Here is a 72,089-nt window from a genome sequence, read left to right as displayed (position 1 = left end):
AGGGTGCGTGCTGATGCAGCACCGGAAGGTGGTGGCTTATGCCTCACGGCAATTGAGACCTCACGAGGTTAATTACCCGACGCACGACCTAGAACTTGCTGCGGTTGTGTTTGCATTGAAGGTGTGGAGGAATTACCTCTATGGAGTTAAATTCCAAGTTTTCTTTGATCACAAGAGCTTGAAATACCTCTTTGACTAAAAAGAGCTCAACATAAGGCAAAGGAGGTGGAAGGAGTTACTCAAGGATTACGACTTTAAGTTGAGTTACCATCCGGGGAAGGCGAATGTTGTAGCGGATGCGTTAAGTCGGAAATCGTTGTATGCTTTTTGGATGATGCTACAAGAGGAGGAGTTGTTCAAGGCATTCGAGAGTCTAAAATCGACGTTCAAGAAGTGGTTAGAACTTTGTGTTTGAGCCAACTGCAGATCTCAAATTATTTTAGATCCGAACTCCTGAAGGCTCATCAAAACGATGATGCGTTATCGAAGGTGTTGCCGGCTATTGAGCAAGAAAAGCAGTGGAGAGTATCCGAGGATCAAGATGGATTATGGAGGTTCAAGGGTAGGATCATGTGCCGGATGTAGGAACTTTGCGACAATATATATTGAAGGAAGCGCACAAAAGCGGATTTTCAATCCACCCTGGGAGTACGAAGATATATAATGATCTAAAGTCTATGTTCTGGTGGCCTGATATGAAGAATGATGTGGTGGAATATGTCTAGAAGTGTTTAACTTGTCAAAAGGTGAAGATTGAACATCAAAGACCCTCCAGGACGTTGCAGCCCTTAGAGATTCCGCAATGGAAGTGGGAGAGCATTGTGATGGATTTTGTGTCAGGGCTACCAAGGACTAGAACCGGTTTTGATGCTGTCTGGATAATTGTGGACCGGATGATGAAGTCGGCTCATTTTCTACCCATTCAAATGAACTATACTCTTGAGGAGTTAGCACACCTGTATATAAGGGAGACTTCACGGAGTGCCTACAACTATAGTTTCTGACAGGGATCCCCATTTCACTTCAAGATTCTGGGGTGCATTTCAGAAAGCTTTCAGGACCCATTTGAGCTTAAGTACAGCTTACCATCCTCAAACCGATGGTCAATCTGAGAGAACAATCCAAACCCTAGAAGATATGTTGAGGGCTTGCGTTCTGGACCAACCAGCTAGCTGGGATCACTATATGCCGCTAGTGGAGTTTGCGTATAATAATAGCTACCATGCGAGCATCAGAATGGCTCTGTATGAGGCTCTGTATGGGAGGAAATACCAATCTCCGCTATGCTGGTATGAGGCTGGAGAGAAAAGTCTGCTCGGGCCGGATTTGATAGCTGAGACTACTGAGAAAGTTAAGAAAATCAGAGATAGGATGCTCACTGCTCAGAGCCGTCAGAAAAGTTACGCCGATCAGAGGCGGAAGCCCTTTGAGTTTGAGGAAGGAGACCATATTTTTCTTAAGGTTACTCCGACAACAGGAGTAGGTAGGGCAATTAAAATGAAGAAGCTGAATCCCCGATACATCGGTCCGTTCCAGATTCTCGAGAGAGTCGGACTGATGGCGTATCGGATGGCCCTACCGCCTTACCTTTCGAATCTGCACGATGTGTTTCACGTGTTGCAGCTTCGGAAGTACACTCCTGATACTAACCATGTGTTAGAACCCGAATCGGTTCAGATAAGAGAAGACTTGACTCTACCGGTGACTCCAGTCAGGATTGATAACACAAGTATTAAGAAGTTGCACGGAAAAGAGGTTTCATTAGTGAAAATGGCGTGGAGTCGAGACAGTGTTGAGGAGTACACCTGGGAGCTTGAGTCAGAAATTCGAACAGACTACCCACACCTATTCTCAGGTAACTAAATTCGAATTTTGTGGGCAAAATTCCCATTTAGATGGGTAGAATGTAAAACCTGGTGAATTTATCGCTAATTAACCCATAAATTAAAAATATATCCTAGAGAGTGATAAATGAGGTTTTTATTTTTTAATGTGGTAGAGAAATTTAAAACGAGAATTTCGACACCAATTTTAAAGAAAACGGCCCAAGATTGGGCCGAACGGGCCAAACTGGGCCAACCGGACCCAAATAGGCCCAAGGGCCCAGCCAAGCCCCATTAATTAATGAGAGCTCAGCTCTCTTCCCTCCCAAAAGCCACTCACACACGCAGAACACAGAGAGGGAAAGGGAGAGAACACAAACCCTTGTTCCAATTTCATTTGATCATATCTTTTGATCCGGAGCTCTGATTGACGCACCATTTGCAGCCACACAACCGCGGCGTCAAGCTCTACAAAATCCACCCAAACAATCTTGAGGTAAGTGATGAGCGGATAATTTATACGTTTTTTGGCATTGTTTTTAGTATATTTTAGTTAGTTTTTATTATATTTTTATTATTTTTTAAATAAAATTCACTTTTCTGGACTTTACTATGAGTTTGTGTATTTTTCTATAATTTCAGGTATTTTCTGGTTGAAATTGAGGGACCTGAGCAAAAATCTTATCCAGATGCTGAAAAAGGACTGCAGATGCTGTTGGATTCTGACCTCCCTGCACTCAAAGTGAATTTTCTGGAGTTACAAAAGCCCAATTGGCGCGCTCTTAATTGCGTTGGAAAGTAGACATCCTGGTCTTTCCAGCAATATATAATAGTTCATACTTTTTTTAAGATTTGATGGCCCAAACTAGCGTTCAAAGTCAGCTCAAGAATTTTGGCGTTTAACGCCAGAACTGGCACAAAAGTTGGAGTTAAACGCCCAAACTGGCACAAAAGCTGGCATTTAACTCCAAGAAAAGTCTTTACACATGGAAGCTTCAATGCTCAGCCCAAGCACATACCAAGTGGGCCCGGAAGTGGATTTCTGCATCATTTACTCATTCTTGTAAACCCTAGGCTACTAGTTTTCTATAAATAGGACCTTTTGCTATTGTATTTTACACACTTGATCATACTTTTAATCTTGGTTCTTCTGGTTCCCTCTCTGGGGCCGAAGCCAATGACCTCCATTATCACTTTTGTATTTTCAATGGTGGAGATTCTACAGACCATAGATTAAGGTGTGGAGCTCTGCTGTTCTTCATGAATTAAAACAAGTACTATTGTTTTTCTATTCAACTCAAGTCTATTTCTTCTCCAAGATATTCATTCGCACCCAAGAACATGATGAATGTGATGATTATGTGACACTCATCACCATTCTCACCTATGAATGCGTGACTGACAACCACTTCCGTTCTACATGCAAACAAGCTTGAATGTGTATCTCTTGGGTTTTTAATCTAAGATTGGAACCTTCGTGGTATAGGCTAGAATTATTGGCGGCCATTCCTGAGATCCGAAACGTCTAAACCTTGTCTGTGGTATTCTAAGTAGGATCTGGGAAGGGATGACTGTGACGAGCTTCAAACTCGCGATTGTTAGGCGTGTGACAGACGCAAAAGGATCAATGGATCCTATTCCAACATGATCGAGAACCGACAGATGATTAGCCGTGCGGTGACAGCGCATTTGGAACGTTTTCACTGAGAGGACGGGAAGTAGCCATTGACAACGGTGATGCCCAACATAAAGCTTGCCATGGAAAGGAGTTTGAATGATTGGAAGAAAGCAATAGGAAAGCAGAGGTTCAGGAGGAACAAAGCATCTTCATACGCTTATCTGAAATTCCAACCAAAGAATTACATAAGTATCTCTATCTTTATTTTATGTTTTATTTATCTTTTAATTATCAACTCTCCATCACCATCTAAATCCGCCTGACTGAGATTTACAAGGTGACCATAGCTTGCTTCAAGCCGACAATCTCCGTGGGATCGACCCTTACTCACGTAAGGTATTACTTGGACGACCCAGTGCATTTGCTAGTTAGTTGTGCGGAATTGTGACAAAGTGTGATTCACGTTTAAGAGCTCCAAGTCCTTTGGCGCCATTGTTGATGATCACAATTTCGTGCACCAAGTTTTTGGCGCCGTTGCCGGGGATTGTTCGAGTTTGGACAACTGACGGTTCATCTTGTTGCTTAGATTAGGTAATTTTACTTTTTATTTTCGAAAATTTTTTTTAAAAAAAATAAAAAAATTTTCTATTTTGTTCTTCAGAGTTTTTAAGAATGAATTCTAGAGTTTCATGATGATTTGTTAAAGTCTGGCTGGCTGAGAAGCCATGTCTAATCTTTTGGACCGAAGTTTCAACTTATCATCACAAGAGCTTGATGATTTCTATCAATCTTGCTATTGTTAGCAATGATCTGCTAAAGCTTGGCTGGCCATTGGCCATGTCTAGTGTTTTGGACCGGAGCTTTCATTGAAAGCTTGGCTGACTAGTAAGCCATGTCTAATTCCTGGACCGGAGTTTTAGACTAACATTGCAATGATTCCTGGAATTCTCATTAAAGATTTTGAATCTCTTTAATTTCCTTTCCATATAATTTTCAAAAAATCACAAAAAAAAATTTATAAAACCATAAAAATAAAAAATATTTTATGTTTCTTGTTTGAGTCTAATATCAATTTTTAAGTTTGGTGTCAATTGCATGCCCTTATTCTTCTAATTTTTGAAAATTACATGCATTATGTTCTTCATTGATCTTCAAGTTGTTCTTGATGATTTCCTTGCTCTGATCTTTAAATTCTCTTGTCTTGAGTGTTTTGTTGTTTCTCATATGCATTTTTCAAATTGTTAGTGTCTCTAATAAGAAAATTTCTAAGTATGGTTTCTTGCATGCATTGTTTATTTGATTTTAGTTGCATTTTTTTTATTGTTTCTCATCATTAAAACTTCAAAAATATTTTCAAAATTGTGTCTTTTCAAGTCAATAATACAGAGAATTGAAGATTCAGAACATGCAGCAGAGGAATTAAACATAAAAAGCTGGGCGTTCAAAACGCCCAGTGAAGAAGAAAAACTGGCGCTTAAACGCCAGCCAGGGTACCTGGCTGGGCGTTTAACGCCCAAAAAGGTAGCATTTTGGGCGTTAAACGCCAGAATGGATGCCATTCTGGGCGTTTAACGCCAGGAAGACACTAGAGGGAAGATTTTGTTTTTAATTCAAATCTTTTTCAAATTTTCATAATTTTTCAAAATCAAATCTTTTTCAAATCATATCTTTTCAATCATATCCTTTCAAAATCAATTTCTTTCCATTTTTTTTATTATTATAATTTTCGAAAATCCTTGCTATAATTAATGATTTACTTCAAAATTTTCAAGTTGTTACTTGCCTATTAAGAAAGGATCAAATTTTAAATTTTAAGAATCATATCTTTTAATTTCTTGTTAGTCAAGTAATCAACTTTAATTTTAAAACTTTCTTTTTTAAAATTGATTTTCAATAATATCTTCTCAATCATATCTTTTCAATCACATCTTTTTCAAAATTAACTCTCAATCATATCTTTTTGATTTCTAATTTCAAAATCTTTTTTAAAAATCACTTAATTTCTTTCCTAATCTTAATTTTCGAAAATCTCAATCAAATTTTCAAATCTCTTTTTATTATTTCAAAATCTTTTTAATTTATTTTCGAAAATTCTTCCCCTCTTCTCACATCCTTCTATTTAAGGGACTAACACTCCTTCTCAAGGTGCAATTCGAACTCTACCCCTCTTGATAAGTTCGAATTCTCTTCTATCTACCTCCTCCTTCTATTCTTCTTTTTCTCTGACACCTCAAGGAATCTCTATATTGTGACATAGAGGATTCCCTACTTTCTTGTTCTCTTCTCTTTCATATGAGTAGGAGCAAAGATAAAGGCATACTTGTTCAAGCTGATCCTGAACCTGAAAGGACCTTGAAGAGAAAGCTAAGAGAAACTAAAGCACAATTCTCTCTAGAGGGCCTAACAGAGCTTTTCAAGGAAGAAAAAGCCATGGCAGCCGAAAACAACAATGCCAACAATGCAAGGAAGGTGCTTGGTGACTTTACTGCACCTACTCCCGACTTCTATGGGAGAAGCATCTCAATCTCTGCCATTGGAGCAAACAACTTTGCGCTTAAGCCTCAATTAGTTTCTCTAATGCAACAGAATTGCAAGTTTCATGGACTTCCATTGGAAGATCCTCATCAGTTCTTAGCTGAATTCTTGCAAATCTATGACACTGTCAAGACCAATGGGGTTGATCCTGAGGTCTACAGACTTATGCTCTTCCCTTTTGCTGTAAGAGACAGAACTAGGACATGGTTGGACTCATAACCTAAAGAAAGCCTGAACTCTTGGGAAAAGCTAGTCAATGCCTTCTTGGCAAAGTTCTTTCCACCTCAAAAATTGAGCAAGCTTAGAGTGGAAGTCCAAACCTTCAGACAGAAGGAATGTGAATCCCTCTATGAAGCTTGGGAAAGATATAAGCAATTGATCAGAAGGTGTCCTTCTGACATGCTTTCAGAATGGCGTACTATGATGGTCTGTCTGAACTGTCCAAGATGTCATTGGACAGCTCTGCTGAAGGATCTCTTCATCTGGAGAAGATACCTGCAGAAGCTCAGGAACTCATTGAGATGGTTGCAAATAACCAATTCATGTACACTTCTGAAAGGAACCCTGTGAATAATGGGACTACTCAGAAGAAAGGAGTTCTTGAGATTGATACTCTGAATGCCATACTGGCTCAGAATAAAATATTGACCCAATAAGTCAATATGATTTCTCAGAGTCTGTCTGGAATGCAAGCAGCAACAGGCAGTACTAAGGAAACTTCCTCTGAAGAAGAAGCTTATGATCCTGAGAACCCAGCAATGGAAGAGGTGAATTACATGGAAAAATCCTATGGAAACACCTATCATCCTTCATGGAGAAATTATCCAAATCTCTCATGGAAGGATCAACAGAGACTTCAACAAGGTTTCAACAACAATAATGGTGGAAGAAACAGGTTTAGCAATAGCAAGCCTTTTCCATCATCTTCTCAGCAACAGACAGAGAATTCTAAGCAAAGCCACTCTGACTTAGCAACCATTGTCTCTGATCTAATCAAAACCACTCAAAGTTTCATGACTGAAACAAGGTCCTCCATTAGAAATTTGGAGGCACAAGTGGGTCAGCTGAGTAAGAAAATTACTGAACTCCCTCATAGTACTCTCCCAAGCAATACAGAAGAGAATCCAAAGAGAGAGTGCAAGGCCATAAACACGTCTCACATGGCCGAACATGGAGAGGAGGAAGAGGCAGTGATCTCCACTGAGGAAGACCTCAATGGACATCCACTGGCCTCCATGGAATTTCCTATTGAGGAACCATGGAAATCTGAGGCTCACACAGAGACCATAGAGATTCCATTGAATTTACTTCTGCCCTTCATGAGCTCTGATGAGTATTCTTCCTCTGAAGAGGATGAAGATGTTACTGAAGAGCAAGTTGCTAAGTACCTTGGAGCAATCATGAAGCTAAATGCCAAGTTATTTGGTAATGAGACTTGGGAGAATGAACCTCCATTGCTCACTAAAGAACTGGATGACTTGACTAGGCAGAAATTACCTCTGAAAAGACAAGACCCTAGAAAATTCTTAATCCCTTGTACCATAGGCACCATGACCTTTGAGAAGGCTCTGTGTGACCTGGGGTCAAGTATAAACCTTATGCCTCTCTCTGTAATGGAGAAGCTAGGGATCATTGAGGTACAAGCTGCTAGAATCTCACTAGAGATGGCAGATAATTCAAGGAAACAAGCTTATGGACTTGTAGAGGATGTCTTGGTAAAGGTTGAAGACCATTACATCCCTGCTGATTTCATAATCCTAGAGACTGGAAAGTGTATGGATGAATCCATCATCCTTGGCAGACCCTTCCTAGCCACAGCAAAAGCTGTGATTGATGTTAACAGAGGAGAATTGATCATTCAAGTGAATGAAAACTCCCTTGTGTTTAAAGCTCAAGGATATCCCTCTGTAACCATGGAGAGAAAGCATCAAGAGCTTCTCTCAATACAGAGTCAAACAGAGCCCCCACAGTCAAACTCTAAGTTTGGTGTTGGGAGGCCACAACCAAACCTTAAGTTTGGTGTTGAACCCCCACATTCAAACTCTAAGTTTGGTGTTGGGAGGATCCAACATTGCTCTGAACATCTGTGAGGCTCCATGAGAGCCACTGTCAAGCTATTGACATTAAAGAAGCGCTTGTTGGGAGGCAACCCAATCTTTAATTATCTATGTTAAATTTCTATTTTCTTTTGTTATTTTATGTTTTCTGTAGGTTGATGATCATGTGAAGTCACAAAAATAATTGAAAAAGCAAAAATAGAAGGAAAAATAGTATTAAAAATAGAACACCCTGGAGGAGAAACTTACTGGCGTTTAAACGCCAGTAAGGGTAGCAGAATGGGCGTTAAACGCCCAGTCTGGCACCATTTTGGGCGTTTAACGCCAGAAATGGGCACCAGACTGGCGTTTAATGCCAGGAATGGGTAAGAAGCTGGCGTTAAACGCCAGAAATGGGCAGCAGCCTGGCGTTTAACGCCAGGATTGGCAGAAAGGGGCATTTTTGCACGCCAGTTGGTGCAGGGATGAGATATCCTTGACACCTCAGGATCTGTGGACCCCACAGGATCCCTACCTACCCCAACTCTCTCTCTCTTCTTCACCCATTCACCAATCACCTCAATACCTCTTTCCCAAAAACCCCTCACCTATCAAATCCCACCATTCTCTTCACCACTCACATCCATTCTTCATAAAACCCCACCTACCTCACCTTTCAAATTCAAACCACTTTCCCACCCAAACCTACCCATAATGGCCGAACCATACCCCCCTCTCTACTCCTATATAAACCCATCTTCACTCCTTCATTTTCACACAACATATACACTACTTCTCCCCCTTGGCCGAAATACTAAGCCCCCTCCATCTCCTCTATTTCTTCTTCTTCTACTCTCTTCTTTCTTCTTTTGCTCGAGGACGAGCAAAACTTCTAAGTTTGGTGTGGTAAAAGCTAAAGCTTTTTGTTTTTCCATAACCATTTATGGCACAAAAGGCCGGAGAAACCTCTAGAAAGAGGAAAAGGAAGGCAAAAGCTTCCACCTCCAAGTCATGGAAGATGGAGAAATTCCTCTCAAGGGTGCACCAAGATCACTTCTATGAAGTTGTGGCCAAGAAGAAGGTGATCCCCGAGGTCCCTTTTAAGCTAAAAAAGGGCGAATATCTAGAGATCCGACATGAGATCCGAAGAAGAGGTTGGGAAGTCCTCACCAACCCCATTCAACAAGTCAGAATCTTAATGGTTCAAGAGTTCTATGCCAATGCATGGATCACCAAGAACCATGATCAAACTGTGAACCCGGACCCTAAGAACTGGCTTACAATGGTCTGAGGGAAATACTTGGATTTTAGTCCAGAAAATGTAAGGTTGGCATTCAACTTGCCCATGATGCAAGGAGATGCACACCCCTACACTAGAAGGGTAAACTTTGATCAAAGGTTGGACCAAGTCCTTATAGACATCTGTGAAGAGGGCGCTCAATGGAAGAGAGATTCAAGAGGGAAGCCGGTTCAACTAAGAAGGCATGACCTCAAGCCCGTGGCTAGGGGATGGTTGAAGTTTATCCAACACTCAATCATTCCCACTAGCAACCGGTCTGAAGTTACTATAGACCAAGCCATCATGATTCATAGCGTCATGATTAGAGAGGAAGTAGAAGTTCATGAGGTTATATCCCAAGAACTCTACAAGGTGGCAGACAAATCCTCTACTGTGGCAAGGTTAGCCTTTCCTCACCTCATTTGTCACCTCTGCAATTCAGTTGAAATTGACATAGAGGAAGACATCCTCATTGATGAGGACAAGCCCATCACTAAGAAAAGGATGGAGCAAATGAGAGAACTTCACCAAGAGCATGAGGAATTTCCTCATCATGAAATCCCTGAGATGCCTCAATGGATGCATTTTCCTCCACAAAACTATTGGGAGTAAATTAACACCTCCCTAGGAGAATTAAGTTCTAATATGGGACAACTAAGGATGGAGTACCAAGAACATTCCATCCTCCTCCATGAAATTAGAGAAGACCAAAGAACCATGAGAGAGGAGCAACAAAGGCAAGGAAGATACATTGAGGAGCTCAAGCACTCCATTAGATCTTCAAGAGGAAGAACAAGCCGCCATAACTAAGGTGGACCCGTTCTTTAATTTTCTTGTTCTTTATTTTCTGTTTTTCAAATTCTTATGCTTTATGTTTATTTATGTTTGTGTCATTATTACATGATCACTAGTGTCTAAGTGTCTATGCCTTAAAGCAATGAAAAAGAATCCATCACCTTTCTTAAATGAAAAATATTTTTAATGAAAAAGAAAAAGAAGTGCATGAATTTCGAATTTTAAAACAGTTTAATTATTTTGATGTGGTGGCAATACTTTTGTCTTTCTGAATGAATACTTGAATAGTGCATATTTTTAATATTGTTGATTCATGAATGTTAAAATTGTTGGCTCTTGAAAGAATGATGGAAAAGGAGAAATGTTATTTGATAATCTGAAAAATCATAAAATTGATTCTTGAAGCAAGAAAAAGCAGTGAAAAGCTTGCAGAAAAAAAAAGATATATGCGAAAAAAGAGAGAGAGAGAAAAAGAAAAAGCAAGCAGAAAAAACCAATAACCCTTTAAACCAAAAGACAAGGGTAAAATAAAAAGGATCCAAGGCTTTGAGCATCAGTGGATAGGAGGGCCCACAGGAATAAAATCCTGGCCTAAGCGGCTAAACCAAGCTGTCCCTAACCATGTGCTTGTGGCGTGAAGGTGTCAAGTGAAAACTTGAGACTAAGCGGTTAAAGTCGTGGTCCAAAGCAAAAAGAGTGTGCTTAAGAGCCCTGGACACCTCTCACTGGGGACTTTAGCAAAGCTGAGTCACAATCTGAAAAGGTTCACCCAGTCATGTGTCTGTGGCATTTATGTATCCGGTGGTAATATTGGAAAACAAAGTGCTTAGGGTCACGGCCAAGACTCATAAAGTAGCTATGTTCAAGAATCAACATACTTAACTAGGAGAATCAATAACACTATCTGGATTCTGAGTTCCTAGAGATGCCAATCATTCTGAACTTCAAAGGATAAAGTGAGATGCCAAAACTGTTCAGAAGCAAAAAGCTAAAAGCCCCGCTCATCTAATTAATACTGATCTTCATAGATGTTTTTGGAATTCATTATACATTCTATTTTTTTTATCCTATATGATTTTCAGTTTCTTGAGGACAAGCAACAATTTAAGTTTGGTGTTGTGATGAGCGGATAATTTATACGCTTTTTGGCATTGTTTTTAGTATGTTTTTAGTATATTTTAGTTAGTTTTTATTATATTTTTATTAGTTTTTAAATAAAATTCACTTTTCTGGACTTTACTATGAGTTTGTGTGTTTTTCTGTGATTTCAGGTATTTTCTGGCTGAAATTGAGGGACCTGAGCAAAAATCTGATTCAGAGGCTGAAAAAGGACTGCAGATGCTGTTGGATTCTAACCTCTCTGCACTCAAAGTGGATTTTCTGGAGCTACAGAAGCCTAATTGGCGCGATCGCAATTGCGTTGGAAATATATAATAGTCCATACTTTGCTCAAGATTTGATGGCCCAAACCGGTGTTCCAAGTCAGCTCAAGAATTCTGGCGTTTAACGCCAGAACTGGCACAAAAGTTGGAGTTGAACGCCTAAACTGGCACAAAAGCTGGCGTTTAACTCCAAGAAAAGTCTCTACACATGGAAGCTTCAATGCTCAGCCCAAGCACACACCAAGTGGGCCCGGAAGTGGATTTATGCATCATTTACTCATTCTTATAAACCCTAGGCTACTAGTTCTCTATAAATAGGACCTTTTGCTATTGTATTTTACACACTTGATCATACTTTTAATCTTGGTTCTTCTGGTTCCTCTCTGGGGCCGAAGCCAATGACCTCCATTATCACTTTTGTATTTTCAAAGGTGGATTTTCTACACACCATAGATTAAGGTGTGGAGCTCTGCTGTTCTTCATGAATTAATACAAGTACTATTGTTTTTCTATTCAAATCAAGTCTATTTCTTCTCCAAGATATTCATTCACACCCAAGAACATGATGAATGTGATGATTATGTGACACTCATCACCATTCTCACCTATGAACGCGTGACTGACAACCACTTCCGTTCTACATGCAAACAAGCTTGAATGTGTATCTCTTGGGTTTCTAATCTAAGATTGGAACCTTCATGGTATAGGCTAGAATTATTGGCAGCCATTCCTGAGATCCGGAACGTCTAAACCTTGTCTGTGGTATTTTGAGTAGGATCTGGGAAGGGATGACTGTGACGAGCTTCAAATTTGCGATTGTTGGGTGTGTGACAGACGCAAAAGGATCAATGGATCCTATTCCAACATGATCAAGAACCGACAGATGATTAGCCGTGCGGTGACAGTGCATTTGGAATGTTTTCACTGAGAGGACGGGAAGTAGCCATTGACAACGGTGATGCCCAACATAAAGCTTGCCATGGAAAGGAGTTTGAATGATTGGAAGAAGGCAATAGGAAAGCAGAGGTTCAGGAGGAACAAAGCATCTTCATACGCTTATCTGAAATTCCAACCAAAGAATTACATAAGTATCTCTATCTTTATTTTATGTTTTATTTATCTTTTAATTATCAACTCTCCATCACCATCTGAATCTGCCTGACTGAGATTTACAAGGTGACCATAGCTTGCTTCAAGCCGACAATCTCCGTGGGATCGACCCTTACTCACGTAAGGTATTACTTGGATGACCCAGTGCACTTGCTGGTTAGTTGTGCGGAATTGTGATAAAGTGTGATTCACGTTTAAGAGCTCCAAGTCCTTTGGCGCCATTGTTGATGATCACAATTTCGTGCACCAGTAAGTCTCAGCTGGCCCTTCGAATTCTCTGCCCTTGATTTTGAGTTTATTGAGCACAATGTTGAAATTTGTGAACTCCTTGGTGTTATAGTATCAAATTAAATTGAAGGGAAGGCTTTCTCTAGCTCCCTTGGTCTTTGGGTAAGGTGAGATTCTCAACCCTAAGCTAGATACTTGAAAGTTTGTGATTTAGTGATTGAGTTATTGTGTTTTTATATGATATGGTGGCTTAGGCATTGTATATGTGTGTTTTGGAGCTTGATTGGTGGTTTTGGAAAGCTTTGGCGTGGAATCCCAAGCTTGGAAATCTGTTGGTGAAGCATTGGGACATTGGAAGTTAAGGAAAAGTGAACTTGAGAGTGTTCTGGGTGGAACGGGAATCGGCCAAGGTATGGTTTCGGTTTCCTATATCTAAAATGTAATGTGGTGTGAAAACGTAGGCTAGAGACCCTAAGATAGGAGTTGAATCATTAAGATTGTAGATGGATTGATATGAATTGTGTTGTTGTATATGAATTTAGTGAATTGTGAAATGATGCTAAATGTGGTACCATGTGTGAAAATTGGGTGTGATATGGTTCAATGTGTAGAATTGATTATAGCATTGAGGCTCTTGTTGATGAGCATGAATTGAAATGTGAATTTTTTATGTGTATATATATATATGGTGATTGATGAATTGGATATTATTGGAGATTGAGGTGTGAATTGTTAATTTTTATGTGGGAATTGTTGCCTTGAAATTTGGTTAGATATGGTGGAAATTGATGGGTTGATGATTGAATGAGTGGATGAGAGTATTTGGTATTGAAACTTTGGGTTTGGCTGGCTTTTGAATGAGTTTGGTAAAGGTATGCTTTGAAAATGGGGAGTTTGTAAGTTTTGGAAAATTGGGATTTTGATGAACTTCAACGGATCATATATTGAACAATTGTTTTCGAAAATTTATGATTTTTACATCAATGGAAAGATAACTATATATGCTTTTAAATGGTTCAAATTTGGTGAAAATCCGAATTTTGTGGAAGGAGATATGATCATTTGAAGTTTGGGTGAAAAATCTGAATTCTGCAACTTCTGCAGAATTTGTGATTTTTGGCTTGTGTGCACACGCACAGCCCTGTGTGCACGCACACTATGCAAGAATTTGGTCCTATGCACACGCACAGACTTGTGCGTATGCACACGTGGAGACAGGGCTGCTAGAGGTAGCGCTAGCACGCCCTATGCGCACCCGCAACCAACGAAGGATTGCGAGCTGTGCGTACGCACAAGCCTGTGCGCGCATGCACACATTGGGAATGGCACACTAATGGCAGCGCTAGCACACGTTGTGCGCGCACCCCACCCTAAGAATTTTTGCTTTCTATGCGTACGCACAGACTTGTGCGTACGCACACGTTTAAAATTATTTTTGGACGTGCGCACGCACACCCCCTGTGCGTACGCACGCGACCCAGTTTATTTCAAAAACTTTGTTTTCAAGTTCTGTACATTCCCAACAAGCTCGTAACCTTCCAGAATGTTATTTCACACTTATAAACTCCCAATTTCATCCCTCGAGTCTTAATTTGATATTAAATGTCTAGAGATTGAGAGAAGTCTAGGAAAGGGGTAACTTGTGGAGGAAGAAAATGGATGTAATGATGAGTATGATGAATAATGATGATATGAGCGGTTCGAAAGGATGGTGGAGTGCTGAGTATGATTTGAGCCGAAAGGGATGAGTATTTCACGAGCCGAATGGCCATGTGTGATGATGATGATTGTGGCTGAGTATGGGATTATGATTGTTAAGCCGGAGTGGCTGAGATAAATGTTAATGTGTTGCTGTGATTAAATGCATATATGCTGAATTGAATTGTTGATACTATGACTGTTTGCACTCCACCTATCTAAGATATGAGTTTTCCTGGGTGAAAGCAGTGGCTAGCCTCCACGTGCTCTAGGTGGAGACTCGATACTCTGCTGATCCTATGTCGCAAGTGTGGCCGGACACTGTGAAAGTTTTGGATGAGCTCGCCCCCATGAATATACACCAGTGAGGGTGTTGGATATAAATTATAATTATGTTTGTGGATTACTCGAGTTGGGGATGCGCGACAGAGGGACATTTCAATGGTTAGCTACCAGGACTTGTCGGGTTGGCTTTATAACCGACAGATGAGACTCTTCAGCCACTAGGACAGGCATGCATCATATGCATTATATGTGATTTGTCTGGATTGCCTACTTGACTGCATCATTTCTTGTTACTTGCTTAATTGTGCTATCCACTTCCTACTTGTGCATTTCTTTTTTTGATATACTTGTGCTTGCATCTGTTACTGTTGGCAGTTAGGAGGTTTGCAGGATTTGGAAAGGGGACATATAATTAGACCGAAGATCCTTAAGTCAGTTGCCTGTTTACAATTGTTATGGTTTAGTTATGTTTATACGCTTTGATTATAATTTGGAAGTTCTAAGATTGCCTTTGGCTTTCCCAGGACATTACATGTTAGATATTTGGGCACTGTTACCATGCTAAGTACCTCCGGTTCTCACCCATGCGAATTTTTGTGGTTTTCAGATGCAGGACGTGAAGCTCCTCACTGATGCATGCTGGAGACTTCCTTTTGGCGGAGATCCTTGTATCTTGGGATTTTATTTTGGTCATTATATACTTGTTTAGATACTTATATTCTCCTCTATATATGTATTTTGTTTTTAATCCTCTTATAGGTTGTTTTGGAGAAGCAGGATTTGTATATTGTCTTTTGGGTTTTCCTTACTATATATATGTATGTATACTGTATGCTCAGACCGGCTATCTTCGCAAGCCGAGTCCCGAGTCTTGATATATGTATTTTGGTACTCTTTTGTATATCTCTTTACTTTAGCTTGAGTTCCAGCTGTTCACTTACGTTAATGATCGGAGTGTTGCGATTTTTGATGTATCGGTTTTAAATTACCCACTTTTTTTCAAAGGCTCCTAGTTATGAACATTTTTGCAATACTATACGTACTAAATTTTACCTTTAGAGGTCGTAATACCTCGCCACCTCTGTTTTATGACTTAAGCATAAGACTCTGTGTGGTAGGGTGTTACAAATGTCCCTTACACAACAACTACAGAGTATCAAAGAAACAAACGAAATCATCAAAGAACCACAACGTTGGAGGAAATATTTCTGTAAATATCAAAATGTGTCTTTCTTCATTTTGAGACAAATCTTTCAATCCAAGTATAAAACTAAATGTCAATACTAACCATACCTATTCATGAAGATTAACAATTGATGCCGCCATACAACAAGCACCCTCATTGGAGAAAAATATACCTGCCAAGAAAAACAATATATTTCTCAAATCTATATTCAACACCTTTGAATTGGTAACCACTACCTAAATTCTAAAATACCAAGACCACAGAACAAAAATAAAAAAATCAGACGAATAGTAATAACAGGACAAATTATTTTCAATAATGATAATGCAGATGAAATAGAATGCGGAATAAATTTAAACTGATAATATCTCCTTTCATGTTCACAAATCCAACAAGGACTTCAAATATATCTGCACCTTCAAATTTAGTTACCACATTCAATCAGGAAAGGATTCAAATGCTCAATACAAAAAAAAATCAAATTGAAGCAAGCTCATACAAAACTAAAACTAGAATAAACAAAACTAATCAAATTACAGAGCTAACACTATTTAAAAGGTAGTAAAGAATAATTAGCCAAACAAAACAAGGCATGTCACAGCATCACAAAATTACAATCCAAGAGAGACACAAACACTGACAAGCATAGCTAAAACCATAATCATATAAACATAATTATACAATTCATAAATTCACAAATTACACAGAAGTTCCAGCAAATTTTGCTTCACAAGTAACCCCAAGTTACAATTCATAAGATTAATACAATAGAAATTTTGTACCATGAACATTAACTGAATTATTTGAACTAATGCTTCAGGTCTAATTACTGAAATCACAGACATAAGTGCATAACCATCAAAGCCATGAAATTTTCTTTTTTTATACGATCTACACAAAATACAGTGATTAAACATGGCATAACCCTGTGTGTTGAAGGGCAACCCATTTATATCAATATGATGCATGCAGTCGAAACTTCTACATCTGCCAGGTATTAAGTTTCAATTGCAAATACTGTTAATGACAAATAATCAGCAATTTCAAACAAAATAAATTCACAAATTCAAACAAAGGCAAAAATTCAAACAGAATGAAATAAATAACAATTACCAAGAAATTTAAACAAAAATACACTGAATTAGACAACAAAGAACAAAATCGGTCAAATTAATACCTGAGTTGGAGGCTCCATATCTGGTGTCGGAGGGATTGGGTTCGCCGGTTTGGCACTGTTGGGAGGGGATGGCCCACGCTGCTTCGTGGCTGTCCGGTGCTGTTGGGAGGCGGTGGTTCGGCGAGATTGGGAGGGGGTTAGGAGGCGCTGGTTCGTGGGACTGGGAGTGGCTGGGAGGTGCTGGTTCGACGGGACTGGGAAGGGCTGGGAGGGGCTGGGAGGCGCTGGGAGGACTGGGTGGGGTTGGGTTTCGCATTCGGGTAGTGGGGTTTCTCGTTTCTTTGACAGTGGCTGCGCTAGGTTAGGACTTAGGAGAGTTAGGTTATCTAATGGGGGTGGGGTAATAGTTTTTTATGCTGATCGGATCCAATAACAACAACCTGGCTCATACTACAAATATTTAACATCCTGACCCATACAATTCTCAGCTAGCTGTTCCACACGTTAGCTAGCTTACTCTTCCAGCACAGCACCATAAAAGGGCATGAATGACCCCTACTCCCCTATAAATCCCCTAACGGCAGACAACCACAACATCAGGTTAACTTATATAGTACGCTCAGTATTTCATGAATCACATTACATAAATCCAAATCAATCAGTACCGTATGTTTATTTAATTGTTAACTCCAACGGCCACTAGAATTGGATTATCAGAGTTCCAAAAAAGTGGTCTGGATCATTTGAAAAGTTTCCTATAATATTAGAGTAAGTGTCAAATCAAATACTTTTCATTCATATAATAAACCTTTAACCATTAAACTAAGAGCTTTAATTAAAAATTTAATATTTTTATTTACATAAAAGTCAAATATATTTAATGATATATAAATACTAAATTACAATCCTAAGATATCATCAGATTATTGAATATTGCATTCTTTTGATGACTTGAGGATAAAATCGGATATCCGCAGGTTAAAAGCGGATAAAATTAGTGTTGATATATTATAAATTCGCAGATAAAAATAAGGTTGCTATCCTACCCTATCCTACCTATTGTCATCTTTAGTTAATACATTTAAAATCATAATCTACCTCACAAGATATGTTAACTAGTTGTAAGAGGAGGAAATGGAAATTTTTTAAAAGGGAAGTAAAAGGAAAGAGAGAGTTCAAGATTTTTGAATCTTTTTTTTAAGAGTATAAAATAGGTAAAAAAGAGAAACTTGAAAAGACTTAATATAACTCAGACTAAGTTTGGTAAAAAAAAATTATAAGATTATTATATTTTTTGTTTTATATTTAGTAAATCAAAAATACAATGTGATTGTTCTTGTAGTTTTTATAAGTTATGAGTATTTTTAAAAATATTTAAAAAAAAGTTTCAAAGTTTTCTTATAGTTATCAAAATTAATATTAAATATATTAAGTAGAAGCTTTAGGTGGTTGACACTTTTTTTCTTATTTGATCTTACTTTTAAGGATGTTGTTCTAGTGTAGAACAGGCAAAATATCTACACACGATAAAATAAGTAAATGACATATATTTACGGCAGGAGATAATGGTTATTGTTCCATGAAGATGACATCATGACATGCAACAGAAATAGATTAAGAAGGTAATTTTTTGTAGCATGATGAGAGTGTTAGCTAGATGATTGAAGTTGTTAATGAGAAAATTTTTTCTAACCATTAATAATTATTTTTTCTAACTGTCGCTTTGACCCATTATTGACTAACATAGCATTCTTATGTGGCCGTTAACTGGCCTACGTGGCTGTTAACCGGCCTACATGACCGTTAAAGAGACACATGTCATGTTCAGGACAATTTGGTCCCTGATTAACGTGGACAAAAACAGTGTTGTTTCTACTTAGCACAAACAATATTTTGGAAGGATATATTCATTCTTAATAAAAGGCTCTAGAAGAAAACCACTCTGTCTGGTAATGTATTTTTAGGGATCTATTTGTATTATAAATTAGTTTTTGAAGACCTATGTGTCCTATAAATTATCTCACTTTCATTTACTATTGTGTGGTTCAAATAGACTGAAATACCTAAACTACCTAATGTAGCACAAAATGTTAGCAGCTACACTATTGTCGTTCGGTGGTGTATTAAAAAAGGAAAACACCCTAAGTGTAAGTACAAGACATACGCAATAATTTAAATGTCTCGCTTGGAGGACAACTTCAATAGATTGTCCATCGATTGTCCCTATTTTAAGGTATTGCAAAGCTTTGCTTTATTTATGTAGTGTGGTTGTGAAAAATGTTCTTAACTGATACTGGTGGTATTGGTGTATTTGTTGCTGTAATGCAAGAAAAATAACCATATTGTGATTTTTTTTGTATACAGTTTTATGCGATTTTTAATTATGTGATGGATGCTGCAATTAATGGGGGTGCAGTGACTTCTTTGCATACATGTGTGGATGAAGAGGCTAATATGGTTGCTTCAAAGATAGATATTGGTGAAGAATTTGGTAAAGAATTTGGTGGTGGTATGAATAATGGTCTAGAGAACAGAGTTAAGTAATTGAAAAAACTATTATTACATAACAACGGTCACAATAGAATTGTCAACAGAATTAAGCAATTAATGTTGTTTACCTTGTGCATTTTGAAATTGACTAGCTACATTTTGAAATTACAAATTTGTAAGCATTATTACAATATTACTATAGCACATAATAGAACTAATAGACAATTTTATAATTTAATATCACTCATAATTGTAACACTTTCATGGCTCTCCAAATCAACACCCATGTTCTCATTATGAGCATTGATAGTTGTAACATTTTGTGTTATATTTGATGGTCTAAGTACTTCGGTCTATATGAACAACATAATAGAACATAAAAGTGAGACATCTTATAGGATACATCTTATAGGATAGATAGGTCCTTTAAAAAGTAATTTATAAGATAGATAGGTCTCCTACAAATAAAATACATTATAAGGAAGAGTAGTTCTCTGAGCCTTTTTTTGGGACGAATCTATCTTTCCAAAACGACGTTGTTTGTGCTAAATGAAAATGACGTCGTTTTGGCCACGTTGATCAAGAATCAAATAGTCCAAAATGTGACATGTGTCACTTTAACGGCCTCATAAGACCGTTAATGGCCACATATGAATGCTCTATTAATCGTTAACGAATCAAATTGACTCGGTGACATATTTGACTAATGGCATATAAAATTGGGGAGTTCAGACCTACTAACGAAACTCAAAAACTTAAACGCGTAACAAACTCGTTGTTCTCCTAGCCCGCAACAGCGACAGCTTCAATCGCGACTCGCAACAACCGCAACACGACCCTACGTTGCCAAAACCTCAGAATTTCTAGCCAAACATAACAGAAAACTAATTTTCAACGGTTTTGAAACAAAAACGCTTACCATAACCAAGGAGAAACGACCACACCGAACGGCAGTGGCTCAAGCAAAGGTTCCGATGGCCACAAAACCGTTCCCGGTGGCCAGAGGTGCAGCGGCCATGGCGACAGCAGCAGCGGAGCTCCAACTGCGGCGGAAACTCCTCCTTCTTACCCGTTCCGTTCTCTCTCTCTCCCCAGGCTTCTCCGACAATAGCGGCGAGAAAAATGGCAACACGGGCTTCCTCCAACTGCAGTGACGATGCATGCAGTTTGGCGGAGATGTTGCGACGTCCTCCACCACAGCAGCGGCTCCCTTCTCGCGTGGCTTCAACGACGGTGACCAAGACCAACGCGACAAAATTGACAGCAGTGGCGGCGTCTTCTCCCTCTCCTCCCTCACGCGGCGGTTCGGGCTAGATAGAAGGCAAAACGACAATGGCAAAGCACGAGCGCGGCGATGAGGATCCCCCAGCAGCGGCTCTCACTTCATTTATTCCGCGTGTATATTGGGCTTGGAGGCGGTGAGACAATGAAGATTAAGGTTTTGTGTGTGTGTTTTTGAAATTAGGGTTAGGGTTTGATTTGGGAATTAGGATTTTGTGTATGAAATTGAGGATTTTGGGTAGTTTAGTAATTTTAATAAAATTAGGGTAATAGAGTAATTGAAAACTAAATTTTAATCGAATAATAATATCTATAAAATACTATTTAATTATCAATTTACAAATTTATTTTCAAATAAATACTCTAATTTAATAACTAGAGATAATTAAATTAATTTCTTTTAAATCATAAAATAAAATTCAAAATCTAATTATTCAAATTAAAGTGGATAAAATTCTCATTATTTTTTAATCGCTAAAATTTTAAATCAATAATAAGAAAGACTCAATTAATATAAAAATTTCTGAAAATATATTCTCGAATAAATAAAATAAATCATTAATAAGTTATTAATTAATTTTCAAAAAAAAATCTAGGTCTTACATAAGACGTAGCAAGACAAAATATATGGAATGTAAGTTCGACCGCCAAAGGAAAATCCTAATACAGAAGTGAAAATTGGAGAAAACATCCAATGAAAAGTTAAAATAAGAAACGAAGATATAAGAGAGAGTTGGAGTAACACTGTAAAAAAGATGGTAGAATCGCGTCTCAGGTGGTTTGGACATTTGAGAAGAAGATCCACAGCGCACCCAGTCAGGAGGGTGGATAAGATGGAAGATGGATAAGAGGCAAAAGGCAAAAGAAGACCTAGGAAGACCATCTATGAGGTGATCAAACGAGATCTATATGTAAACGGTCTCTTTGTAAACATGATACATGATAAAGTTCAATAACGTCTTTTGATTCATGTAGTCGACTCCACTAGTAGGATAAGATTTTGTTGTTGTTGTGTAAAAGAGAATGCGAAAACTTTTAAGTAATCATTTTTAGTATCCATTTTGGCATTCTCAAAATGTGAAGATAGGAGAGAAGATTTGGTTTGTTTTCGCAGTTTCTACAAGTGAAAATGGAAGAAAATGTCTAATACAATTGTGACCTCCAAATGTGAAAATGGCTTAAATTTTAAATTTTTTTTCTTATTTTTGCAGCTATAAATAACGAAAATTCAATATATCATGTTTGCATCTTATGAAAATACAACTAAATATACAAATTTTATTTAAATTGGTAAATATTTAATTTTTTATTTAAATAATAAAAAACCCAGCCAGCAGGGTAAAAATAAAGTCGTTAAATAATACACAAAAGATAAAGCCATGCCATGCACGCGCGATGCAAATTGCAGGCACAGCTCAAAAAAAAAAAAAAAAAAAAGGCGATGGAAGATGATCATGTGGGTGAGCGAAAAAAGAAGATACTTAGCTCCTGTCCAATGCACCCCTCTGGATCAATCAAATGAAAAGATTCAGAATTTGAAGTTCCACGAACCCTTTGAAACGATGCTCTTAGATACATAAGCTCATTATCTTGTTCATTATTTATAACGCCAGTTCCAACTGAAACAGAACGCATCAACCTTAACGCTTCCATATCAGAATTCAACGGTCTTCGATTAACGGCGTAACCAACTTTCCTTCCATTGCAATACATCGTCCAAAGCGGCGTCGAAAACAGATTCTTGTTATAACTGCAACTACTCTCAAGAACTATTCTCAGCGTTCCTCCTCGCATTTCCTTCGCCAAGATCGTCGTTGGAACCGCCAATTCAAGAAGGAGAATCGGTTCCGATGAGTTCGACTTCGATTGGATGCAGAAACTTACCTTCCCCTTCCGGTAACCGAAAATTGTGCCTGTGATGTTGCTCATGATTTTCTTGTGCTCAAACTTTTCTTCTTTTTGTTCAATGCAGTTACATGTTGGGATAAGGAGTGCCACCAGGTAACGTAGGAGCCTCCATGATCGAACTTGTTTGTGGCAATCCACTGTGGTCACGCCATTGTTCATGCTTCTGCTACTCGTAGTAGTAGCACCTATTGAGAAGGCCATCTATTTTTTTCGTTCCTTTTTCTTAATTTCTTTCTGTGTTGGGGAGTGTGTATATATATAGTGTGGAATCCAAATCATTTAATTCATAAAGTGGTTTTATACAATAAGTAATTCTAGGTAGATAGCTTCTTATATAACTAAACTTTTGAGGGTTTTTTTTTTCCCTCTTTTTCTTCTTTTTCCATTCTCTCTAAATATAATTTTTTAGAGAAATATTAGTGTGACATTTAGCTATTAACTTAATTTTTTTAGTCTAGTTCAATTAATCTAGTAATTCAACAACATACTTTATCTCATATTTTAAAACATTGATAATTAATTGATTACAAAAAATAATAAATTATCATAGTCCTTTGACATTTTACTTCTTCTTTTTTTCTTGTCTTCATATTTTATTATTTATACAAAATATCCGTATTTTTATTAAAGATATTTCTGTAATTTTTTGTTAAAAACGTTTTCTATTTCTTATAAAAAATTTATGTATTTCTTTCATAAAATTTGTGTTTCAGTTATTAAAAAGTAAAAAATCAATAATTTTTTAAAGAAAATTTCTAGAAGGAAACATTTTTAGGAAAATAAAGAGAAAGTTAGTCTAAATATTGAGGAGTGCTAGGGGCCAGCAACTTTTGTGTTTTGTAACTATCAATTGGTCATCAATAATCTTTTTAATAGTGTGAGATTATATCCAATGGTAAGAGATCACTCACTTTTCTTTTGATGGTTAAGTGATGGCCACAAAACAAAAAAATTGCTGGCCCCGAGATTTTTCCTTAAATATAAGATATAATCACCTAATATATTTTTTAATCTGGTTGAAATTTGATGAAAAAAACATTTGTTCACCTTCCTGTCTCAATTATGAGGTAGATTGTGAGGTTCTAGTAGCTAACCAGCCATTAATGCATGGTTAGTGTCAAGATTCATCATAGGAATCTCTTTTGTGACATAATTCTGGATTAAGTGGATGAAGGCTACTCAACTTTTAAAGAGTGAAAAAAAAAAAAACTAATAAGAAGTATATATAGATATAATCAGAAGATCCGAATATATATTATGGAGAAATGAATAATTCATAGATTAAAATGGAGTTTGAATATTGAAGTGAGAGTAAATTAAACACACTAAAATTTAAAATTGTAATAAAATTAAATGTTAGTACAAATTGTATCAATTTTTTTTTTACTTCTTGACGTAGTATGAATCCCCAAGCTGATAAAACAAATGATTTAGAAATTAGACGAATTAACATGCAATATAATTTAAAGGTTAAAAATAATAGAATTTGAATATTGGCATTGTGAGAATAGACACACTAAAAGTTAAAACCTAAAAATTTTAAAAATTAGATGTCAGCACACATTATATATATGTACTAATAATCTTTTCTATCACATTTTTTATTTATTCTGAAACAAAAATACTATATATAATATATACTAAAATCAGCTATTATATATTTATGTATAAATATATATTTTTAATTTATTTTTAATCTGTATTTTATATTTTAAAATATATTTTATATTAATAATTAATTTTTGTAACTGATTTGACTGCTCTCAGCATAATTAATCCTAAAAAATATTAATAGATATCCAGCTTGATAATGATGAAACTCTAGATCCTATGGTGAGCCCCATTCTTTTACTCTCCTAATATGGAGCTTGAAACTTTAATTTTGTCATTTGACTAAAGAAGAGTTAGTTATTGAAAAAATATCTTTCCAATTCATACAAAAGAGCTTTTAATATGTTTATACTTAACATGTCTAAAATGATTTTGTGGTTGGTTTTGTCATTGTTACGATATGTGATGGAATATTTAGGCTATTTGATGATTGTGTGATTAGACTTTGGTTTTGCTTAATTTTTAGTGCAGTATAAAATCTTTAAAAAAAAAAAAAAAACTATTGCCTTAGGCTGCGTTTGTTTTTTAAGAACAGGACAGGACAAGACACTGAAAACAAGACAAGACAAGACACTGATGGACAGAGACACAAAATTTTGTGTTCTTGTATTTTGTTTGATGATAAACTAGAACAAATTATAAAAATTTAATTTATTCTCATTTTTTTCATTCAAAAAATTTGAAATGAAAAATATAACAATAAAAAATATAATTATAAAAAATTAACAAGAATAATGAAAGAAAAAATAAAAAATAAGTTGTGTCCCTTGTTAGTGTCTCCGTGTCCTTCCTGTCAGGATGGACACAAAATACATTAATTCAGTGTCTTTGGACACATTATCTCTGTTCATATCTCCTCTACCAAACACGATTTTGTGTTGAGAGAAAACATTACCTATTTAATATTACAACCAACATTTAACATAACAATATATATATATATATATATATATATATATATATATATATATATATATATATAATTTTTAAAAAAAATATATTTAAAATTCAATTAAAAAATATTAAAAAATTAAACACAATAAAATATTATTTTGAGTGAATTTTATACTGAGTTTATTTAATAATAAATTATAATATTACTCGTTTGGAGTTTACTATAGCAATGATATATTAAGCAAAAACTAAAGCACCCATAAAGAGTAATTAAAGAGTACATCTTAGGCATATTAATTATGGACAAACTAAAAGACATGATGGTCCTCGATTACAGTTTGTCTGTTCCACAGAAATCTAATACTGATTAGCTTGAAGTGATGCTTACCAACTAAAATGTTTTACTCTAAATAAATGCAACCTCATCTCTCTGGATTCTGACACTAGCCACCAATGCAATAATGTTCCTTTTTATTTTCCCTTGCTTTTCTATATGTGGATTTTTCCTCTTTTTCTCTTTAATCATTATTATTATTTTTGGGGTTCTTTTCGTTTGTGGGTACTACGCAAGTTCCTTAAGCACGCACGATCATAATTATATATTATTTATATCCTAATAATTAGGGTATGCTAATTATATCTCACTGATTAACCTTGTTTTTGTAATTTGAGGGCAGAAATTTGAGATGTGGAGATTTCCGTACCACTATATAATAATTAACATGCCAATCCACCATCAGCTAATCATTAGGTATTAGATTTTGGAACCATAAAACTCCAAATATACAACTGTCTAACAACTACAAAAAATATACTCTCTTTTTTGCACACGCAAAATATATTATACTATTATAGTACATATTATTCCATAATCTTTTTACACTTTTCTTTCCCTCTCAATTATTATAAGAAATGAAATGATCGTGGGGCTTAAAAGTGTAGTAGATCGACAAACTATACCACTATATGTTTTATTCATGTTTCAAACATTTCTTTTTAATTTTTATAGCTACAAATTTAACACATATACATTATTTTCTTATACATTCATAATAAAAATACGAGTAAATTATTATCTATACGTTCAAAAAATGAAGCTAGTTTTGTGTATATGCGAAATATAAATAAACTATATATTATCTCTACCAAAAAAAATTCATAACGTTGATAAATCTATTCACGAATAAAATTAATTTATAGATATTTTTGTCATCACTCCAATATTATTTTTTGTGAGTATAAAAATAATTTTTATCTATTCACGAATAAATTTATTAGTATTCTAAACTTTTATAAATAAAAAATTAATTTATTCCAAAACTAAATTCTACTAGTTTTATTCCAAATATATTCATTGTTCATAATTGTCACTAATAAGTATGTCCAAACATAATTATTTATTAATAAACATATTTAATTTAGACACAAAATGAGTTTAATATATCTAAAAAAGTAGGAATTATTTTTAGTCCTAATTAATAAGTAATATATAAAGTGAATATGAGTAGAGATAATATATTGAAGTTGTGTGTCGACAAGAATTTAATTCTGAATTGTTGATGTCTTTGTTTTTCATAATAGCATGTGAGAGGAACTTTGTTATTTTGGGTCCAAGCGTGGTATGTGGAAGCCAAAATGAGATTTGTTTGTTCTAGCTTTATAGCCTGGTTTCTCCACTATTGTCTTCCGCTTTCTCTTCTCAAATCTCATGCGTCCCTATTACTTAAAAAACGACATGAGCAATTAGTCATTCTTCTTTTTTTTCCTTTCTAAAATCACTTTTTCCCCTTATTTTAGATGCAAGGGACCCATATTGTATTTTTGTGTTCCCCTATTTTAAACTTTTATGTTTATATCTTAAGTGATAAAATTATTGTAGTTTAAACGTATATTTCTTTCACAGATTTTTGTTTATAATATTTTTAAAAATAAATTCTTCTTATTTTGATTATATTTAACATAATTGCTATATCTCTTAATATCATATAACATGATTACCATGTAGTTGCTTAATATTATTCTTATATACTAAATGACATTATTAAGAGGACAAAAAGTATAACTAAAAATAAAACCAATTTTAAAGGAAAAATTGTTATAAATAATTTTTACACTAAAAAAATTTCAGTCCGCTCTATATATCATTTTTTTATTTATTAAATTGCAGTTGTAAAGGTTCATTTTTGCTATTTATTTTTCTTAAATTTTAAATGTATTTATTTATTTTTTACAGTATCACTCAATTTAAAAGATTAAGGACTAATCTATTTCAGATTTGAGTTCCATTAGCTAATGAATTATTGCATATATAAAAAGAAATTCAAATTTTTCACACTTGTTTAAACGGCCAAATGAGCTAATGATTCATCAACCAATTTAAATTGGTTCTTAAACCCTAAATTATAGAGACAAAAAATATATAAAATATATTCATTTATAATCATAAGAAACTAAAATCTAATATATATATCAGAAAAAAGAAAATATTGATTTGTTTGATAGCATGGGGCACCCATGTTCCGCACTTTTTGGTAAGAGCCATAGACTTTTTGGCACTTTATATTGCAAATTACTCCATAGCTTGAGTAGCATAGCTTTTATGCAGTCAATTCATGAGCATGTGGACGAGACAAAACAATGTGTGCCGAATCACTCTGCCTCCATTTCATGCTGCACCTTTCTTCCTTTTAGTTGGACACTTGTTGCTCAGTGTAACATCTTAGGCTCTTTTTAATTTGTTCCAGAAAATATTTTTTATTTTTATTTTAACACTCTTTGTTTAAAAGATTGTGGAAAAAAATAAAATTAAATCCAATGAATCTAATTTTATTCTCATTATTGTTATTGTTTTTACTTTTTAAGATTGAGTATGTAATGCTAGAAAATTAATACTATAATGGTCAATTTCGATCAATATTATAGCAGATTGTTAAATAAGTCCAGTACGAAACTTACTAAAATGAGCTTTTGTTGAGTTTGTATTTTGATAGTTTATTTTAGTTTACTTCAGATGTTTGTTGTTATTAAGAATTTTGGATTTTTTTTTCTTGTATTGATTGTTGGCTGTATAATATGATTTTCTCTTTTAAATTTATCAGTTTATTTATTTTGTACTCTTAGGATACATATTAAAATTAATTTTTTTTATTAAAAATTTAAATTTTCAATGTATTTATTTTGTATTTATTAAATAAAAATATTTAAAATTTCTTACTAATAATAAACTTATTATGTGTCCTTAGAATACATCTTAGGACACATGTTAGCTAAATTCTAAATTTATAACCTTATCTTGTACGTTTTTTAATTTTGATATTGGGTTTATAGTAGTGTTTTTTAACAATGTGTAAAACTTGGTGTGTATTTTTTTCATACAGAGATCACAAATCTGACCATCCGATTTGTGAAGTTATCTTTTTTAAAATTTTTAAAACACAAAACTGATTTTCCAAATTGTGAACTTTCACAAAACTAATCCTTACTTTAATTTTTTAAAATTTTTGAAACACAAAACCAATCCCCCAATTTGTTAACTTTCACAAAATCGACCATTCAATTTGTAAATTCTTGAAATTTAAAATCAGCTCCCCTCAAATCAGACCATCAGTTTTTTTCTTCCCCCAATTTAGTGCCTCTGATTTGTGTTTTGAAATTTAAAAAAAAAAAAATCGGCTCCATATTTATTAGAAACACATGAATTCTCTATAACTATAAACAACACAACCAGAAAATCCATATCAAAAAATGAGCCTATCTTGTAATACGGTTTGTTTAGCCTGTAAAAGAAAAGGAAGAAAAAAAAACTTATCACAATTTTCAAGATAAACTTGCTTTTCTAGCTGGTTGGTGTTTTGGGAGGACAAGTACAGTTATGCAGAATAGTCCCAACCACAAGCGACATGAAACATTACAGCTTACAAGATTGGGGTCATAAATGGGAAATATGAAATATCTCTCAAATCATAAGGTCTACTTACTCTCCCATATATAACCTTATTAATAATTTGGAATCTTTTTAGCAATTACGAGCTGTACTCGCTGCTCAATTTTTCAATCTTAATTACAAGCTGATATGAGAAATGATTTGTTGTTATTAGTAGTATTGAGTTGGCAATTTGTATATATGTAATGCATTATGTGTCCATCCTAAAATCGATTCACAAGAAGCCCTACGTGTGTGTGACGTGCATTTTGACACCTTTTTTTAACGATAATAATTGATTTCACTAAACAAAGACACAAGATTGCAGAATAGAAGCAAGCAAGTTGGAAACTTATGTGTAATTCAGTTGACATAGATTAATACAATCCCTTTCAGACTCAAATTATTATTATTATTATTATTATTATTATTATTATTTGTGAAGAGAATAAACTAGACAATCTCTAATCTTTAAGTATTATACAGGGTAAAAAACACAAATAAACCAATGGAAGATAGTTATTACATGAATAAGTCAAATTGAAGATTGATTCACGAATGAGCCAAAGTATACTTATATGTAATTCGAACCTATTTGGTTCGAATTCCAATTGCATATAAATCGAACCTATTTGGTTCGAACTAGACATACATAATTCGAACCTAATTGGTTCGAACTACACACGAATTAGACTATCACATAATTCGAACCTAATTGGTTCGAATTACTAAAGAATAAGTGTGAATATGTTACGTGCATGGGATTGTAATTGAAATAAAACAAATTTAAAATGTTGTAATTTAAAATGTTGTATAACTGAAAATTGGAATTAAATTAAAAATACACTTTATATATGCAACTTGAGGATTATTTAATTTTATTCTTAAATTTTATTTTATTTAACTTTATTTAATTTTAATTTTATTTTATTAAGATTTAATTTTCTTTAATTAAATTGAAATAAGGATAAAATTAACACAAAATAAAATGTTGAAAGTAAATCTAAACGAAATAAAATTTAACATTAAAAAATTAAGACAATTAAAGATATAAAGTATATTTTTCTCTTACAAAATTTATAAACCAATTATTAAAAAAAAGTTAAAAAGGATGTGATTTTAGAAACATTTTTTAACAATGCAGAAAATTAAAACTAAACAGAGACTAATATATTTAAAAAAAAAAAGCCTAATTTTTTATTACAATAAGTGATAAGTAAAGTACAAGTTATATTAGAAATCAGAAGAGTACACTAACTATAATTTAAAGAAGTTTAGAATTGATGTTAAAGATATTTTTTATAAATTTTATATAATAAATAATTTTTTCGTATATATTACACCATTTTAAATTTGTTCTATTTCAATGAATATATAATTTATTACAAACATTTTTTAATGTCAATAAAAAATTTGATTTTTATCTTTTACGTGTATATTTCTTTAGTTCATCGCTGTTTCTAGAGATTATATAGTTAAATATTGAAATTAAATTAAAAATACACTTTATATATGCAATTTGAAGATTATTTTAATTTTATTCTTAAATTTTATTTTATTTAACTTTATTTAATTTTAATTTTATTTTATTAGGATTTAATGTTCTTTAATTAAATTGAAGTAAGGATAAAATTAACACAAAATAAAATATAAAAGTAAATTGAAACGAAATGAAATTTAAGATTAAAAAACTAAGACAATTAAAGATATAAAGTATATTTTTTTCTTAAAAAATTTGTAATTAAATTATTAAAAAAAATAAAAAGGATTTAATTTTAGAAGCATTTTTTAACGAGGCATACAATTAAACCCAAGCAGATACTAATATATTAAAAAAAACTTATTTTTTTACAATAAATAATAAGTAAAATATAAGTAATCTTAGAAATTAAAAGAGTACATTAATTATAATTTAAAAAAGTTTAGAATTAATTTTAAAGATATTTTTTATAAACTTTATATAATAAATAATTTTTCTGTATATGTTACAACATTTTAAATTTGTTTCATTTCAATTACAATCCCATGCACGTAACATATTCACACTTATTCCTTAGTAATTCGAATCAATTAGGTTCGAATTATGTGATAGCCCAATTCGTGTGTAATTCGAACCAATTAAGTTTGAATTATGTATGTCTAGTTCGAACCAAATAGATTCGATTTATATGCAATTGGAGTTCGAACCAAATAGGTTCGAATTACATATAAATATGCTTTAACTCATTCATGAATCAATCTTCAATTTAGTTTATTCATGTAATAACTATCCTCAGTTGGTTTATTTGTGTTTTTTACCCTATTATATGTTACAACAGTCACGCACACTTCATACTAGACACCCAACACTAAAAGTTTCTATCTACTATTGATCTCCAACTCGGGTGCACAAATTGCAAAGCAAAGATAATTGTTATTAGACAAAGGCAAATTTGTGTAAAGTCTTGTGGCTTAATTGGGCTGATATTATGTTTGTGGGCTTGAAGTCCCACTTGGTGGCCTACTAGAGTTTATGTTTCAATGGATTTGGATTACAGAACAAAATAAAAGTCCAAACAAAATGATGGATTTAGATTCCCTTCAACCAGAAACTATATTGTTATCAAAGTAGTCGGCAGATAGAACTTAAACCAAAGCCGCATAACCAAAAAAAAAAAAAAACCAAAGCCGCGAATTGAAAAATTGACCGTTAGCTTTCTTTCCGTACAATTTCTGCTCGTTCACCTTATTACCTAATCTCATGATTGATTTAGGGAGGCCGGAACATACTCCGGTCGACCACCAACCAATGGAACAAGAACAAGACCTCCTCCAACGCAGTGTGAAAAAGGTCAGACAAGGTAACGAAGGTTTCACTAGAACTACTGTCCTCATCCCTCGGGTAGAAAACTGGATACAGGAGGAGACAGAACAAGCAAGGAAAACATATGCAAGCATGGTCAGGGGCTCATCCAGAGTAGGCAAAGCTGACCCCCAAGAAGATGATCTTTTGGAAGATGAAGACAATAGAATGGACAGCAAGGAGAAAGAAGCCCCAACACCTGCAAAAGACAAGTCAAATGAGAATCAGAACAACATAGAGAAGTCATATATCACATTTCAAGATATGGAAGAAGGACTATTTAACATCGTCATAAGTGAAAAGGTTGAAAGAGAACTATGGAAGTCATAGTGGAGATCACTGATTGTTAAACTACTAGGAAGAAAGATAAGTTATGCTATCATGAAAAGAAGGCTTGAGATCATGTGGGGCAGATTTGGAGGTATTGATGTTATTGACTTGGGAAACGATTTCTACCTCATCAAGTTTTATGCTCAAGAAGACCTCGACCACACTCTTCTTGACGGACCATGAAAAATATATGATCACTATCTAGTAGTCAGGCTCTATGAACCAAACTTCAACCCACTCTTAACTTTTATAGACAAGATAACAGCATGGATCAGACTTCCTGGTTTGCCCAAAGAACTGTATAATGATAAAATTTTGAAAAAGATAGGGGATCTGATTTGCAAGACATGCAAAGTTGACTATAACACTTCCAATCTATGCAGGGGTAAGTTTGCTAGATTATGTGTGGAAGTTGATCTAACCAAACCACTCTTGGGAGTATACATGATCAATGGTAAACTTTATCAGATTGAATACGAAGGAATACATCAGATATGCTTCCTGTGTGAGAAAATAGACCATGAGCAAAAATAATGCACCCTAGAAAAAGAGATAGACTCAGAGAGAGGGCAGCACATACAGGTGAGAGACAAGAACCATAAAGAAACAAGCATGCAGCAAGCTAAAGGGCAAAACACTCATGGAATGGATGCAAAGGAAGAGGAAGCAAGAAGAAAAGAGAAGGGCAAAGAAACAATACAACACACCAGCAACAACTTTGGTCCATAGATGATTGTCCAAAAACAAAGAAGATCTAGGAGAGAGCCAAAAAAAGGAAGGAAACAAAAACAGTGAAGGCACAAGCAAAGCAGCAGAAAAGGAGAAGAAAAATGAAAATTCATCCAGATTCAAGGGGCTAGAAGTAGAGGAGACCCAGTAAGAAGAGGAAGAACTACAACAAAGGGAGGAAGAAAGAGACACTAACAAGCAAACTACACACAAAGCAGCCCCACAGAAAAACAAGGGGAAAAACCAAATGCAACAGAACCAAGAAAAACTAAAGGAAAACAACAACAATGGGACTCTCACTCAAAACTTACCTAAACAAATAGCACAGAGCAAAGGGAAAGCAATAGAATCATATAAAGAAATTAAGATTACACAAGGAAAGACCTCCAGCCACAACCAAGAAGGACCAGTAGAGGAAACACACAGAGAAAACTGAAATGAGACAAATGATGACACACAAAGCACTGAACTAGAGGAGATACAATGGACAGAATTAAATCAAAATTTTATAGAAGAAGGGAGACCTCCAGATCCAGAAAAAGCAGATCGTACCCAGGAGGATAGCATGGAGACAGCGATGCAAAAAGAGATTGAAAACCTAATAGAAGGTGTGGACTTCGAAACACCAACTATTAGTGAGCCCAAAGACAATAAAGCTGTAGACATGCAACTACAATAAACATTCCGTGAATATGTTTATCCTATCCTGGAACGTTAGAGGGGCGGCTAATAGCGCTTTTAGACGCACTCTCAAAGAGTTACTTAAACAATACAAGGCTGAAATAGTTGTGCTCATGAAAACCAAAATAAGTGGAGATAACGCTAGAAATGCCATTAGAAACTTGGGATTCAATCACTTCATTATAGAAGAAGCACAGGGTTTCGCTGGGAGTATATGGATTTGTTGGAACAATGACAACTTGAAGATAACTAAACTAGAATCTCACTCTCAATACATTCACACCAAAATTGAGGCTTCGTACAAGGAGGAGTGTTATCTTACTGCTGTTTATACGAGCCCTCCAGCTCAGAATCGCAAATCCTTTTGGCCCCTCCTCCAAAATATTGCAAATAGATTAGACAATGCGTGGTTGCTCACGGGGGACTTTAATGAGATCAAGGATCCAACCGAAAAGAAAGGAGGGGGTGATACAAATAACAGAGCTTGTAGAAAATTTAAGGAATGAATTAATCACTGTGGTTTTATTGACCTCAGTTTTGTTGGGACACGATTCACATGGAGAGGACCAAAGCGTGAAGGACAAGACAGAGTGCTAAAAAGACTTGATAGAGTGCTGGCCAATTCAAAGTGGAACTTAACCTATCAGAATGCTACGGTTCAGGTCCTTCCTAGGATTAATTCGGACCACCACCCCTTGCTCATATCAGATGAAGGAGAAAGCAGTAGAAGAGGAGATAGACCGTTCAGATTCGAACTTATGTGGTCTACCCACCCAGATTATGAGAACATCATGCAGCAACACTGGGACGAGGAAATGTCACTCCCGAGTAGCCTGAACAATATTCGGGAGGGGCTAATAAAATGGAATAAAGAAGTCTTTGGTAATATATTTAGAAAGAAAAGAAGAATCTTGAATAGACTGGCAGGAATTTAGAGGCACCATTCCTACAGAAACAACCCCTTCTTGGAACAACTTGAATCCTCCTTTCAAACGAAGATGAATGAGATACTCGATAAGGAGGAAATATTTTGGCTTCAAAAGTCCAGAGAACAGTGGTTCACAGAAGGAGATAGAAATACAAAATTTTATCACAACAAGACTATTATCAGAAGAAGAAAAAAAAATCCTGAAACTAAGAGACCAACAGGGACATTGGATTGAGGAGGAAACACAATTGAAAAAGCACATTGAAGAATACTTCATAAAGCTCTACAAAGAAGAGGTAAATATTGTTCCTTTTGATTTAACTAACATATCACTACCTAAAATGGAACCATCTACCTACAGGATCTTGGAAACTACCCCTACAGATCAGGAAATCAAGAATGCACTTCAAAGTATAAGTTTCCTAAAAGCACTAGGAGAAGATGGTTTTTTAGCTATATTCTATAAAAACAATTGGAGCCTACTACGAAAGAAGACGTGTGAACACATCAGAAGCTACTGAAACAACCCGGACCTAATCAAAGAATCCAATTTTACTTTGTTGGTCTTCATTCCAAAAAATCAGCATCCAGAATTCATATCTCAATTTAGACCGATAGCTCTCTGCAACGTTCAGTACAAGATCCTCACCAAGATCATAGTTCAAAGATTAAAACCAATACTAAATTATAGGATCTCACCCCACCAATCCAGCTTCATTCCGGGAAGAAACATACAAGACAACATAATGATAGCTAAAGAGATTATGCACTCGATGAGAAAGATGAGAGGAAAAAAAGGCTATATAGCAATTAAAATTGACTTTGAAAAGGCTTATGATAGAATCAACTGGGACTTCATCAACCGAAGACTACTGGAATTTAATCTGCCAACAAAATTGATAAACATCATCATGAATGGAGTAAGATCAGTGAGCTACAAGGTTCTTTGGAATGAAAACAAGCTACGTAGCTTCTCCCTTACTAGGGGAGTTCGACAAGGAGATCCAATTTTGTCCTATCTTTTTGTGATATGTATGGATAAACTATCCCAATACATAGAACAAGAAGTAGGAAAAGGAAATTGGAATCCCATTAGAGTGGGAAGAGACAGACCAGAAGTTTCACATTTGATGTTTGGAAATGATTTGTTACTTTTTACGGAGGCTTTCCCCCATCAAATCAGTAATATTAAGGAGATTCTGAGACTCTTTCATCAGGCAGCAGGTATAAAGGTCAACCAAGCTAAATCATCTATAGTGTTCTCAAAAAATGTCACAGCCCAAACAAAGAATGAAATTCTGAGAAGATCCGAGTTCAAGGAAAGCAATGCCCTAGGACGTTACCTTGGAGCACTCATAAACAACAACAGAAGAGAAAAAGATAATTTCAAAACAATCATTGACAGAGTTTAAAACAAGTTAAAGGGTTGGAAAAGCAAATGCCTATCCCTAGCTGGTAGAATTACTCTTGCGCAATCTGCCATAAGCCCAAGCGTCAATTTTGAGATGCAACATGGAAGAATCCCAAGGGGTGTATGCCTAGAAATTGAAAAACTACAAAGAGACTTCATCTGGAGTGATAATGAGAATCAAAGAAGGTTGCACCATATCAACTGAAAGACACTATGTGCTCCTAAACATGATGGAGGCCTTGGTCTAAGAAAACTAAAATCAATGAATGACGCCTTCCTATTGAAAATCCTATGGCAACTCAGAGAAAGACCTAACACTCTCTGCTCAAAGTCATATCTTATAAATATTGCAACGGTAATATTCATACAGCCCAACCAGTAGCAAGAAGCTCAGACTCACCTCTTTGGAAGGAATTGGTCAAATTATGGCCAACATACAAGGAGAATACCATTTGCATTATAGGAAATGGCTTGTCTACAAATTTTTGGCTTGATCCTTGGGTCGAAGGGACTGCAAACCTGTTAAGTGAAACAATGCAGAATATTACTGATCTTGAAAGCACTATATGGGAATGGACAGACAATGAAGAAAACTGGGATAATAACAAACTGAGGAGATTTCTACCTGAAGAAGTTGTACACAAGATAATAGCCACCCTCCCACCTGCAGAAGAATATGGAGATGACAGAATAGGTTAGAGACACACCGAGGATGAAAATTTCATGGTGGGAGCAACCTTCAAAGCTTTGGAAAATTGGTCAAAACCAAAACAGAACACCTGGAGCAAACTATGGAAATGGGAAGGCCCACAAAAGGCCAAGACTTTCATGTGGCAAGTCATGCACGGCAGAATCCTTACCAACCAGAGAAAAGCTAGGATGTTTGGGGGATTGGAGAGCTGCTAGATCTGCAATGGGCAAATTGAAGACATTGTTCATGTTCTTCGTAATTGTCCGAAAGTGTCCAGAGCTTGGATGAACCTAATAAAACTAGAAAATGCTCAGATTTTCTTCAGAACCAACAACCTTCAGGAATGGATTCACATAAACTTCAACAACAACCTGGGAGTAAACCAAAATATGAACTAGATAGATATGTTCAATATTGCTTATTGGAGCTTCTGAAGATGGCGAAATCGGGAGGTGCGTGAGACTGGTTACCAAAGACCGCCGAAAACACACATGGAAATCTTGAAAAGAGTAGAGACATGCCGAGAAGCTTTCAAGAAGAGAAGAAGAATAATGCAAGCTCATCGAAGAGAAGAAATAGCCATTAGATGGAACCCTCCCCCTATTGATTGGATTACCTTGAATTTGGATGGGGCCATAGAAAGGGGAACGGGGAGAGCAGGTTGTGGTGGACTGATGCACCACTATTTCGTGGTACATTTTATGCTAAATTGAGTGAATTTTATCCATTATTCTCACACCTATGTATATAAATTGCATATTTTACATTCTCCTTTCTAATTTTGTGCTTTGGTTGAAAACATGCTTCTTTCCTTTAATTTGCTAATTTTAATCCCCTCTTATTACCATTCGATGCCGTGATATGTTTGCTGAGTGTTTTCAGGGTTTATAGGATAGGAATGGCTTAGAGGATGGAAAAGAAGCATGCAGAAGTGGAAGGAACGCAAGAAAATAAAGTTTTGAGAAACTAACAGCGACGCGTACGCGTGACGTGCGCCATGTGCAGAAATTGCAGAAGACGATGGGGGCGATTTCTGGGCTCCTTTTGGCCCAGTTCCAAGCCCGAAAAATACAGATTAGAGGCTGTAGAGTGGGGGAATCATTCATTCATTGACACAACTTTCATTCACATAATTTTAGGTTTTAGATGTAGTTTTCTAGAGAGAAAGGCTCTCTCCTCTCTCTAGGTTTTAGGATTCTTAGGTTTAGCTATTTTCAATTTTAGATTTCTACTATTTCAATTTAGTTTCTCTTCTACTCTTATTTGTTCTAGCATTTTAGTTTATCTATTTTCCTTGTTGATTACTTTATATTGCCACTTTAGTTTATGAATTCTCATGTTAGATTTGATTCTCTATTTAATGCAATTTGAGGTATTTCATATTTATGATTGCTTTCTTAAATTTATATTATTGATACTTGCAATTGTTTGTTTGGAATTTATTATTTCTTATCGCTTTTCTATGTTTTTATGTTGTGCCTTCCAAGTGTTTGATAAAATGCTTGGGAGGGTTTTAAGTTAGATTTTTATACTCTTAGCTTGAATTGAGTAATTGGAGACTCTTGAGTTATCAAACTCCCTTGTTGATTGATAATTGAAAGTTACTAGTTGATTTGGATCCCTCTAAAGCTAGTCTTTCCTTAGAAGTTGACTAGGACTTGAGGAATCAAATTGATTTATCCACTTGACTTTCCTTCATAGTCAAAGGTTAACTAAGTAGGAGCGATGGACAATTCTCATCACAATTGATAAGGATAACTAGGATAGGACTTCTAATTTTCATACCTTGCCAAGAGTTTTCTTAGTTATTAATTTAATTTCTTGCCATTTTATTTTCTTGTTCCTTATTCAAAACCCCAAAAAGATACAATCTTATAACCAATAATAACTACACCTCCCTGCAATTCCTTGAGAGACGACCCGAGGTTTAAATACTTCGGTTATTACTTTTATTGGGGTTTGTTACTTGTGACAAACAAATTTTTGTATGAAAGGATTATTGTTGGTTTAGAAACTATACTTACAACGGGAATTTATTGTGAATTCTTTACTAGCAAAAATCCGTTCATCAAAAATGGTGCCGTTGCCGGGAAATTGCAAACGTGTGCCTTATTATTGGTTATTGTGAATATTGTGAATAATTTTGCTTTTTCGTTTCTTTGTTAGTTGTTTCTAGTTTTAGGAGTTTATTCTCATTAGTTTATTATTAGTTTTTGTTTTTACTTTCTTTTGTTACTATGAATTCTCACCACTTTGGCTATGAGTTTGGTTCAAATTATGTTGTAGGGAGTGGAAGCTATAATGAGAACACGCATCAAGGTTGGGACAATCAAAGATGGGAGGAGTCACAAGAATTTGATCAACCCTCTTGGCAACAACCCCCTCCAATGCACTATGACCAACAACTATACTATGATGCATACCAAGACAATAGCTATGGTGGACCTACTCGTGACAATCAACAACCTCCACCAACTTACTATGAGCAAGAGTCATTCCAAGATACGTACCAAGACAATGGATATGGTGGACCCCCTTGAAGTTACTAACAAGCCCCACCATATGCCTATGGACCCCTCCTCAACGTAGCCTTGAACCGCCATACTCACAAGCCCCCTACTACCAAACACCCTCATATGATTCTAACCCTTATCCACCATACCAACCACCTTATGCGCCATATGAACCATATATAGAACCACCCCAATTCCAACCCAATTACTTCCAAGAACCACCACCTCCATATACACCATGTCCATATCCATCAATCCAAGAGTCATATAATCCTAATTATGTTATCCAAGCGGAACAAGAGTCTAGGGATCGTCTCAAGGAAACACTGGATCGATTTGAAGCAATCCTTCATCAATTGGAGCAAGTGGGAAACCAGAAAGCACACGAAGCTCTCCTGGCTAAAGAATCTCAACTTGAGAACAAGGGATTGAAGTGTGTTGTACAACAAGTAGAAAAGATGGAAAGTGTTGAACCGCCACATCCTTGTTATGATGAACCACCCTCCTATCATGAACCTTTCCTCCCAAATAATGAACCTTCATATCCACCCCAATCTTCAATGCATGACACTCTGAGTGTTCTTCTTCAAGGGCAAAGAGAGATGCAAAGGACGACACAAGAGTTTATAGCTACCTTGACCGAGGTAGTAGGTAATTTAGCCTCTCTGTGTTTTGATACTCAAAGTACTCCCATGGCTACATGTGGAGAATCAATAGAAGAGCGTAGCATGAAGGAGACACTAGAAACTCCGGTGAAAAGTGTGAAATGTGGCTTTGTATTGGAACAAGTGGAGGAAGCTGTAATAGTTGAAGAGGAAGAAGTGGTTGAAGACTTAGGAGATGCCAAACCTCTATGGGAATCCAGAGTTGTAGAGTATTCCTCCAAGAAGCTTGAAATTAATGTCAAGGAGGCTAGTGTACAACCTCCAAGGCATGTCATGGTTGAAGACTTGGAGGAGGATAATCATAAGATGGATTCAATAATTGATAAGTTTTTACCTACAATTGAACCCTCTCCCAGTGAACTAGAGGAAGAGGTTAATATTGCAGAAGCTTGTCAAGAGGTGGAGATCATCAAAGAGGAGCCTAAGAGAGTCAAGCATACATTAGCAAGGCCGCCACTGGAGATACCTCCCCCCAAGCCATTACCATCCAACACAACATTCAAGTGGGTAAAATTCTTATTCTTAAACTCTACCTTCCCATTTGAATATGATCTGCTTGAAACGGATGGACAACTTAGAGCTATCTGCGGTTTTAAGAGTAAAAGGGAGATGGTTAGTGGTTGGCAACACCATCCTAGGTTTGTTATGGTTGGAAGCTCCAGGCCTAATTGCAAGGATTGGTATAATTCTCCATTCATTGGGTCTAGGAGGGTGTTTGAGTGCTTAAATGAAAATTTCAAGGCTAAACCACCCGGATGGAATCATGATGATCAACTTAAGGACGGGTGTAGAAACAAGATTTGGGATCCCGGCATACAAGAGGATCAACTTTGGTAGCTCGAAACTTGTGGAGAACTTCATCAAGGCTTGGCAAATTTATTTGGAGATGATGAAGCTTATTGGAAGTCCAAGCATTGGTAGGAGTTCCAAGATGAGTTCAAGCGCAAGCCACCATGACAAGGAGCTCACCAAATGTCCAACTTAAGGACAATAACTAAAAGTGCTAGGTGGGAGACAACCCACCATGGTACGATCTTTCATTTTTATTATTAGTTTTATTTTATTTTATTTTTATCAGTGTTCATTCATAATTTCTGCATAATTACATGCATTCTGCATATATATAAAAAAAAGAGAAAAAAAGGGGGATCGACGCGCACGCGTCGTATGTGTATGCACAAATGAACAGAGAGTTGTGATGGAGACACGCGGGAGGGTGCGTGGCGCACAAGCCACCCCACGCATACGCGTGCATCACGCATACGCGTCCTCTACGTATTCGCCAATCCACGCGTAAGCGTCAGTGACGCGTACGCGTGGGCTTGCCAATCGGCGTAAAAGGGTGCTTAAACAGAGAGTTGTGATGCCATGGCGCTGGAATCGCGCGAGTAGTCACGCATACGCGTGACTGACACTCACGCGTCAGTGTTCATGTTTGGCCACCCATGCGTACGTATGGGCGACGCGTACGCGTCGCATGGCTAATTCAATTTTCACGCTTACGCGTGATGCATGCGTACGCGTCGCGTCCCGTTTTTCATTCCCTTCCCCTTTCTTCTATCCTTTTCCCTTCTTTCCTCCTCCTTTCTTACTTTCTTCTTCTTCATTTCTTTAACCTCTCACCCTTACTCTCTTTCATTCTATTTTCCTTATTGTATTTACATACCTTCACTCGTTGCATTTTAATTTTGTGCATGTTTTCTTTTTCTTTTCTAAATCTGGTACTTTTTCTTCAGTGTTGAATGTTCTTATTCAACTATTGCATCTTTTCTTGCATTATTTTGGTGCTTAGTGACTTGTTTTACACTGTTAGGTGATATTATTTATCTCTCAATGCCAATCTTTTATGATACCTGTATTTCTTTTGCATTGACATGAATTTATATCGTCTCTCATTACCTACTATCTCTTCCCCATTGTTGCAATTTTTGTACTATTGATATGCCGTTTGCTTCTATTATTTTCTCACATACATGTTGTAGCTACCATGTAATTGGGACCCTCATTATTTGGCATTAACCCACCCATATTTTATTTGTTTTCTATCTTTGTTTCTGGGTTACTTTTCTTCTTTTCCTCTTCTTTCAGGATGGCCACCGAGAAAGAAAAAGAGAAGCTTCTCAATGGGGCGACAGACAAGTCCATCTGCACAATCTATGGAGAAAAGTATCAGTTGGAGCAACCCGTCCACTTGCACATCTTAGCATGCACCGAGGACGGTGCAATCTTTAAGTGTAGGGAGGTCGATACCGACTTTTGTGGGTTAGTTATTTCCTATTTCAATACCAATGTTTAATTTTTTTTGTTAAATTAGTTGTTGTATTTGCATGTTTGATTGCATGTTTGTTTGATTTTGTGCATGTTCTTCTACCGCTACTTGGTTGGAGTGATAAGTTCTTTTTCAAGAACCTTTTTATAGCATTTCACTAATCTAAATTAAAATTTTTTTGTTAAACTTATTTGAAAATTGTAATTTGGAACATGGTTTATAGCTAAGAACACACAACCTGTGAGATTTTGAGCTTAATTATATGATTACATTATTTAACCATAATATTTTATTCTTGTGTGTTTTCTTCCCTATGATTGCAATCTATAGTTTGTTCCATTCTATATGTCCATTGTTTAGTGTATTTACATGCATACATATGATTGAGACCATCATTTGTTGTTAGCTCACTTATCCCAAATAGCCCACCATTTCATTTACCTTTGTTTGCCACTTTGAGCCGTTTTAATCATGGTTGTCAAACTCGCGAGTTAACTCGTAAACTCATACGAGTTTACGAGTTTAGGTAGTAGAATCGAGTTAACTCGGACACAAACTCGTTTTTGGGTAGACTCGGGTAGACTCAGCTAGACTCGGACAGAATCGGTCAAACTCGCGAGTTTGAGGGCAAGTCAGCGAGTTTAATTTGGGAGCCCATTTTTGCCAAAACGGCGTCGTTTTGGGCCAAAAAAAAAAAGAAAAAGAAAAAGAGAAAGGGCTTCGTTCAAGTAAGAAAACCCTAATCCCAAACGGCCAAACCACGCTAACACACAGAACAGAGAAACACTCTCTTCTCCAAGACTCCAAGCCCTCACTCTCTTCTCCAAGCCCATCGTGCCGCCATCCACCGTTGTTTGCGCCACCACGCCGAAGGCTGGACGGATCCCGCGCCATCTTCTTCCTCGTGGTGCAGCGCTGCCACTGTCGTTCATGTCCACTCCTCAGTCCTCACTTCGTCGGTGAAGCTGAAGGATGACGGCGACGCTGAAGGTTCCTCGACGCTTCACGGCACTTCTGTTCTTCCCCTCGTTCCTCACCTTTGGTTTGCATTCCTCGCCCTCTGTTCTGCACTTCTGTGGTTCTGCCTGAGCTTCCTTCTCCAAGGTAATTTTTCCCCAAATTTAAATATCAATAATTTCGGTTCTGCCTGAGCTTCCATCGGTTCTTCCATTTTGGTTCTGACTTCTGATATTAATAGTTTAATTTTTTTTTTAGTTTAAATTCTGGTCATCTGGTGTGATGAATGATGAAATTGGTAATTGAAATTTGATGAAAAAAAAATTAAACATGCTTTAATAAGTTAATAATGTATCAAAAATTAAACTGATGCTTTAATAGTTTAATTAGTGTTAGATACTTAGACTGTTAGTTATTTAATTAGTTATTTTTTGTTGAAGAATTTGAATATCTGAAACTGAAATACTAAAACTCTGAAATGTTAGGGTTAGTTTAGTTTGTTTTTAATAGCTGCTTCTTGTAATTTGTAATTTGTTACTTGTTTTTCGATGTCCATGTTGTAAAGTTGGCTCATGATTTTGAAAGCTTAGAACTTTTCAATATTTTAATTTGTTTATTAGCTCTTAACCTTGTTGGGGTGTGCAAATTTGACCGTGCTTGCACAATGGTCCTTCCAAATTCAATTGGTTGAGTTCTTAGATAATGTTTGTCTCATATTCCTTATCATTGCACTCATCATGCTTCTAGTTGCTGAATTTGCTTTGCTTTTATGGAAAATGAGGTGGAAAGAAGAACTTTATTTGGAGGATGCATAGATTCGTGTTTAGATTTTAGATGCCAGTTTGCTTTAAGTATAGTTGCTCAATCTTTTTACTTGTCATTACTCATTCCCAATCAAAGCATGTTTGTGTAACTCATATAACTGATTCTACTTAGAATCAGTTTTACAAAAGCATACTAAAATATGAAGGTTCACGTGTATTTATTTTCATATAAAATTCATAATTAAGAATTGTTAGATAATTTGACAAGTTTAACTAAATTTTTATTTACTGGTTCTCAACTATTAATTTCACATGAAAATAATTGTTGTAAGTTTCTACCTTAAAAATATACCAAGTTTTATATGACTTCGTTCCTTCTGTTATGGCCTTATGGGATTTATTTATTTTTGAAGCTTCTCTTTTCTTTTTTCTTGTGAATTGATATGCTATGCTATGCTTGTATTGCAGGTTGTCAGTGCACATGCCTCACATAGATGCAGATGCTAATCCATATAAGCATCAATTGTCGGTAGATAGTTAATGATTGGAAGGAAGCTAACATGAATTGTATTATATTACAATACTTAAAAGAAATGAGATAGTTTCAGCTAACATCAATTACATTATATTTAATTTGTAGTTTAGTTTGTTTTTAATAGCTGTGTTGGATTGGTTATAAATTTATCAACTTTGATAGTGGACTAGTGGATAACTTGTCAATTGAATCCTGAAATCTGAATTTGTTATTTAATTGGTTATAATTTATTATGTTTTTTTATGTTAAAATTGTTAAGTTTGAGTGCCTATATTTGAGTAAATATATATATATTATACATGATATATATATTTTTTATAAAAAATTTATAACAGGTAAACTCATACGAGTCTACGAGTCGAGTTTACGAGTCGAGTCTAGGTCAGCTCCACGAGTTTACCTAGACTCGCGAGTTTGACAACCTTGGTTTTAATCCCCATTTGTTCTTTATATTACCACATCACTAGCCTTAAGCGAAAAAATAATTAATTACCCGATTTGAATCTTTGGTTAGCTTAAGATAGTATGTGTCAACTAAGTGTGGGAAAATGTGGGAACTTGGGTTGATGAGAATGTGTTGTGTTTTTACTGACAAATATTAGAAACTTGGGTGCTTACTCATGTGAAACCAGAAAAATCATATGCATTGGTATGTTATGTTTTCATTCTTGTTTGAAGAAAAAAAGATAAAAGAAAAAGAAATAAATAAATAGGGGATGAAATCACCCCAATACTAAGTTCAATAAAAAATCAATGCATAGGTGATGGAATTAAAAAAAAATTGATACATGAGTATGTGATGAAAAAGTGGGATTTTTGGGTAGCTAGGCATGATTTTAGAATTATATAGAGTGTGTGTGTTAGGTGAGAACTTAGGTTAGTCAAAGATTCATATTATAGCTCACTTGGCCATACATATATCCTCACCCATACCTTAACCCCATTACAACCTTGAAAAAACCTCATGATGTTTGCATTTGTACACTAAATTTTTGTTGATTGGTTAGATGAAGAACAAAGTTTTAGAAAGTATAACTAGAGAAGAGGAGAGTGGATTAACCCTAGACACTTGAGCGATTAGAGTGCATATACACTTCCAGTGAGGGTTCAATGCTTGATTTTGTGTTCCCGGCTTTCATGAGCTATCTTCTTACAAGTTTACTTGTTTCTTATTGTGTCATTTGAATTAGTGGAATCTGATTTATGTTTGTCTTGGAGAATTTGTTTACTTTTAACCAAGCAGGTAGAAGTATTTTTGCATTTGGTTGCATTCATATAGATAGGTTGCATTTCATAAGTTTTAGTGTTTTACCATTCCTCTTCACTCCTTTATAGCTTCTCTTGAGTTTAGCATGAGGACATGCTAATATTTAAGTGTGGGGAGATTTGATGCACCACTATTTCGTGGTACATTTTATGCTAAATTGAGTGGATTTTATCCATTATTCTCACACCTATGCATATAAATTGCATGTTTTACATTCTCCTTCCTAATTCTATGCTTTAGTTGAAAACATGCTTCTTTGGCCTTTAATTTGCTAATTTTAATCCCCTCTTATTACCATTCGATGCCGTGATATGTTTGCTGAGTATTTTTAGGGTTTATAGGGCAGGAATGACTTAGAAGATGGAAAGGAAGCATGCAAAAGTGGAAGAAACGCAAGAAAATAAATTTTTGAGAAACTGGCAGCGACGCGTACTCGTACACGACGCGTACGCGTGACTGGCGCAGAAGGCGAGCGAGACTGACGCGTACGCGTGACAAGGATTTTTACCAAGCGATGCATACGCATGACGCACGCGTACGCGTAACGTGCGCCACGTGCAGAAATTGCAGAAGACGCTGGGGGCGATTTCTGAGCTCCTTTTGGCCCAATTCCAAGTCCGAAAAACACAGATTAGAGGCTGTAGAGTGGGGGAATCATTCATTCATTGATACAACTTTCATTCACATAATTTTAGGTTTTAGATGTAGTTTTCTAGAGAGTCTCTCTCTCTCTCTCTAGGTTTTAGGATTCTTAGGTTTAGCTATTTTCAATTTTAGATTTCTACTCTATTTCAATTTAGTTTCTCTTCTACTCTTATTTGTTCTAGTATTTTAGTTTATCTATTTTCCTTGTTGATTACTTTATGTTGCCACTTTAGTTTATGAATTCTCATGTTAGATTTGATTATCTATTTAATACAATTTGAGGTATTTCATATTTATGATTGCTTTCTTAAATTTATATTATTGATGCTTGCAATTGGTTGTTTGGAATTTATTATTTTTTATTGCTTTTCTATGTTTTTATGTTGTGCCTTCCAAGTGTTTGATAAAATGCTTGGGAGGGTTTTAAGTTAGATTTTTATACTCTTAGCTTGAATTGAGTAATTAGAGACTCTTGAGTTATCAAACTCCCTTGTTGATTGATAATTGAAAGTTGCTAGTTGATTTGGATCCCTCTAAAGCTAGTCTTTCCTTAGGAGTTGACTAGGACTTGAGGAATCAAATTGATTTATCCACTTGACTTTCCTTCGTAGTCAAAGGTTAACTAAGTGGGAGCGATGGACAATTCTCATCACAATTGATAAGGATAACTAGGATAGGACTTCTAATTTTCATACCTTGCCAAGAGTTTTCTTAATTATTAATTTAATTTCTTGCCATTTTATTTTCTTGTTCCTTATTCAAAACCCCAAAAAGATCCAATCTCATAACCAATAATAACTACACCTCCCTGCAATTCCTTGAGAGACGACCTGTGGTTTAAATACTTCGGTTATTATTTTTATTGGGGTTTGTTACTTGTAACAAACGAATTTTTGTATGAAAGGATTATTGTTGGTTTAGAAACTATACTTGCAACGAAAATTTATTGTGAATTCTTTACTAATAAAAATCCGTTCATCATGGACTCTTAGGGGATGGAAGGGGAAAATGGATTGGTGGGTTTTCCTACTTCATTGTCGCTATTAAGCATATAAGGCTGAGTTGTGGGGAGTGGCCAAAGGCTTGGAGATAGCCTGGACTATGGGAATCAGAAAATTGGTGGTGAAATGTGACTCACAAGTAGTAATTTCAACTTTGAATGGACAAAAAGATCTCAACAGACACCCAAATGCCCTGATTAGAAACATTAATATTTGGAGACAGAAGAATTGAAAATTTTGTTTTGTAAATATTTATAGAGAAGGCAATAGATGTGCTGATTGTCTTACTCGTAAAAATTTAGATTTACAGTTAGGCCTTCACTTTTGGGATACACCTTCTAGAAAAGTGATCAGTCTTTTAGCTAATGAGAAACAAGAAGTCTCTATACCCCCACTTAATTTTTACTTAGTCTCTTCTTTTTGGGTAGTTTAGCCCCGACGAAAAATCAAAAAAAAAAAAAAAATAGACGGTAGATAGGATGGATCCAACGAAGCAAACAATTGGAAAAATCAATAAAAGAGAAACAAGGTTCACTGCAGATCGTTTCTAACAAATTATGAAAAAATGGAAGAAATCATACTTGATGAGGTTATTCTTTCATATAACCAATGTTGTTAGGTGCTTTTTGCTTTCCCCAAATAATTTTTGACATACTGTAAAACTTCAGTTAATACATAGGCAAACTATTAAAATAAATTTTATTAGAATCAACTTGTCATCATCATCGTTGCCATGTAAAAAGTCACGTATGCATTGACTAATAGCAAGAATAGGAAAATTCTTTGGTTGAAAAGAAAGAAATAAAAAATTAAAGATAGAAATTTATATAAGAATAAGAGACTCATAATATAATACTTGATCATTTATAACACAATTTCTCTATATTATGATACTTATTGCATTGCACATACAAAAATGAACTCACTAGCAAAAGTTGTAGCTAATAGCTTGTTCTTATGATTTTTATTTATAGATGAAAATTAGATCAAACAATAATAAATATAAGTTTAATTTTAATATATTAATGGCGTAAAATATTTTATATAGTTATATAATTATATTTGTTCTTTTGGTTAGAATTTGGTTTAAAAAAATAAGAGTAGAATAAATATTTAATAAAATTAGAGAATAAAATAGTAATTTAAAATTAAATGTAATTTATTAAAATTATTTTTAAAATATTATTTATAAACTTACTAATTAGTTTTTAATAAATATTTTAATTTAAAAATTAGAGATAATTCAATAAAATTGTTTTTGGTTTATAAAATTAAAATATTCAATTTTAAATCTCAATTTTTTTAAATTATATCATATAAAATTCTCATTACTTTTTAAGTTACTAAAACTTTTAAATTTTAAACATGTTAAATTCTAATTATTATAAAAATTATATAAGAACCTTATTTAATTTAAACTCAATTTATCAAAACTTGATTTAGTTATCTTTAATCAAATAATTTTTGAAAGTAAAGTCTTAAACAAATAAAATAAATTAAAATTAATTTGTAATAAAATTTTTAAAAGTTCAAAATCTTACAATAGTCACATACTTTTTTGAACATCCAAAAAAAAGAACAAGTGAGAGAATGAGTGAGAAAGAAAGATAGAATGAAATACAAAATTTTATCTAATGACAAAGAATAGAAAGGATACAACGACGAAGATGAGCAACGACGGTAAAGAAGAGATGTGAAGATGAAGGTGATGATGGTGATGATGCATAAAAACAAAAGAAAATCCTATAAAAAAAGGAGAAGGCGCGCAGATTTGTGTATTAGCGTAAAAATAAAAAAAATCGCTAAATTTACGTGTATTTAATATTAGATGACGTTTGTGAAGCGCACCCAAAACATAAATATTATATTACCTTTAAAAGCATATCTTTTATAAAAAAATGTATCTATTGATATTAAAATAAAATTATTTTATAAGTGATCTTTTTATTATTTAAAAAATATTTTTTAAATGATGTGATAACTATATTTCTTATTTTATTATAAAAAATAACACACTAAAAAAGTGTAATCTATTTTATGAATAGATTATTCTTTTTAAATATAATCTAACTAAATATTATTAAATAGATGATTTTCTTGTAATTCTCCTAGCATACTAGTCCTGGCATCGCTATGGTATGCCAACATAATTCGCCAATAATATCACATGTTACATGCCTTAGTTATACTAACTTGTAAAAGAAAATGATTTTGTATTAAACTGGTTGAAGTGTGTACAGAAAGCATGTGTACTTCTACTTCTTCCTTATCTTCTTTCAAGTTTCAACTCCCAAGGGTCCACTTGCAGCTGATTTTCCATTTTATAATATCGGTCGTCAGTGATTACGTTTCTCCTAGGATTAGGATATATCACCCAAAAAAATATATGAAACTTATAAAATAGAAAGAAGTGTGCTATTTAAATTAAGATGATGAATCAGATAGATGAGCATATAATAAAAAAATACTTTTATTTAACAACCTATTATTTATAAACTTAACTAAGAAAAACAAATATCGAGTTGATACTCATTTTGCCTCCTAAAATTTTTGAGAAGCTTCAATTTGGAATCTAAAATTTATAATTACCCAATTAAAACCTTCAAATATTGAATCGTGACCCACGTTTGTCCTTGTAGCTATCTCCGTTAACGGAAATCTAATGTGGCACGTTAAGTTGACACGTAAGAAATCCTAAAACGACGTCATTTTATGTTCCCTCCCAATTTTAACTCAATGTGACGTCGTTTAAGGGATTCGTTGGATTAAAAAATTGGGCCAACGTGTAGATGAAGACACAGACGTAACTTGACCCTTCTTCTTCCTTCTCTTTTTCTTCTATTCTTCTTCTCCACGTTTTTGTTCTTCTGGCATGCTTGACTGTAAAAAAGAAGAATCAGAGTAACATTGGTGGTGTATTGAACTGTTGGGTGAGGTTGCTGACGAACTAACATGGGCGCGGAAAGAAACGACGAAGATCAGGTTAGGAAGTGAAGTTTCATTTTTTTTTCACAAATTTTTTAATACTCTGTTTTTGGCTTTTGTTTCGGTTGTTGTATTGCATTGTTATTGTCGAAGCAAGGTGCTGGTTATATTTAGGGCATTGAAAATTGTTGCATGTGAATGATGCTAGGGTTTTTTTTTCCTTGATGAAGAAGAGAATGTCGATTTTATCTTTTGTTTTCTGTGGAAAAATGTTATTATGTGTGTGTTATTACTTGTGTTTAAAAAATTTGTTGTTTTAAAATGAATGATGACATGTTGTCCTATTTGGAGTTTGAAGTTAGTTAAGTCAGTATGCTTTGTTTTTTAAAATTATTGTTGAGATTTTTGTTATTTTGCAATGTAGATGGATGATGATATAACAATTGTCATCCACCATGGAGGAAGTTTTGAGACAAAAGAAGATGGAGAAGTCGTGTATGTCGAAGACCAAATTGAACAGTTATTTGGAGTAGAGGAAGATACATTGGACGTGTTCTCAATAAGAAATTATTACAAGGTTCTAGGATATGACAACTTGAAGGAGTGCTGGTGGCTAGCTCTTGGGAGGCCCTTGAAGACTGAATTGAGAACACTCTCACATGACAAGGAGCTCTTGGAGATGTGCTTTCACGCAAAGAATAATGAAGGTGTAGTGCATGTGTACTTTGAGCATGGAAATTCTGAACATAAAGGTGATGAGGTTCCACAACTGGTCCCTATGACCCCGAATCTAAAAATCATGGTATCTGACACTACCTCAAATCCATCTTCATGTATTCCAGACACACCCCTTGAACAAAATACAATCACATTCCCTGAAGCAAGCTCTGCACCCCCAGGCCAACTGAACTCTGCTCCTCCAACTCAGCCCCACTCTAAACCTCAAACCAAACCCAACTCAAATCATCCAACCCAACCCACCTTTGAACCTGCAGCCCAGCCCAAGTCAAAGCTTGCAGCCCAACCCAACTGTTCACCTACAGCCCAGCCCACATCCACACCTCCAGCCCAGCCCACCTCCACACCTCCAGCCCAGCCTAAACCAATGCCTCTTTCCAAGCCATGTTTTTTCTAAACCAAAAATCAATAAATCTGAGAAGTCTATTCCACCCACCTCTACAAAGAAGTCTCCAACAAGTGTCAAAAAGAATTCAAAGTCTACCCCAAAGAAAGGTGCTGTCAAGAAGGTACCAATACCACTACCAAAACAAGTGACACGATCAGCTTCAAGATTTGCACCCAAAGGAAAGAAGGTTGTTGGTGAGGTCCCATCCGTGACATTAAGTAGTGACAGTATTGACTTGTATGAGAGTGCGGAAGATGAACTCTATAGGCCTGGATCCGAGGCTTTTGAGAATTCAAGTGATGATGATTCTGATTCTGAAGTTGCTGCAGCAAGACCCAGGGAGTTGAAAATGAAAAAGAATAAGGCAAAAGCATCTCCAGCCCCAAGATCATCAAGTGTTGACCCATTGCAAGGAGCAAGTGCTGGAACATCTTTAAGGATCGCTGAATTCATGAAATTTGTCCCAACACCAGGAGTGAAGCCAGCATTCAAATCTCCTAGGAAGAAATGAATGATGTTTAGTTGTGATAGACTATTATAGTTAGGGTAATTATTTTCTCAATTATGTTTATCTTGTGTCACTGGAACATGGTTATGTGTATCCAAATACTTGGCTATTTTGTTAAAGAATTTCTGGATGTATTTTGTTCATGACTTTCTGGATATTTGTTTAGTTGTTGGCAAGCAATGCTTTTGGATATTCACTAAATGTAGAACTTTATTTCAGGTTTATGAATGATACCAATATGTTTAATATTTAGCTTTACTTCTTTACTATTGCAACATGACATATGTACTAGAGAAGCTAATACCATGCTTCTTTTTCATGGAAATCTGAATACAATACTTTCATTTACCCTCAGAGTACACACCTTTAGGTCCACACTTTTAATCAAAATTTAATCATACTTACACCATACATAACAGTCAAAAACACAACTAAACAAATAACCAAACTTAAAATACTAATCCATATTTTCAAACACCTAATTTCAACTTCCATTGAAGCAATTCTCCATGCTAAATTCATCTTCCAACTATCATCACTGTTTGTAGGTTGTGTTTTACCCACTAAACTCTGTTCTTCTTCACCGTCTGTCCACATAAAGAAACCACACCATATTCACCCAGAACTCTGCCAATTTCGCAACAACCAACAAAAAGAAAAAAATTTAAGATTACTCATCAAACACAAATACCAATAGCAACACATTAAGAAGAAGAAGATGACATTAAGAACTTACATTATAATAAAAGGGTCTATCAGGATTGGCATTCGTCCCAGACCATCGAAGCACTGGACGCATTCCACAACCATACCAATCAGGAATCTTTCCCAACCTCCCACCATTAAGGTTCCTCAGGGAAGCCCCATGAGAACGTGATCGTGCAGAACTCACTGCAGTTTGGCTTCCTAAACTCATCATTTCTCCAACACAGTCTTCAGCGTATTTGGAAAGGAGGGCTGCAAATTAGGGTTTTATCATCTATGGAAGTGTTAAATTGAGTTAATTCAAATTTTGCCACATCATTCACTCAACACACATCCACTCTAGAAAGTTGGGTGACACATGGATACACACTCTGGTGACTTAACGTGCCACATCAGATTTCTGTTAACGGAACTAGCGACAAGGACAAACGTGGGGCACGATTCAATATTTTGGGGTATTAATTGGGTAACTATAAATTTAGGGGTCGAAATTAAGGCCAATCAAAATGGATTTCAACTCACAAATATCATTAATTCTTCAATAATGTTATATATATATATATATACCAAAAATTAATTATTAATTAATTATAATCATGTAAAAAAATTAATTATTCTATAATAATAACAAGAAAATTGATTATTCTTCCGTAAATATTTACTCATTTTAATGATGATGAAAAATACGTAAAATAACAAATATAAACATAAACAAATACGTAACGACTGATTTAATATTTGATTTATAGACTAAAACATATTCTAAAATATTAGTAAAGACAATTAAAGTAAAAAATATTTTTTTTGAATCAAAATAAGCTCAACACACTAATGTGGAGCAACGAAAGAAACAACAAGTAGTTCAAAAAAGCCATAAAACTCCTGTAACTTCCGGCAATGCCATCAACCACCAAAAGAATCACTCTCAGTTCATTCGTTGTAGCTCAGAACCGTCTTCCTTATTACGAACTCCACAGTTGTTTCCTGATTATTAAAAATCCTAGCATTGCGTTCCACCCAAATGTTCCAAATAACTGCAAAGAACCCCGGCAACCATTTCTTCTGATCTTGTTTCCGCTTATACCTACCGGTCCACTACTCAAATAGTTCCCTTATGGTTCCTGGAATAGGCCACACCTCCCCAAACGACCTCAACCAACTGCACCACACCTGCCATGTTAGCTCACAGAGGAGAAATAAATGCTCCACCGACTCTATCTCCTTCTTACATAGTACACAGAGGTTATCACTGGGCCTAATAACGCCTAGTCTACTCAACCTCTCCTTAGTATTCACTCTACCAATAAGTACAAACTACCCAAAAAGCTCAATTCTCGGTGGTATCACTCCTCTCCAAACTGCACTTGTGAAACTGTAGCTCGTTATCTCATCCGACAGAGACTCCGATTGTATGACCTACACAACAGACTTGGTAGAGAAAACTCCTTTACTATCAAACTTCCAAACCAAATTATCATCTTTACCATCTGACCACTTCACTGGCCTTAACCGCTCGTAGAGTTGGTGGACCAGTTCCAGCTCCCATTGGAATAGCTCTCTCCACCACTAGAAGTTCCATATCCACTCAAGCCCATTCCAAAATCCACAATCCCCTATCATCGATCCTTGCTGATCCGAAATAGAGAATAGTCTTGGAAACGCCACCTTCAAGGGGCCACCTTGCAGCCAGTTATCTTCCCAAAATAGGGTATTCCTCCCATTTCCTACCTCCATCGCCAGGCCAGTAAGCATTTTGTCTCTTATCCTCTGCTCTGTTATATTTAAATGACATATGTCTTTCCAGGGCCCTCCTTTAACTGGTAGTTGCTGATTTACTAGCATTACATCAGGATTCAGGTTGTTGCACGAGCATACAATCTTCTTCCATAAGGGACACTCCTCTTTAGAAAATCGCCACCACCATTTAAATAAGAGCGCTGTGTTCCGAAGCACCGCATCCCCAACCCCCAAACCCCCAGCCTTTTTCGGTGCCTGAATCACCTCCCACTTAACTAACGGAATGCCATTATTACCATCCCCCTTACACCACATAAATCGCCTTTGCAATGCGATCAACTTATCTGCAACCGCCTTTGGCATCTTGTATAGACTGAGGTAGTAGATAGGTAGGCTATTCAATACTGATTTAATAAGAACAAGCTTGCACGCTTTGGTTAGAACCTTTTCTTTCCAAAGGCTGAGTTTTTCTTCCACCTTATCAATTATCGGTTTCCAAGTCTTCACCATCCGAGGATTCACACCCAAGGAAATCCCGAGATACCTAACAGGTATAACCGCTTGCTTGCACCCCAGAAAATCACAAGTATGATCTATCCATTCCTGCTCACAATTCACCAATATCAAACTTGACTTCTCAAAATTGATGATCAGCCCCGACATCAACTCAAAACACCGCAACAGTCTCCTATAATTGACTATTGTCTCTGTCACCAGGGGACAAAACAATATCGTATCATCTGCAAATTGTAGGTGCGATAATTCGATATGTTCACCTCCGACCAGTAGCGGTTCAATGCGCTCATTCCTGACAGCTTCTCCCACCATCCGATTCAACATGTCAACCACCAACACAAACAAAAATAGAGAAAGAGGATCTCCTTGTCTGAGGCCTCTTTCCATGTTGAACGGTTTGGATGGTGACCCATTCACCAGAACAGACATAGTAGCCGTACTGACACACTCCTTCACCCAATTCCTCCAACGTTGTCCAAATCCCATTTTCTGTAACACTATATCCACGAAACTCCATCTGACTCTATCATACACTTTATGGAAATCCAACTTAATGACCGCCGCTTTCCTTCTCTGTGCCTTTAGCCAATGAACTGTCTCACAGGCAATGAGAGCACCATCATGAATTTTTCTACCTTTCACAAATGCAGTCTGAGTCTCACCCACCAAGTCCGGCATAACTGACATCATTCTTCTCACCAACACCTTTGAAATCACCTTATACACACATCCCACCAAACTAATTGGCCGAAAATCCTTAATCTCCTTAGCACCCAGAAATTTTGGGATCAGTGTCACCCATGTTATATTCACCTCTGATGGCAATGTTGCCCTTTAAAATATTTACATTTAATTACTACCTTTTATTAAAATTTTATTCTCGTAGTTTAACAAGAATAGTGTTCTGGACCGGGCTATTAGATCCGATTAACCGGTCCAATACGGCATAGTCCAAACTCGCCTAAGCCCTACCACCTAACAACTGTTCCTAAAAAAAAAAAATACTTGGGAGATGAATATCAATAATTACCTTATGAAATTTGAATACCCAGCTGGGTAGAAAAAGGTCAGACGGCCTGCTAGGGACTGTAGCTTAGTCTGTGTTTGGCCTGGCCTGGCCTGTCTTGTTATAAAATAAGTACAAGTTCAGACTTTTATAAAAATTTTATTATATTAATAAATCAGGTTCAGGCTCGTTAATTAGTCTTATTGGTCTGTCAGGCCTGCCTGGATCTGTTAATACATAATTACATATATAAATATTTTTTTATTATTATTAACAAAATTATGAGATATTTTAAATTTATTATATTTAATTATAAATAGTTTTATATATTTTAAATATTTTAAAATTCAAATTTTTTTTATAAATATTAAATATGACATATTACATATAAATATGTTTATTAAAAAATATTTTTTTTTAAATAATATTTTTATTTTTATAAAAAGAATTATCAGACTTTTTAATAAGTTTCAGGTCAGGCCAGTCTAAATAATAGATCAGATTTAGTACTTTAAAAAAAATTATAACAGGCTACAAACCAAATTCAAACCAATTGATTACATGACAGATCAGACCTGTTAAGATCAAAGCCTGACCTAATTTAGCATGTTTTCACTCCTACCAACTTACAAGAATAACCTCACAACATGGACATCTCTATAAAAAGGGAGCTCAACACTCCCTACAGATATGATTACCTCACCAAGAAATCTTTAAAATCTTATGAAATTAGTTATTAAAATTAATTTTATTTATATATTATTTAATTTATTTTTAGTATATTTATATTTTAATATATATTTTATATTAATAATTAATTTTAACGAATATAATTAAAAAATTTTAATTCTCTACATCTTTAACTCTTTTCCTTAGACGTTGGAATATTTTTATAAGTACCACTCTCAATGTCATTTTAGATCTCGTTTACCGTGAATGTCATTTCTGATATTTTTGTCAACAATTAACAAATTAATTTTTTTTACCGAAGATAGAAAAATCCGAACACGCGACCTTTAGGTGAGTATCGATTTAGGTGAGTATCGAGAGATATTTAGGTTATAGCTTCTAATTAATTAAATAAAAAATTAGAATATCATTCTTTTTTTAATATTTACTTTGCATTTAAAATAACACTAATAAATTCTTTATTTTTTCACAAAAAAATATTAATTCTTATTATCTCCTCTATAAAAAAAATTGTGTCAATACGTCTACATACAGTGTTGGAAAATCCATCCACTCGTCCAATATCCCTCTTTTGGTTTACAGCATAAGGACCAAGAATGAAGGCGCGCTTACCAGTTCAAGACCAATTCTAGAAGAAACACCCGGACCTGGTCAACTGTTTTGTTCCCTTTTGAATGCGTTAGCAGGTTATGGAGTGTAAAATCAATTAAAGAATGGATATTGTGAATGGAGCTGGAAATATGTCAAGTCTCCTAGTAAGTTAGCCTCACATTGACTTGCTTATAATTTGATAATTTCAGTGTTAAGAGAATATCCAACAATTTTAATGATGACAAATATTTTATTAAAATATAATTGATTGAGTATATTAATTATATATTTTAAGTATTGCAAAAAAAATCTTAATATAATCTAAATTTTAACAAGAAATATATTAAAAAAATAAGTATTTATTGTGATATATTCTTATTAAAATAAAAAAACAACAAAAAAGGAAAAATTTCATGAGATCATATTTAATATTAAGAAAAAAATATTTATTCTTAAAGATTGATCTTCATTATATAGTTGGCAATTTTCTAAAAATAAATTCAAAAAAAAAATTCAAAGATCTCAATTAAATTCAAGCAAAACAGTACATGTTTGATATATTCACCAGCAAGATCGATTATATATTCATAGAAAGCTAGTGCACATTGTAATCAAGCGAAATAAGGAGGTTATTCACATTTAAAGTCAACGACTATCTTTTTAATGAGTGCAACGACTCTATCTTCACCGTTTTGGATCTTGAATTCTCACAAAGGCCTAAGTTTTTTTTTTTTTTTTCTCAAGAAAATCAACTGAAAAGACGCGCCTTCCTCCTCCACGCCGCTCCCTTCGCGTCTAAACACTCATCCGCTAATTTCAAGCATGCGCACAAATTGAAGAAAGAAAAGAAGATCGAGCAAGGGAGGTTGTGAGTCACGCACCTATTACACCGAAGAAGAAATGCGCGACATTCACCATGATGATAAGTTGTTTCTTCAATCCCTTCCCTTGGTTTGAATTAAATTGAAGTGTGTTTCTCTTACTTTATAATCCATCTATGTCTAATGTAAAGCGGGATAAAGCTAGACAGTTCCATATTAAGAAAGATCTATGAATTTGGAATTGGGAAGTATATCTCCGATTAGATAATTTATGAGACAATATTTCGAAAAATGAATCATATTTATATGTTCAAGTAGACAGAAAGGATAAATGACATCTATTTAGTATGTAAGGAGAAGTATGGCTGAATTCTGTTTGCTTTTATCAGATATACTTCAAAAGGAGGGGCATTAAATGCTATCAAGGAGATGAATAGAATGCGATTAAGGAGTAAAGAATTCTTTCTGGGTGAGACTAAGTATAGGAGGAGGATTGATGTCTGAAAAAAAATCACTACCCACGATGAAAATTTCAAGGAGTCTCCTAATGGAAAACATAAAAATTTAAAGAAAAGGATATTGAGGTAAACCAGAAAGGGTGAGTTGTCTTAGAACACCATATAAGTGAAGAACTAGAAGCTCAAAGAGAACTGTTGGAATTGGGATGGGATGCGGTGATAATGATGCCACAGGGCTACGAGAAAGGTAATTGTCGTTGAGGATTTGAATGAGTGGCATGAGGATTTTTAGAAAACGCGAATGGATAATCCTTGGGTGTATCTGTTAGTTATGGTGAGTGCGGAATCTATGGGATCTCAAACAATTAATAACGAAACAATCTCTGAAATAACAGAGATTTGGAAATATGGGGATAAACGGAAAAAAGGGGTTGAGTTGGCATTGAACAAAAGTTCAGTTGGGGCTGGGTTGAAGTATATAAGGCCCAATATGTTAGTGGGATGTGGCGGCAAAGTGGCTGTGTGGTGCGACGGAGAGTACGTCATTGTGCGTTTTAAAAGAGCCTCCTTCCTGGCTACTGCGGGCAAAGGTGAAGAGAGGGGCGTGGCTGGTCATGGAGTTCGGCGAAGGGGTTGATGCCACGGTGAACAGCGTTGACTAGGCAGATCTGGGAGTAGTGCGGAAATCAGCTGGTGGTGGCGGAGGTGATAATGTCCGTGTTGAGTTTGATAGCGTGGAGGACAGGGAGGAGCGTGAAGCCCCTGATGCACCCGACGAGCAGAATCAATCCGGAAAGGAGATTGGCGGAGATGCGAAAAATTGTTCGAACAGTACAGCGGAGGAAAACATTCCACCAAGTGCAATTAATAAGATCCACGCTAGTTTGGACGGGAGTGGTAAGCAGTATGTTGGCATACGTCTGATGAGGGTGATGTAGTGCAAGATTCAGATTTAGAGGATGAGAATACAGTGGTGGAGAAAACTGGGTTGGAGGATGAAGGAGCTGTAAGAAACTTGGAAGATTCGGGGGACTCAGAGAAGGATGTAGACGGTGAAACTAATCAAGATGAGCACAGAGAAAGTTGGGATAAAGATATGGCTGAAAATAGGGCTGCTTGGGATCTGGCGGTCGAATTAGGAGCTGTTTTATATAACGAGGATGAGGATATTATGGCTATTCTTCAATCTCAGAATGAAGTATTGGCACAAAAAAGAAGGCAAGAAAAACAAAAAGAGAAAGTAAGAAGGAGTCGCCCCAAAAATCGGAATAAGGTATGTAAAAAAGTTTTTAAATGATTTTTAGTTCGTGGAATATGAGGGGTTTAAGGGGGTGTTGGAAAGTAGAAAATGGTAAAAAATTTAAGCGTAAAAATAATGTGAATATGTTAGAATTCATAGAGATAAAAAAGGAGGTGATTACTAAGTTTGATGTAGTGCAATTTTGGGGTAATGATACGGTGAATTTGAAATTTGTGGGATCGGAAGGTGCTTCTGGAGGTTTATTAATAATGGGGGATGATATGATGTTTAGGTTGAGTAATTATCACAAAGAGGAGAGATGGTTGTGTATAGAAGAAAAATTGACAAACATTATTTTTTATTTGTGCGATTTGCTTGGTGTATGGTGCGTATACAAGGGAAGAGAAGCTTGCTGTGTGGGAAGAGTTGAGTTTTTTTATCGAGAATATGTCAAGTTCCTCTTTGCTACATGGGTGTCTTCAATAAGGTTGTGCAGTTGGAAGAAAGGAAAGACGCTAGTGTGTTAACTGTTATGAGCAATATGAAATTGGTGGATATAGAGCTGAATGACCGTAAGTTTATGTAGTTCAGGAGTCAATCATGCAGTCCATTTGATAGAATGTTGGTGAGTTTGGTTTTATTGTTATCATTTGAAGCACTTGGGTAAAAAGGAATAATAGAATCTTCAGGAATAAAAAAACGGGTGTTGCAGGAGTAGTCAACAGGTCGATTAGGAGTTACAAAAAGTGGAGTGATATTTGATCTTTTGGATTGTTGATGGCTTTTGCCAAAGATGATTAGAAATTTGTTTATTTTTTCTGTTTAGTACTTTTCCGTTGATGCTCCACCTTGTTGTGTTGAGCTTTTTATTTAAAAAAAAAAGGAAGAGATCATGCTATCTATATATGAAGAAATCATTCAAGGAAAAAGCCAACCAACTAAAACACATTGAGAGATACAGCTTTTGCTGATTTGGTGTTCTTTCTTATCATTTGAGTGTGTTTTAATTTTTTTTTATTGTCTAAAATTAAGTTCATATTGAGAGATACAAAAGGCAAAAATAGTTCGTTCACATAAAAGTCATTTTATACTTTTGTTTGAGTGATTGTTTCGAAAGCATACTGGGATTAGAATGTACTTTGTTCTCCTTATCTAAGTTAGGTTAGCACTTAGAGGTTACTGAGCGTAGGTTAGCTTAATTAGGTGAGTGACAAGAGTGTGACTCTTTTGAAATTAGTGATTGTAATCATTCTTGATTTTAGTGAAAATTCTACTATAGTTCGTAAAAAAGACTGAATGTAAGTTTTATTACACTTAGAGACTGAATCAGGATATATCGCCCTTTCTCAAGTCATTAAGAACCTTTAATAAGTTTATAATAGTGTGAGCCAATCTAGAATTTGAATTTTGGTGAATATTAAATGAATCAAAATTATATTTAGATAAATTCAATTTACTTATTCATAAATTGACTCAAATTATATATATATATATATATATATATATATATATATATATATATATATATATATATAAAAGTTATAATTTTATATAAAATTATGAATTATATTTATATTATTTGAGTACTCGAACTATTTTAAAAGTTTTTGGTGAGTTGAACTTGAACTTTATTAAACAAGCTTGATAGTTAATGAATCAAGCCATGAGTTGAGTTTAATTATTTTGGATCAAATTTAAATTTGTTTTGCTTGAACTCAATTTGATTCACTTTCCACTCTAATTGTAACTTAATAATAATATTATTTTTTATTATAATAAAAGATAAAATAATGAGAATGAAAATTAATTTAAAAAAATTATACAAAATAAGAGCAAAAATATTAAATTTAAAAATAACTTCACTTTCCGATAAAATTACATCATATTTTATATTTGGAGTTGAAAAGCTTCACTTTTATAAGAGATGGGACTTCAACTCGACATGTGTAAAATTTTACCGACCGGTACTTGCATTATTTTTGTAATGTTTACATGACTTTATAATATACTTAGATTAATATATTTCTAATTCAATAAGAGTGACACATTTGTTAAATCAATTATAATGACTCATTGGACACCAAAAGAATAGTGACTATAATTTTTTAGTTACTAATATCTGCCGTTTAGAAAAAAATGCTTTGTTATGATTTTTTCGTAATAGAGCTTTTGTGCCGTCTAGATCAACAGTTATCTTTGTCAAACTCCCTCAACACTAATCTTGATCTCAATACTATTCTCTTTATGTCTCATTTGCACCCCTCTGAATTTTGTTTCTACTGCAATTAATTAAAATTTGGTGGACTAAAACTATTGTTTGAGTATTTGATGGAGGCTCAGAAGGATAATGTTAGAGAAGAGAATAACGACAGTGATGGGGAGATCTTGGAAGAAGAGGATATTAAGAAGGGTAAAGAGGCTTGTGCTAATAGCCTTGTTGGAAGAATATTTTTTGAGAGAAAATTTTCGGTTGGCACAATGGAGAGCGCTATGAAAGTGATATGAAAAAATCCAGCTGGTTTTCAGGTGGTGAAAAGAGCGGTTAATCAATTTCAATTTTTCTTCAAATCTGAAACTGACTTACTAAGGGTTGAAAAAGGCTCCCCATGACTTTTTAAGGAGTATGTTCTCCAGGTTGGAAGATGGTGTAATACTGACTAGGTAAGTAAGAACAAAATCCAATCCTTCCCAATTTGGATTCAACTATGGGGATTGCCGGAAAGCTTCAAGATATTGGAGGTGGTGAAGAAGGTGGGAGATAACATTGCTAAGGTGTTAGAAACCAAGAAGGACTAAGCCCAAGAAGAAACCAATCCCATCTTAGCTACTTAATAGTTTTTTAAGACTACCAGTCACAAATAACAAGTCAGATTCAGAGAGATCCGTAACTAAGATTAAACAACCTTCATTAAATGAAAAAGCAGAGGATTTAGAAGAAAACTATGAAATACGGTCTAATGCCAGTAGGAGGGGAAATAAGGAGAATGCGATGGTGACTGTGAATGAGGACGAAGGATTGATGGGAGGTAAAGCTTGTGGTCAATCTGTTAAAATGGATAATCTCAAACAGCTAGCGCGCTGAAAAGCAAAGAATTATAAAGCTGTCAGTGGAGTTAAGAGAATGAATGATGGTAAGGAGAGTCCAGAAAAACAGAAGAAAATCTGCCAGTGAGAGATTCAAATGGAGGAAGCTGAAGTGGAGGGCGCCAACCGACAAATGGCATCCACGGGGCCATAAAGGTACTTGTATAGAATTGTTGGGGTTTGAGAATACCCCTGACAATCCATAATTTTAAAGAGATCTATCGATTCCACTCCCCCGAGGTTGGTTTCATCTATGAAACCAAGAACCAACCTCGCCAAGTTGAACTGAAGCTGAGACAGTGTGGGTTTCAAGATTGGTTCATTTGCAATCCAGTTGGCACTGTAGGAGGTATGGCGCTGGCATGGAAAGAGGGTACTAATTTGAGGATTATCACCTTAAGTGACTACTTTATGACAACGAAGGTTAAAGACACAATCAAATAAGAGGAATGGGGTCTAATAGAAGTGCATCTTAGTTGCTCGGCGCTACGAAAGAATGAACAGTTTGAGAAAGTATCTCAATGTATTCAACAATTCCACCATAGATGCCTCATCTTGGGAGATTTCATTGCAATTGTTAGTCCTCAAGAGAAGACAGGGGTTCTAGTGGTTCAAGTTCTTCTATGATAGTATTTAATGGGTTTATTAACAGCAACACTCTGATAGACTTAGGGATGGTAGGTAGACTGTTCACATGGTCCAATAGAAGACAATACCAAGATCTGATCTAGGAGCACCTTGATCATATGATGGCAGCAATGGAGTGGTCTAGTCTTTATCCCTCTGCAGCAGTTGTTAGGCTTAACGAAGATGGTTCAGACCATGCTCCAATACTACTGAACACTAACCCTCTCCAAGAGAGATCCAAAAGAAGGTTCAAGTTTTGAGAGAGACGGTGCAGGGTGGAAGAGGTGAAGAAAATAGTGGAGAGTGCATGGAGGTCGGACATTGAGGGTTCAACAATATTTATCTTAGCATATAAGTTGAAACAATGTACACATGCTATTGTTCAGTGGCAGCAAATATCCCAGACTAACTCTAAGGTGCGAATTGAGGAAATTCAAAGACAACTAGAGGACCTTAGAAATACGGGGATACAAAGGGGCTTTGAGGTAACTAAGTTAGAGAAAAAATTAGAGGAGGCCTACAATCAAGAGGAGAGCTATTGGAGAGATAAATTCATAATCAAGTGACTCCAGGCAGGGAACCGCAATACTAAGTTCTTCCATCAATTTACTCAAGTTCGCTGCCAGAAAAACAAGATATGGAACCTAGTTACAAATGATGGATCTATTGCTAATACCAACAAGGGGATTGCTAATGTGGCTGAGTCTTACTTCTGAGATATTTTCTCGACTTTCCTTATTGCTGATCCGAGTATGAAATTCGATACTTTAGAAGTAAAGGTGTCCCTAGCTATGAACAGAAAACTGATCAGGCCTATTTTTCTATAAGAAGTGAAAAAAGCTACTTTTAGTGTGCACCCCTAGAGTATACATGGGGATGACAGCTTCACCGCTAAGTTCTTTCATTTTTTTTGGAATATTGTGGGAGGAGATGTTTATAAAGCACTTAAGAGCTTCTTTTTAGGTGGCAGAATACTCAGGAGCTTCAATCACACCCAAATCAGCTTAATCTCTAAGATCTCAAATGCTAGAGACATGACTCAGGTGAGGCCAATTAGCCTGTCTTCTGTGGTTTATAAGATTATCTCCAAAGTATTGGTCCACAGGCTTTAAAGTGTTATGAACAAATATATTAACCATAATCAAGGTGCATTTCTGAAGGAAAGACTCATTTCATATAATATTCTAGTGGCTCAAGAATGTATGCACTACTTGAAAACTAAAAGGACAGGCATGGAGATTGAAATGGCCATCAAACTTGATATGAGCAAAGCTTTGATAGAGTGGAGTGAAATTTTGTGGTTTATATTAGAGAAGATTTTGATTCACAGCTGGTGGGTTGGATATGTGAGCTAGTTACCACTGTTTCTTACTCTGTGGTTGTGGAAGGTTAACCATATGATTTTTTTAAGCCATCGAGAGGCATCCGTCAGAGTGATCATCTCTCTCCTTATCTTTTCCTCTTTTTGTGCGGAAGGCCTCTCCTTCTTGTTACACAAAGCAGAGAAAAATAGGTGGATCCAAGATATTCAAATTAATAGGAGATGCCCTATGATCACTCACATACTCTTTGCAGACGACTCAATTATTTTTTGTAAAACCTCCGAGGATAGTTGTGTCAACATTCTTAACCTATTGGACTGGTATGAAAGTTTTAGTGGTCAGCAGGTCAATCTCAATAAATCTGTTGTGTTTTTCAGCAACAACACCCCCTCACGATGTTAGATTGGAGTTGGCAGGAAACTTGAACATCAATCATGTAGGCACCCAAGATAAATACCTGGAGTTGCCTTCTATTGTTCAGAAATCAAAGAAAATTACTTTTGGCGCTGTTAAAGATAAAGTTCAGAAACGAGTGGAAGGCTGGAAAGGAAAGCTCATTTCTTCAGGTAGAAGGCATGTTCTAATTAAGTCGGTTGGAGATGCGATACTGATTTATACTCTAGCATGCTTTAAACTCCCTGACATTCTTATCCAGGAAATCTATGACAATCTTGCCAAGTTCTGGTGGGGACAGCAAAGGAATGAAAGGAAAATAGCCTGGATGAGTTGGGATTGAATATTGATGCCTAAGAACGAAGAGGGGTTGGGGTTCAAGGATCTAAAAGCTCAAAATTTGGCTCTCTTAGGTAAACAGCGTTGGAGGATTGCAACGCAGCCAAATATACTCTTATTTAGAATGGTTAAGGGCAAGTATTTTCGCTATACAAATATTATAGATACGGAGATAGGTAATTCACCGTCTTGGTGTTAGAGGAGTATACTAAAAGGGCGCAAAGTTGTTGAAATGGAGTTGATCCCTTCCCAGCACGCATTCCATTCCCCTATTAGGCTATGTTTCCCAATCAATAATCAATCGCTATGCAGAGTTATGGATCTTATTAGACCATATATTTACTTCAGTTGATTGAAATGAATAAAATCTTAACTTAGGTAAAAAGAAAAGGGAGTAATGACTATACTATGTGTGTATTAAAATTAACTATTAAAATTAACTATTAGTATAAAATATATTAAAATATAAATACACATTGAAAATAAATTAAATTATACATATATTTATACATAAATATATTAATAACTAATTTTAATAACTGATTTTAGTGTATAAATAATATTTTAAAAAAAAAATTATAATGACTCGTTATTATTGATGAGTTGATAAAAAAAAATGATAATAATGTTTGAACAAAATGCATATATACACTAAATAAAAAGTGCAAAATGCATACACTAAAAACAGTGAGCCATCCTTCATTGACTTTCCATGCTTATATTCTTACTAAAATCTTAACAAACCTTTTCTTTACGGAACCAATTTATTCAAAGTGAAAGTGCAATTACGCCACTTTTTCACACAATAACACTAATTTAATTAACTTTCTCTTTCAACCAGGGTTTGTAATCCTACTTGTTTACAATACGATTAAACAGGACTAACATTAATAATATGTACATGCTATAAGATTTTTATTAATTACCATGAAAATCAATTCAACTATAAAGAAAAGGTTCGCTCACACTTATGAGTGCTTAGATATAAGATTTTTATTAATTACGCATTCAAATTTTTATTAATGAAATTGAATTAAGTTGGTCTAACATGATAAACATCAATTATGATTAATAATATTTTAAATTTTATTATTAAATTTGATTAGAATTAATTTATAAAAAATTTTAAATGTCTAATATTACTTATCATAGTTAGGATTTGACTCTTTTAAAATTATATTGTTACTTTAGATAAAAAAAAATACAAATTAAAATAATAAAACTCATAAATAATAAATATTATAAATTTAAAAATAATTAAAATATCACTTTATTACTTTATTAATATTATTTTTTTAGAGGATTTTTTTCTCATAGCCATTTATGAGAACCCACTTCATTTTTTTTGTCTTCTTCTAGAGACCACATCAATGGAATAGTAGCCCTCAAGAGTGCCTTGATTAAAGTGGAATACCCAAGTATTTATTCAACCAATTTTACAAAAGCCAAACGAGTTATAAAATCAATATATCAGAAATCAAACGAAAAATTCCAACCCAACGCTCTTTCCATCACTAATTTTCTTACACCTATAACTTGAAATTGACACTATGGATCATTATTAATTAATTTATTGTAGCGCGCTGTCTCCAACATTTATATTTATATTTCAACTATCTAATGCCTAATAAAGATCACCTAGAACTCCTTATTTGCACCTTCGTCTTGGTCAACTTGTCTTTTTAGATTGCGTTTATTTATAGGTATAAATTATTAAAATAAGAATATAAATACATAAAATTATATTTAAAAGATAAATAAATATAAAATAATATATTTAAAATATTAAATTAATATATTTTGTATAAAAAATATTAAGACATTAATAAAAAATATATTTTATTTTTTATTATTTTTATTAATTTTTATAATTATATATTTTTTAAAAATTTTGTATAAAAAAATAAAATAATTTTTTTATAATTTACTTTGTTATATTTAATTTATTATAAAATAAAATATAAAAATACTAATTTTTATATATTTATGATTTTTTTTTTGTTTGCAAGTGTCTTGTCTTACTCTTACTCTAACCAAACGCAGCTCATATACACTTGACATGTCCCTTAGCATTTGTATAGGGACGTAAAAGACGATATCTGAGTGAGATTTCCGAAATTGAAATGACGAAACTGAGGGAGATCATTGGCATAATCAAAGACAAAGCTTCACAAAGCAAAGCAGCGATCCTCTCCAACCGCGCCAACCTCTCTCTCCTCCGCGCCACCAGCCACGACCCCTCCACCCCGCCCGCCCACCACAAGCTCTCCACCCTCCTCTCCTCCGCCGACGGACCACGTTCCTCCGCCTCCGCCGCCATCTCCATCCTCCTCCGCCGCCTCCACTCCACCCACAGCTCCGCCGTCGCCCTCAAGTGCCTCCTCGCCGCCCACCACGTCATCCGCCACGGCACCTTCATCCTCCAGGACCAGCTCTCCACGGCGTACCCGTGCTCCCGCGGCGGCAGAAACTACCTTAACCTTTCCCACTTCCGCGACCGGAGCTCCACTACGTCGTGGGAGCTCTCCTCCTGGGTGCGATGGTACGCCCACCACATAGAGAACATATTATGCGCCTCCCGAACCCTCGGATTCTTCTTCCTCTCGGCGTCGCCGCCGTCTCCTTCTTCGCCGGCGCGTGAGAACAAAGAAGAGCGGGTTTCCTGTCTCACTAACGGTGATTTGTTAAGAGAATTGGATTCTTTGGTGGCTCTTATCGAAGGGATCACGAAGAAACCCCATCACAACAACAAGATTGAAGAAGATTACAGCAAGAACAAGCTTGTGGATGAGGTTGTTGGGTTGGTGGAAGAAGACGCGGTTATGGCGGTGAGTGAGGTTTCGGCGAGGGTGAACGAGTTCAAGGAGAGAATGGGTTTGTTGAGTTTTGGTGAAGGAGTTGAGCTTGTTTGCATTTTGAAGAGGTTGGAAGAGTGCAGAGAACAACTTGTTGCGTGTTGTTCATGTCTGATGCAAAAGGGAGAGAAGAAAAGGTTCTGGGAATGTGTGAGAGAGTTGAAGGAAGTGGCTGGGAAGAACGTGTTGTGTACGGAAGAAGAGGGTAAGAGAGTTGGAAGACCAGAGAGGAAAACGGAATCGGATCGGTTTCTTGACGGAAGAGTTGTTCTGAATTCGGTTGATTTGGTGCGGTTTCCCTCTTCAAGGTTCTTCTGATCTGATGCTCAAGGGTAATTTTGTAAATATAACATTTTCTATTTTCTATTTTATATTTTATTTTGGTTTAGCATCCAATAATCTGATGTTGATGGGGATAGGGATACATCGTTGTGTGATTGCATTGAGTTGTGTTGTAACTATAAATTCTGCTTCTTACTTGTCTACCTTAGCAATGTTTTTCATTGATTGATAGTATTAGTGGGCTAGCAATATTTTAATAGATTTTGTTAGGTAGATAATAATTTGTGTTAATAATATGAATAATAAATTTTAAAATTGATCTAATAAAGTAAAAATATAATACATTCTTAAATTATCTACCTAAATTTTAATATTATGATAATCATTCATATATCTAGTAAATTAAACATTCGATATATTTATTATTTACATTGTTTAATATTTTTATTGTCTACTTGTACTTTTTCTATGTTAATTATTGTCAACGAGTGAAAAAGGAGTGAAACGAAGCCAAACAAAAATTGAGTTATTATCCCATTCTATTGTTTGGATACATCCATAATTAGATTACAACTTCCAAATGTAAAGGGATGAAAAATGGAAGTTTTGATAGAATAGAATAAAGTATATTTTATGAGTAAATAGTTAAATTGATTTTTTGAAAGATGATTTGATTTTTAAATTAATTTTTGAAAGATTAAATTAATTAAAATCGTCTTTGAAAGATTTAAAATTACTCACGTTAGTTCATTTGTCCATTCTGTCACTAATGGCGTTAAATTTTGTTGACATGGTATGTTAGTGTTTTTTTTTTTTTTTTGTTAGGATTCAGGTTCACGGACGGGTCCAAACCATTAGAAAATTGAAGCCTAACCCAACAGCCCAACTCGGTGGTCACATACTCTTCTTCTCCTCTATGTGTCTCGGCTTCCATGCCGGTTCTAACAGCTGCTACCTCCATCAATTACAGCCTCCTCAATGATTCAAACAATACTGCATCTGACTGTTCTTCCATTTCATCAATCAATGCCTCAACTTCACTAAAATTATAATTGCTAAGTACTTTATTCACATCCATGTCACCATGATCATCAATATCATCTCTTGAGCTATTCATCTTGCTCTCCTTGCTTCAAACTCAACAACACCATCCCGATTGTGATGAAAACCACTACTCTTGTAGACACCATCATCATCACCATCATCACCACTACGAGCACCACCACCATTATCACCAGCACTAGGGACAAAGAGCTCAACCCTGTCACAACCCATGCATCTTGTTTGCTTGTAAGAGGAGAGCATCTCAGCAATACAGTCCCTTCTCAGCCTAAACTCCTTGGGAATCAGAAGCCACCACCATGATCGCATGGTCAATTATCTCAAATATGTCAGAAAAATATGAATAAGACCTAAAGTAACTCTTCCAGTGATCCAATAACTTCATGATGCTCATTCCCAATCAAACCCTCTGAGAGATTTCAATCCAGATCCCAGCAATAGGAACAGCTAAAAAAATGGAATCACCTACCGATCAAAATTTGATTTTTTTCTAGTAAGCAAGGATTTTATTCAACAACAATGAACGCTCAAGTTTGTAAATTTATTAACTTAGTGTGCCATTAATTTGGCAAGATTCGATTGAATGGTCTTTGTTCTAACTTGGCGGCATCCATGAAAGAGTACAAAGGAAGACCGACATAAGCAGAGTAGATCGGTGTAAGTTGCAACAAAGGAAGAGACCACGTTCCACCAGAAGCCAGGGCGGTGATTGAGGAAGAGGATGGAGAGGAGTTGGAAGCAACGACGATCTTTGCAACATTGGGCAAAGGGTGTTCAGCGAAGCAGCAGCTACCTATTCATGCCAGGGAGGAACTGCGGGCAAGGACGAGCGGCGTCGTGGTAGAGGTACGGACTGACGACGACGTGGAACACCTTGCAGGGCAGCGGCGTGGTGGAGCTTCAGGTAGAAGACGAAGAAGCTGCCGAATGTGGGAAGAAAGAAATCCTATTTTTTGCTGGGTTTGGGATTGGTTTGATGCGGGTAGAATCCGGGTTCGGGTTGGGTGGTCAAGCTAACGTGTCATGTTAGTAAAATTTAATGTTAGTGACAGAATAGACGGAGGGACTAATGTGATTAATTTTAAATCTTTTGATGACGGTTTTGATTAATTTAATCATTCGGAGATCAATTTAGAGATGAGTGATCTTTTAGGAATCAATTTGACTATTTACTCTATATTCTATTATAATAAATAATTTGATGAGCATGGAGTGGAGCTCTGCATAACTACTCTTGTTTAGTATTTTTCTTTTTTCTAAACTTTGGGTCCCGTTTTAGATAAAAAATAAATAAATAATTTGCCTCATCTATCATTTCTAAATTTAAACAATGGAATCTCATTAGATTTTATTAGGCAATATTTTACTCATCCTGTAACATTAATCTATAGGATGTAAAATTCAAATAATAAATTAAATTATATACTTGTTAAAATACCCATCTTTTGATTAAAAAAATATATATAATAGATAGTATTTTGTGAAAAAGAAATATTAAATTATTAATAGTTAGTTGAAAGAGTAATGCTATGAAAGGGCAATGCTATGAAATGAAGAGCGAGAGAGCGAGAGGGAGAGAGAGAGCGGGGTGGGGAAACACGGGACGGGGTAGGACTAGGCAATCACAACAACTAGGTAATGATCCAAGGATTTGGAATTGCGAACAGTTTTTCCGGTTGGACCAGGAATCTTTCACTGTTTTTGTGGACAGGCTGCCCAGTGATATATCGAAGCACCAATTGTTTGAGTTGTTTTCGTGGACGGGAAGGATCAATGATGTATACCTATCGAGGAAGATGAGAAATGGGTTTGTTTATCTGTTTGCGTTCATTCGATACACAACGAAAGGAGGGGCATTGAAAGCAATTTCGAATATGAATCACATGCGATTAAGAGGAAACAAGATCTTTGTGGGGGAAGCTAAGTATAAGAGAGAGATGTCAAAGCAAAAGAAGGCAATAGATATTGAAGAATCAAGGAGGAATGCAGTTGTGGGGGTAGCTGATCATGGAAGCGCTCATGGTCGGGGAGGGGATCAGGTGGATGGAAGAGGGTGTGCCAGTGAAGACGGAGGTAAGCGTGGTGATAGCTCCGCTCAAAACAGGGATCCGTTGGTAAAAATGAAATCAGTGGATACTGTGAAGGATGTCATTGGGATTGGAGGGACGAAGGAAGTGGAAGTCACAGCGGTACCGGATAATTTGGCTTGGTTGCAGAAGAGTATTATTGGAAGTACAACAACGCCTATTAACTTCCGGTCATTGAGGGAAAAAGCTAGCGTGGATTGGCCTCATGTAGTTAGAGTGAGTGACATGGGGGCGTACAAGGCCATGTTGACCTTTGAGAGCGTGAGCAGTTTGGAGGACACACTGGCTT

General features: G+C 35.4%; 2 protein-coding genes and 1 long non-coding RNA gene across 5 annotated transcripts in view; 2 read left to right on the top strand and 1 right to left on the bottom strand.

Annotated features, from left to right (window-relative positions):
* Positions 1 to 22,121: 22,121 nt before the first annotated feature.
* On the bottom strand, positions 22,122 to 22,990 carry LOC112784537 (protein MIZU-KUSSEI 1-like). The gene has a single exon (XM_025827778.3). The coding sequence runs from the start codon at positions 22,970 to 22,972 to the stop codon at positions 22,316 to 22,318; it is 657 nt and encodes a 218-aa protein (XP_025683563.1). The 5' UTR covers positions 22,973 to 22,990; the 3' UTR covers positions 22,122 to 22,315.
* A 34,763-nt stretch (positions 22,991 to 57,753) lies between these two features.
* LOC140182516 (uncharacterized) lies at positions 57,754 to 61,099 on the top strand. Its single transcript, XR_011878252.1, has 2 exons — positions 57,754 to 58,156; positions 58,441 to 61,099. It is a non-coding gene; the product is annotated as an uncharacterized lncRNA (long non-coding RNA).
* A 5,837-nt stretch (positions 61,100 to 66,936) lies between these two features.
* The window catches only part of LOC112783353 (putative clathrin assembly protein At4g40080), a 10,534-nt gene continuing 5,381 nt past the window's right edge, over positions 66,937 to 72,089 (top strand). Inside the window, exons 1-2 of one of the 3 annotated variants that reach the window (XM_025826277.3) lie at positions 66,937 to 68,701; positions 69,477 to 70,941. In XM_025826277.3, coding sequence (XP_025682062.1) covers positions 67,638 to 68,687 — 1,050 coding nt within the window. In that variant the 5' untranslated portion in view covers positions 66,937 to 67,637 and the 3' untranslated portion in view covers positions 68,688 to 68,701; positions 69,477 to 70,941. Of the gene's footprint in view, positions 68,702 to 69,476 lie in introns of all 3 variants that reach the window. The other 2 variants (XM_072229311.1, XM_025826278.3) reach the window with 2 other exon arrangements.

This window comes from Arachis hypogaea, chromosome 20 (assembly GCF_003086295.3).
Source record: "Arachis hypogaea cultivar Tifrunner chromosome 20, arahy.Tifrunner.gnm2.J5K5, whole genome shotgun sequence".
NCBI lineage: Eukaryota > Viridiplantae > Streptophyta > Magnoliopsida > Fabales > Fabaceae > Arachis > Arachis hypogaea.
Note: the sequence above shows the minus strand (reverse complement) of the source record. Positions and strands in the feature narration are given on the sequence as shown.

Coding starts and splice junctions, on each gene's coding strand:
- LOC112784537 (XM_025827778.3), bottom strand. CDS start 22,972: ATGGCCTTCTCAATAGGTGCTACTACTACGAGTAGCAGAAGCATGAAC.